The sequence below is a fragment of the Mobula hypostoma genome, chromosome 11 (assembly GCF_963921235.1).
Source record: "Mobula hypostoma chromosome 11, sMobHyp1.1, whole genome shotgun sequence".
NCBI lineage: Eukaryota > Metazoa > Chordata > Chondrichthyes > Myliobatiformes > Myliobatidae > Mobula > Mobula hypostoma.
The window spans coordinates 32,871,630-32,943,718 of NC_086107.1; positions in this window are offsets into that span (position 1 = coordinate 32,871,630).

The window sequence follows — 72,089 nt, forward strand, 5'->3', positions numbered from 1 at the left end:
GGAACAGTAGACAGTGGCTCTCGATTCTCTCCGGCGGGTTAACTGACGGACCCACCTTAATGAGGAAACTTTGCAGGCTCGCTTCAGCGAGGTAACTGGACAGGGTTGCTCCAGTGAGGAAAGGCGAATCACCGACACTCGCTTCGGGTGGAGACAGGGCTTGCTCCGGCCAGATGACATTGGCACGCCGTGACCTTGCAGACACTCCCGCGCCGAACGGCTGAAAGCCGGAGACCATAAGCTACCGGTTCAGCTGAGTGTTAATTGCCTCTAAACACCAAAGTCAAGGGACACAGGAAAACAGGGAATCAACGGTCCAGATCATAACATAAACAAGCTAAATTTAAAGGGAATCCAATCCGGACCATGACACATCCAGATAGACTTCACAGGGCCCCTGCCAAAAAGTAGGGGGAAAAGCTACTGTCTAGTAATTATGGATCTGTTCACCTGGTGGGTAGAGGCTTTCCCAATAAGGTACTGCACCGCCCGCACTACTGCATGGATCCTAGTTCAGGAAATCCTCCCAAGGTGGAGAACCCATGGTTGACCATGACCGACGGAGGCCACACACATATTTCATTTCTCTTTTCAGAATACAGTACTTATTTCCTTTTTAAGGACACAGAGAATTGTTCTGGCCATATGCTGAAACTTGGCTGTGGCAATAAAGATAAAATAGGCATGTTTTCATTCTGTATTTCCGTGTATCTTATTAATTAATTAGTCAGTCATGTCAGTGTCCCTGAAGTTGATTGCAAGTAAGTCCAGATCTGATAAGAGTGTAACATTCAGTTATATTGGCTCGTGTACGTCTAGGGGAAATCCAGCCCAGCACCCACCTCAACTCTCCCCACAGGGTTGGTCGCCACCCGAATCAATCACAAACATCAATCATCAGCCAGCACACCCAGTGAATTTTAACAAATACACTTTATAGATATTACTAATTCTATGACATTAATATACATTTGATACAGAGAGGAAAGTAATGAAAAAAAAGGCACCAACACTTATCAAAGTCCAAGTTCTTCGCGCGCTACATTGGAGCTCAATTCGACTTCAGACGACCACCCGAATTCCGTCAACTCACGGCTCGGGACCACCCTGAGTGATCGACCGGAGCCTCTCCACACGTCCGCGGTCTTCCTCGTCTCTCCTCCAACTCCCCGCCAAAACTCAGTCCACAGTCATATCATACAGCATGGTATCCGAAAACAAAACGATACATAACCACCCATTGGCTAATAAAACCCTGTTATCTCATTTTAAAGTAAAACAAACTGTTAGTGCAAACTCTCTTCAGCGTTAAAGCACAACAAAGCCGCATTCCCCAGATTAACGTAACAAAGTCGCCATTTTAAATGTAACAAAAGAAAGACCCCGTACACTCTTCCCCCCACCACAAAAAGTCATGCCCTCATGACGTTAACAGAGTTCACCAGTGCTCCTTGTAAAACACAAAACCCAACCCAGGTGCATAAAGAGTGACATAACTTTGCAGGGCAGTAGAGATTACACCCTGCTCTCCCGGCGCTATATAAGTGAGTCTTTCCGGGGGATGCCTACTCCTCTGAGGCCTCTGTACTTCCTCTGCTGACTCTCCCCATTCAGACACCCCAGTTGACCCCTCGGGCCTCTCTGTCGGACCTTCCCCTTCACCGGGACCCCTCTGCCCCTGTGAGCCCTCTGGCTCGGGGTCTGCCTCCACCCTCTCCTCCCCCAATCCCGGCTGTAATACAGGCGGCTCTGCAACACCCTCCCTCGGTTCCCCTGACTCAGTGATGGAAGGGCCAGGAGTATCTTCTCCCGGCACCGGGGAATCAGCGAACGGAAGCAGGTACCACACGTCCGACTCATCATCTTCCGATGACGTATCCCTTCTCGAAGTGGGGACCGGCCCTGTTTTCTTTGCAGCGGGCACTTCCCGCGCCCCGCGCCCTCGCAGAGTCCTCGTAATAGGAGTAAACTCCCATTTGGGCTCTGGGTCCATCTTCACCTCTCGACCCAGAGGCAACAGGTGGTTCCAATGGAGTACCTTGACAGGCCCCTGCCTGCCCTCAGGTCACACCTGGTAAACCGGGAGATTCGGCATCTGACTCTCCACCACATAGGGAGTGGCTGCCCAACGGTCCGCCAACTTGTGCTTACCCTGTAGTCCTAAATTCCGGATAAGGACTCGGTCTCCCGGCAATAGCTGGACGAACTTTACCTTCTGATCATACCTCCTTTTATTCCGCTGATTCTGCTTGGTGGCTGCCGCCTCAACCAACTCGTACGCCCTTTTCAACTCTCTCCTCATATCGGACACGTACTTCAGACATGGCTTCGAAGGTATTTCCCCAGCTTCAGTCCCAAAACACAGATCAGTGGGCAACCTCGCTTCCCATCCGAACGTCAGATAGTAGGGTGAGTACCCCGTAGCATCATTGCGAGTACAATTGTAACAATGAACCAAATGAGCAATGTGCTGACTCCATTTACTCTTCTGTCCAATCTCCAAGGTGCCGAGCATGTCCAGCAGGGTCCGGTTAAACCTCTCGGGTTGAGGATCACCCTGCGAGTGATAAGGGGTGGTTCTGGACTTTTCAACCCCAAGCATATCCAGCAATTCATGTATAAGCCTGCTCTCGAAGTCCCATCCCTGATCACTGTGGATCCACCGGGGAAGGCCATAATGAACAAAGTACTTCTCCCATAACACCTTCGCCACTGTAGTCGCTTTCTGGTCCTTAGTAGGAAAAGCCTGCGCATATCTAGTGTAGTGATCCGTGAGGACCAAGACATTCGTGGTATTGCTGGTGTCTGGCTCAATAGACAGGAAATCCATACACACCAGGTCCATGGGTCCCGCACTCTGCAAGTGGGATAACGGAGCCGCCTGCATCGGCAAGGTCTTCCTCCTGACGCAACGACTACAGGTCTTACAGTATTCTTCCACCTCCCCCCTCATCCGGGGCCAGTAAGACCGGTCCTTGACTAATCCATAGGTCTTCTCTACCCCTAAGTGCCCGGAATCATCATGTAGTGCCTGGAGCACAGCCTTTCGATACTTCTCAGGCACGACCAGCTGCCAGCGCCGGGGGTGGTCCGGAGGCGACGTGACCCGGTACAGGACGTGGTTCTTCAGCTTCAACCGAGGCCACTCCTTCAGTAGTAGGGGAACGGAGGCATGTTTCGCCTTCTCCACCTGCCCCATATCACCCTGGCTAACCGCGTACCAGACAGTGCCAATGCTTGGGTCATCACGCTGAGCCGCCCCCACTTCCTGGGGACTCAACTCCGGCAGCTGCCTGTTCCTCAGAGCAGTCACATTACAGTAAACAGTGGGCAGCGCATCATCGTCAGCCCCCAGTTGATCTACTGCCCGATCCGTTCCCATCTGTGCTCCTACTTCCCCGTCGCTCCCAACTTGACACATGGCCTTTACTCCCGGGGCAGGGACACTCTTCCACTCCTCAACCGTGCCCGACTCGTCGTGTGCCCGACGAGACAGGGCATCTGCATCGATGTTCCGACTCCCTGGGCGGTACTTCAGGCTGAACTCATAGACAGACAAGGCTGCTAACCACCGGTGCCCAGTAGCGTCCGGCTTCGCCGAGGTCAGGATATAAGTGAGGGGGTTGTTATCAGTTCTCACCTCAAACTGGGCCCCGTATAGGTAGTCACTCAACTTGTCCACCACCGCCCATTTCAACGCCAAGAACTCCAGCTTGTGAGTGGGATAGTTTCTCTCAGATGGCGACAAATGCCGACTGATAAACACTACCGGCCTCAATCCGTTTCCCTGTTCCTGGTACAGAACAGCCCCGAGACCATTGTGACTGGCATCAGTGTGTAGAACATACGGCTTCCGGGGATCAGCAAAAGCCAACACTGGGGCCTGTGTCAGCGCCCTTTTTAGAGATTGGAACGCCTCCTCACATTGAGCATCCCACCTCGATCCAAAAGGCTCTCCCGGGTTCAAGTATCCTCCTACCTCCGACCCTCGGTCTCCCTTCCTCCTCCTCCCCACAGGTGGATAGCCACACAGCAGCTGGTTCAATGGATGACTCATTTTCGCATATCCTTTCACGAACCGCCGGTAATATCCGCAAAACCCCAAAAACGAGCGTAAGGCGCTCACTTTCTGAGGTCTCGGCCAGGTGGTGACTGCGGCTATCTTATCCGGATCGGTGGCCACTCCATTTTGCGAGATTATGTGCCCAACATAACTGACTGACGTCTTGCAGAACTGACATTTATCCAGGGAAAGTTTTAATCCTTCCTCCTTCAGCCGACTCAGCACCTTCAGCAGCCGCTCCTCATGTTCCTCCAACGTAGATCCAAACACTATCAGGTCGTCCAGGTACACCAATACCTCCAGCAGGTTCATGTCCCCCACTGTCCGCTCCATGCGCCGCTGGAAGTTGGCTGGGGCCCCCGAGATGCCTTGGGGCGTTCGTTCGAACTGGAAAAACCCCAGGGGGCAGATAAAGGCTGTCTTCTCCTTATCAGTCTCGCTCATCGGAATCTGGTAATACCCACTCCGCAAATCCAATACACTGAACCACTGTGCACCACTCAGACAGGCCAAGGCATCTTCCACCCTCGGGACCGTATATTGGTCGGGAACAGTGCGGCGGTTCAGGGTCCTATAGTCTACGCACATGCGTACCTTCCCATTTTTCTTCCTTGCCACCACTATGGGGACGCATAGGGGCTTCGGGACTCCACAATAATCCCTGCGTCTTTCAACTGCCGCAAGTGCTGCCGCACATCTTCCACCTCTGCTGGGGCCAACCGCCGCGACCTCTCCCTAAACAGGGTGTCATTTGCCACCCAAATAGTGAGCCGAGTGCTCTTGGAACATCCTACATCAAACTCGTCCTGAGAAAAGACACCCCCTAACTTCAGCATCTTCTCCACCAGCCTGCTCTTATACGCCGGCGGTACAGGGGAGTTTTCAAAATTAAAGGCCTCCTCGGTCAGCCGCCCCCCGTTTCCCAATAGTTTCCCTCCAGTGGGCTTCACGGGGGCGCTGGACATCACCGTCACCGGGAACAAGTGCGCGAGAGGCATCCCGCGCTTAAAGGTGATCTCCCTCTCCGTTATGTTCCTTACCATCACCCCCATCCGCCGTGCCTGTACAGCTGAGGGCCTCTGCAATTCAGGTCTCACTAGCACCCCAGCCGGGAACCGGGACTCCCTTTCCAGGTCGTCGGGGGCGTCTACTAGCAGGGCCTCTCCCGGCGGTAATCTGGGGGTCCCCATCACTAATGCCGCCTCCCCTGGCCGTATCACCTTAGGCCTCGCCTGAGTGCACCACACTGTCCCTCATTTGCACTCAGGATCCAGCCCCTGGGGGTCACTCACTCCTTCGTACACCGCTCGGAACACGGGGTGTACCGAGAGGGTCTCCAAAAAGTTCTCCCCCCAATTCTTCTTACAGGCTCCCAAGAGCCGTCGCACCAGAGGGGAGTTAGTCCCCACCAACAGGGCAGCACCACCGGTCTCCACCGGGTCCGGACAAACCAACACCAGCGTCTCAAAGGCTTCCAATACTCCCACATCTCCCTCCGAAAATTCCAATCTCACTGACAAGTATCCATCGTACGGGTAATCACCATCACTTCTGCCCCAAACCTCCAATGCGTTAAACGGAGTGACTGCCAAATGTTTCAGATATTTGTTGTAGAACGACCGGTACAGTAAGGTAACCTGCGACCCAGTGTCAAGGATGGCTTTCGCAAAGATTCCCTCTATCCGTAGGGACACGCTGGAACGGGGACCCACCAGTCCATCAGGAATTTGGGCTTGTTCTTTCTGGGATTCCATAGCGGTTTTCTGGGAACGTGTTCCTCCCGAGACTCCAGCCCGTTCCCTCACTGAGCCTCTCCTAAGTTTCCCGACACCTCTCCCTTCTTAGTGGCCCGAGGGCCCTCCCCACTCGGCGCATCTCGTCTCTCACAATCCTTCCGCAAGTGGCCAGCTTCCCCACAGCGGTAGCATGCCCCCGGCCACTCACATTCCCGGCGGAAATGCCCCCCTCTCCCACAGTTATAGCACCCACTACTCACCGCCTCTCTCCTCCCGATACGGCCCCACGGAGACCCCTTGGATTTCTCTGGTCTCACCTCGACTACCACATCCTGAACCGCTGAAGACCGTCCCTGAGGGTCTGAGCCCCCTGGTCGGCCCAAAGCACACTCATTGGCCCGTACCTCTCGGATCAGCTGTCCGAATGATGGAGGGGGGCTCTGCTTAAATGACTGCCGTACACTCCAAGCCACTCTGTCATCCTCCCGGGAACCGCTACATATCTGGCTCATCCTTAACTCCGCCACTTCGTCCTCCTTCACTACCCCTCGTCGCAGCAACCCCGTAAGCTTTCCTTCCAGCCTGAAAGCATAGTCTGAGAGCTTTTCCCCTCTTCTCTGCCCCATCCGTTGAAACTCCGCTAAATGCTGCCAGGGATCCCCTGACAGTCCAAACACTTCCTCCAAAGCGTCCAAACACTCCGATAGGGAAACCAAGGGGCGTGCCGCTCTCAAATTGCGGACCACCCGGGCCACCCCGCCCCTTAAGCTTTCCACCAATCGCTGTCTCTTTTCCTCATCCGAAACTGGCCAGACCTCTAACAATTGGGATGCATCTTCAACCCAGGTATCACAGTCATCCTCCCCTTCCGGCTCCCGAGAAAATTCTCAGCTTCCGGCGGTGCCCCTCAACCCTTCTCGCCAGGGAGGTAATGGCAGCCGTTAACTCGGCAGTCTCATCCCGCCCATGGGTCCGGGCCTGGCCAAACCTTCCCACTCCACACCTCCACCCCTGGCTACTGGCACCTCCCTTGGGGCCTCATCTAGCTCCTCCTCCTCCAGCACCTCCTCACTTGCGTCCTCGGGGAGAGTGTGGAGACCCCACGGCCCCGCCTCCATCGGGGCATGGACTGTCGCTGGTAGTTCTAACGTCATGACGTCGGCACTCGTCCGCACCAACATCCAGCTAGCCTCCAGTTCTTTCCCACCCCTTCTAGCTACAAGTTCTACCTGCCCGATACCTTTAATCCAACTCAACCCTCGCACCAGTACCTCTGCCGGAATGCGATAATCGACCCCGCTTACCACACACGCATGATTCACCGGTACCTCCCCCAATTCACACCACCTTACAATCTTAACTCGATCCATCTTCACACCACTTACCACAACGACAGGGACAACTTTCCCGAAAAGTCCAAATCCAGGACGGTAGCCCCCACTTGTAACGCTCAGTTATACTGGCTCGTGTATGTCTAGGGGAAATCCAGCCCAGCACCCACCTCAACACTCCCCACAGGATTGGTCGCCACCCGAATCAATCACAAACGTCAATCATCAGCCAGCACACCCAGTGAATTTTAACAAATACACTTTAAAGATATTACTAATTCTATGACATTAATATAAATTTGATACAGAGAGGAAAGTAATGAAAAAACAGGCGCCAACACTTATCAAAGTCCAAGTTCTTTGCGCGCTACGTTGGAGCTCAATTCGACTTCAGACGACCACCCGAATTCCGTCAACTCACGGCTCGGGACCACCCTGAGTGATCGACCGGAGCCTCTCCACACGTCCGCGGTCTTCCTCGTCTCTCCTCCGATTCCCCGCCAAAACTCAGTCCACAGTCATATCATACAGCATGGTATCCAAAAACAAAACGATACATAACCACCCATTGGCTAATAGAATCCTGTTATCTCATTTTAAAATAAAACAAACTGTTAGCGCAAACTCTCTTCAGCGTTAAAGCACAACAAAGCCGCATTCCCCAGATTAACATAACAAAGTCACCATTTTAAATGTAACAAAAGAAAGATCCTGGACAAGAGAAATAATGCTGTATCTCACAGCAGGTCAGGCAGCATCTGTGGAAACGATCAGTCAACTTTTCGGGCCGGAACCCTTCATCAGGACCGAAGAGGGAAGGGGCAGAGGCTCTATAAAGAAGGTGGAGGGGGAAGGGCGGGAAGGAGAAGGCTGGTAGGTTCCAGGTGAAAAAGCAGTAAGGGGAAAGATAAAGGGGCCTCTGCCCCTTCCCTCTTCAGTCCTGACGAAGGCTTCCGGCCCGAAACGTTGACTGATCGCTTCCACGGATGCTGCCCGACCTGCTGAGTTCTTCCAGCGTGTTGTGAGTGTTGCTTTGACCCCAGCATCTGCAGAGTATTTTGTGTTTATAATGCTGTATCTGATAGATGTGTTCTAATATTGATAGTTTCACGTTGTACCTTGGTAGAGACTTTAGCTACTTGGGTGTGAAGCCTGTAAATGACCAGGGACCATAGAAAAGTACAAAAATTAATAAGCAATTAAAGTTTAAAGTATTTGACATACATGTGCCTGAGCAGTTTTTTTTTAATATAGTGCATTCAATTTAATCGGGACAAATATTTACAATATTACTCATATAACTGATATGTTAAATACACTACACTCCTCCCTGCTTAGCTATAAACTCCAACTCAATATAGGATGCATTTCAACTCAAATATGTAACTTATTACTCTTTAGTCATCTTAGATACAATATATCTAATCTAGACACCTTTCTCTTCTAACAATTCACTCTGCTCTCCTCAACTGATTGATGTGCTGTCTCCAGATGACATCAGATGCAATCCCCACTGTGCAGAATAGTAGTCCAGTTCTGTCCATAATCTTTCCAAGTACCAAATTTTGATCACCTTTGTAGTCCCTCGCCAGTAATGCTTGTCTAGGAGTGAAACATTGAACCTCCTTGTTTGAGGAGCCCTCAGTTTGTCTCAGCTGTCTGTCCTGCACACTCCTTCTGAGATTGTGTTTGAGAAGACCCAAGCATGCATGCAACGGATGACCCAGGAACAGTATATCTGGTGATCTGTTGGTTGTGAAGTTGGTTGTGCTGCAATGCAAAAAGCAAGGAGGAAATTGGTGTACTTCTGAGTCAGTGTCAGTGTAGTGTGTCTTGCTGACATCGCTTGCTATTCGTTCTTTAAACTCTGGGCATACCTTTCCACCAAGCCATTTGTAGCTGGGTGGTACAGCGCAGATATAATATGTCCTGCAGGCAATTCACAAACCCACTTCTTCTCCTTCTTCTTTTAAATATACTTTTATCACTAATCTGTGTGCAATTAGAGACTGTAATTTACCTTTTGGTATGAGCTACTGGGCCAACTGGGCACTCTGGCGCTACTGCTGTCTCTGAGGGAATTCAGCATGGTTGAGAGTGAGGTTGACAACAGAGTATGTGGCCTGATGGCTGAGCACAAACCCATGACCCACTCCAATACTCAACCGACCTGCTGATTAAAGTGTTGAACAAGATTGAAATCAATATGGACAAGAGCGTAAGGTGAGTAGGTGTTCTGTGCCATCTGCCTGCATTTGACTGGTCTCACTCTACCCCTCGCACACTGCTACCGGAAGAAGGTGCAGGAGTCTTGGGTCTTGGGCAAATTTGATTAGTGTGGTTTTTGGGTTGGGCTCATTTTTAGAGGACTCTACAGTTCATGTTAAATGAGTTTCTGATTTCTGGTTAGTCCTTTTTTATTGCTACTTTGTGCGATTTTGATCAGGGCGGACTCACTCTGTGGCCTGCAGTCAAGGAACATGCGCAATGCTAAACTGAACTGAACTGAGCAAAACTGAGCATTCCTAGACTGTTTCAAGGACTCTGTGGTTTGATGTTTAAAATTCTGTGTGTTAGTTGCTCATTTTTTGCAATTTTCACAATTTATTCTTTTTTTTGTGCTTTGGGTGTTTGATATTTTTCTGTGAATGGGTTCCATGGTGTTTCTTTGTTTTGTGGCTGTCTATGAGAAGATGACTCCCAAGGCTGTATACTGCATTCATAGTTTGCTATTAAATGTACTTTGTATCTTTGAATCTTTTGAATATTATTCCATTCATTTTTCAGGAATGACTGAAGCTGTTCCACAACAAATTGTGGTCCATTCTGGAACACTGTCCTTGAGAAGAGGTTGCTCAACACATCAACAGTGCGTGAGCCTGTAGTGGAGGCTATTGAGAACATTTCTGGGAGCTTAGTAGCTTATTTCTTTTGGTTATTATAGCCAGGGGTGGTAATGGAGACAAGCTCCCACTACTTATTAAATGCTCCCAGTGGTGTACATCTGAAATCTGGATTTGAAGGGTCTCGGTCGATTCTGCCTGGCCTGCTGAGTTCCTCCAGTATTTTGAGTGTGTCACCCATATCTCCTCTGCTACTTATTTCTCACCAACTATCAGTGACAAATAATCACTGCTTTTTGAGCACAAACACACACAACAATCACTATTTAAAAAATGATCGCTCTGAGTACAGTGTAATGTCTAACAGTCACACGAATGTACAGAACTGACGCTAGCTAGAAACTGTTTGGCAAGTCTTCTGTCTCAATTGAGTGGCATGATGTCCCAAATGGGTAAAGGAAATCCCAGCTATTTTCTCAATTAATTTTTGTCTTTGAAGAATTGTCCCAAAATAAATGGCTGCCCAATTAACCAATGGTCCAAATTAGCTAGAATGCACTGTGTAATTGAAACATCAGATTTTTAAATCTATATGATTAATTGCAAATTATATGTATTAGTAGGTAATGATAGTAATAGTTTTTGGAATAATCTTTTGAGTTTAGTTTAAGAATATATGCATTTGATAAGAAAGCTCCCATATTTTCCAAAAAGTACTATCTTTAATATTTTAAAATAATTTCAGAAAACATTAATAAAAGCTAATTTTGGGCTGAAACCAAAAGGTTTCTGGTCACAGAAAAACAACTAAAATGTCAGGTCCTTTTCAATACTTGTAATTCTTGTTTATACTGGCTCTAATTTGCTCTTGTCAAGAGAAAATCACACATTAAACATGTTTTGTCAAACACTACATCTCCTGGGAGCTTTCAAAATAACCAGAAGAGAACTTTTAGCTTTAGAACAAATCAAATACATTCAGCCTTCTCTTTGTTATCACTGTTACCCAGGAAATGTTCAGAAATTCAGACATTCAAATAGGTGTAATAAGCCATCTGCTGGAAGAAATCCGTGCACTGGTTGTTGCTATAGATTCGATCATCTGTAGTCTCTCCTGTCTCCATTCAAATAAGGATGTTAACTGGGTTTTCTGATTCCAGTCATTTGTTGTACCACTAAGCAGTATTTATTGTGCATTTTAAACTATAGATTGGTTGGTGCAGCATTATTGCAAATAATTTTTCTGAGTCTATTCCACTGAGGTACACTGAAAATCCATTTTCAAAGTAATCGTCATTGAAGTTCAAAGTAATCCTGAAATGACGTAAATGATTGGGCGATTTCTCGTTTCTTTCCTCCTGCAGTCTTCATAAGACACTCTCCCTGCACCATCACAGCTGAGAGAGGACCCGAACTGTAAGCTTTGTGATCTGGGGCTCACTGTTAGACATACTGTTAGGATTCAAAACAGTTTTAACACAATGATGGTATAGGTGGTGTCATAACAAGGTCCTGCTGTCTCTTGTTGACACACTGGAGTGAGAGAGGTTTAAAAGGAGATCAACTGGCAGAGAGGCAAACAGTGCAGTCCTTTTCATCAAGGAGAGGACTATGACAGTCATATTAAAAAAGCCTAAATCCAATCTGTTGCAAACTGTCAAATCGTGAGAGATGAGGGGCAACGTGGGGAGGAAGCTGCAGTTCCCAGAGATAGTGCAAACCACACCAACCAGACATCATACTGTTGTCCACTGAAGACAAGAAAATCATACAGGTGGAGCTCGCAGTACCATGGGAGGAAGTTTGTGAGGAGGCTCACTTGAGGAAGGCCCTGAAGTACCAGTTCTTAGTCCAGGAGTGCAGGGATAAAGGATGGTTGACGTGGCTATTCCCCGTCGAGATTGGCTGTGGAGCGTTCTCGGCAACGTCGACGTGAAGTTTGCTATCAGTGCTGGGTCTTGAATTGAATCGGAATGGAGCTTGCAACACGGCCAAGAGCAAGATTCAAGCAGCTCACAGGAAGGGGGAGGAAGCAGAAAGATCCCCTTACTGTATATGGAGCAGGTGAGAGCAGCTAAGCTGGAAGCCAGGAGCAGGTGGGCAGTGACTTGCCCACCATTGTCGGCCCGCCAAATGGGGAGTGTAATAGTTAAGGGTCAAAACACTCCAAGAAGGTTGGGCACCACCTGCCGACATCTGCCCCTGGCCAAAGGCTATGGTTACTTCATCAGGTAACTGTAGAGAGCACCCCAGTGTATGATGCAAGCAGGGGACTTTTCACTGAAAAACATTCAAATTTTAGCTAGGTTACAATATACTTACATAAAAGATGAATGAAGGTTTATTTCAATTAATAGTTATCTTTGTTGACTTTACTTAATAAATCCAACACTTAAAAACCAAACAGTGTACAAATTTAAAAAAAAAACACCTAAACACTTCTCATTTTATTTACTGCTCTCACTTCACCAGTATGCCTTTTCCATTTCCCACCTTGGAAGTCTGAGCACTGAACAGGAACAACATCAATAACCAAATGAATCAAATAGATACTTGTACAAATTATTACAAAGAAACTCTTAACACTCAATTTAGCTTGAATAAACCTTTTGGGTAGGCTTGATTGGATATTTGAGTATATTTTATGAATAGTCTGCAAACAGTGTAGCTGAAGCTTTAATTCAGCTGTGGCTTGACATTTAGCCCGTAAATCAAGCTGATGTATGAAGTTAACTGTGCAATAAAATGTGGTAAATTAGTGTTTGGCGATCATTTTCTCAGACAGCTGCACGCACTACATGTTTGGAAATCTCTTCACTAAAGCTCTCTACCTCTGTAGACGAACTTTAAATGTAGTCTCTCAACATTTTGTTTCTTAACTTAACCCATCTTTCATCTTTAACTTAATTATCTTCTGTGTTTCAGCCAGCACTCTTACTTATTACATAGAATTTATTTTGTTACATAGAAATGTACACATGAAGCTATTAGGAGAGCTTTATGGAGTTTGCACCATAATATGATCTTACAACCTGAGTGAAGTACCTCAAATTGCTGCTCTGATCCAGAATGAAAACTCTGTTGGCTTGTTAAAGATAATATTTAAATTAAATATAGAATGGAGTTTGGGTTTCAGCTACTATTGCACAACTACTCCCAATATGAGAGTGCAACTTGGTACAGTATCAGAAATGATCATCAGGGATCCAACATGAGGTAGAATGGAAGATCCTAGAAAGGAAAAGTATTTCAATCCATAATTCATCAAATGTTACTTTATCAAATCTCTAGATGTAATAGTGTTCAGCAAGATACTGCATTCTAAATGCTGCCAAATACAGAACTAGTGTAAAGATGAAGGATGATGTGGTAAGCTACATCCTTCCACAAATGCCACATTTCCTTCCACAAGTTCCTTCCACATATTCCACATTTTTTCCTAAAATCTAGCATGCAATGAAGAAACAAAATCAAAATTAAGCCGTGGTTTTCTTTTAGTTGCAGCCCCTTCTTGAAATTGTCAAGGCACTGAGCAAATATCTTTTACACTCATTAGATCCTGCAGCATAGAAGCAGGCAATTTCCAGCACACATGTCCATGCCAGCCATATTCATTAATCGTATATAACAGGACCTGCCCTGCAGCCTTATTTCTACTTCAGAACCAAAATAAAAAAAGAAATTATGAAAACAGCTAAGAATTAAGTGTATAGGCTATTATTGTTACCGGCAAGACTAGAGTTATTAATTTTCTCCAGTGTAGTTCAAGTTCAAGTTTAATTGTCATTCACCCATACACATTAATACAGCCAAATGAAATAGCATTCCCCTGAGGCCAAGGTGCAATACTAACAGTCGCACACACAGCACATATGGCACATATAATTATGTTAGCAGAAAAAATATAGACTGTATGTTCTGCAAGTCCCTGAGTCTCATGGCCTGTATATTGATGGTACATGGAAATTGTCCTGAAGCAATGTTTTTGCACCCAGTGAACACTGAAGGGCAGCACTGATGGGCTTCTCCACCATGGATCTCACCAATGAACCATTGGAAAAGACTTGCAGTATTCCATATTGCCATTGCCCATCAGGGTCTTAAAATCACCACAAGAATGTCCAAGACAATCACTTGCACTGTCCATTAGATTGGGCTCTGCACACCACCTCTGATGCCTTCTTCGCTGGTTGGCTGGAGAAGGCTGCAACATTGTGCCCAACAAGTCCAGCTCCACTGCTATCGAGAAACTCACTAGTGGGGCAGACCTGCAGTGCATGGTGCTCTTAATATCCAGCAGTGTCTTGTGATCATTAAAAGGCATAAAGGACTATTACACCTTTGTTTACTGTCATAAAATTCAAAGAAGTTCCTGCAATGTATCTTGTAGATGCCACACTGACATTATAAACTCCAGAGGTTCTGCAGGCACATTGTACTGGAAATCCAGAGCAACACGCCCAAAATGTTGGAGGAACTCAACAGGTCAGGCAACACCTATGGAAATGAAATTATGATGTGGTGGTGGTGGAGGAAGTCTATCTCAGGATGATGGATTGACTGCCAGCTGAGTCAATTATTTTACCTAGAGTGCTTCCCAGGTCTTGTTGCCTTGGACACAGACCTTCCTTTTCAGTGAAGTCAAAATGGAACTGAATGCTGTGCAATCATTGGCATTTGTCTCCACTTCTGATCTTACGACAAAGTGAAAATTATGGATGAAGAAGCTGAAGATAGCTGGTTCGAGGACACAACACTAAAAAAGTCTAGCAGTAGTATTTGGACATAAAATCAGCCACACTGCCTTATTTTATGGTAGGTATGACTTCAGATCTTTTCCTGTTTTTATTTTTGGTTCAGCTGTTGTCTCCTTGCTCCCTTCTGTCATAATAATAAAACTGCATTCATTCATATTTTGTATTTTCTGTAATAACATACTTCAGTACCTGATGTATCTTTTGCATACAGAGCACTTATGAGAATTCTTGGCACCCTTATGAATACTTCCTGCATCTCAATTGCACATTTGAAAAATAGCCTTCCATCTACAATTGTTTTAACTGCTTCATTCCATATGGTCTTTTGAAAATCTCCTATGCTAATCTGAATTATGTTCTTTTCTCTACTGGGTTTCATCTTTCCAGCAGGTTACAAGGTCAGTTTGAGTTAAATATGCTACAGTACTTAGAAAACTCATCTTAAACCTGTCCTTCATTTTGATTGACATCAGTGATTGCCTGCATAAATGATAGCTTCTGTTATTGGCAGGATAGAGTTAGTAAGCGTTATTCTTCAGTAGATCCTTTTTTAGTTATAGTTTTCAAATTATTGCTACTGTTCTTTGGGCATCTCCAGACAGCAGTGTCCAGTAACTCTACCCACTAGATACTGATTGTTTCGCCAACCATTTCATTGACTTAAGTTCTTTTTAGTCTGGAGGTAGTTACGTTACACCTCTTGAATTTTATACTTATTGTTCTCATAAATCGTAACCATTCTTTATACTTACCTTGACTATGCACTCTCAGGTTTACTTTCTTCTTTGCTTTGGTGATCAAATATTGTCTTGATCTGAGAGGTAACACCTTATCCATAATGACTTGGAAATTTTGGGAACAATGCTTTCCTCCATATTGTTATTTCATGCATACATAGAAGACTTTGAGTGCTCATAATCAAGTGTCATATGTCTGAACTGGTCAAGTTCACTGGAGATTTTCACATCTGCCTACCCAACATATCCAGTATGTATACTGTGTATTGCTCATCATATACTGTTATGTACATTTGCCTGAGTTTGATGGGGAAGTAGGGTAAATAGTGTGCAGGGATAACTGCAAGCTGGGATTAAGACAGTAAGCTAAAAATGGTTCCTAAAAGACAGTGTGCATTCATTAGTCTTTCAGTTGTGCTTTCGGCAGGACTTCCTGTTCTCGTTTCTTTAGCTCCTCATTCAAATATACCTCAAGAGGATAGTACCTAGGAATAATATATGTGTACTTATTCACCTAGTTTAATGCAGGGCTGAAAGTGCTGTATATAAATGCATGTAGCATTCGGAATAAGGTGGACGAACTCATGGTCCAATTGGAGATCGGTTGGTATGATGGTGTGGACATCACTGAGTCATGGCTGAAAGAAGGCCATAGTTGGGAGCTGAACATCAAAGGATATGCTTTGTATCAAAAGGACAGGCAGGAAGGCATAGGCAGTGGTGTGGCTTTGTTGGTAAGAGATGGAATTGCTTCTTTAGAAAGAGGAGACATAGGGTCAGAGAATGTCCAATTTTTGGGATGGAGTTAGGAAACTGTAGGGTAAAAAAAAAACAAGGAAATCATATATAGGCCTCCAAATAGTAGTCAAGATGTGAGGTTGAGATTGCAAAGGGGAACTGCAAAAAGCATGTAATAAGGGTAATGACACAATTGTAATGAGGTACTTCAATATGTAAGGGGATTGGGTAAATCATGTTGGTATCGGATCACAAGAAAGGGAATTTGCTGTATGTCTACACGATGGCTTTTCAGAACACCTTGTGCTTGAGCCTATTCGGGGAAAGGCTATCTTAGATTGGGTATTGTGTAATAACCCAGATTTTATTAGGGAGCTTAATGTAAATGAACCCTTAGGAGACAGTAATCATAATATTATTAAATTTATACTGCAATATAAGTCACATATATCAGTATCACAACTGAATAAAGGAAATTACAGAGACATGAGAGAGGAGCTTGCCCAGTTGGATTGGAGAAGGGTACTGGTAGTACGTGGAGCAATGGACATGATCTTCACAATGCAACACCTACAAGAAAAATGTTGTGAATAGCTTCAACCTTTGTACATAGCATTCATCGACCTCACTAAAGCCTTTGACTCGGTATCAAGGGAACTCCTATGGGATGTCCTATCCACCTATGGATGCCCTGAAAAGTACATTCATATCCTGAGACTCCTCCATGCTTGCTACAGTCATGGTCAACAACAGTAACTGTGAGCCTTTTCAAGTTAGATCAGGAGTAAAACAGGGATGCGTGATTGCCCCAGCTTTGTTCACCATCTTCATTGTGACAATCATCCACATTATCAAGGACGACCTACCCCCAGGAATCAAAATTGTCTACACAACAGATGGCAGACTTTTCAATCTTGCCCATCTCAAATTCAAAACGAAGACATCCATCAGTTTCCTCATTGAGTTTCAATACGCAGATGACAACAGTATTGCGGCTCTTTCAGAAAACCACCTACAGCAGATTCTGACTGCCTTCAACCATGCATACACAAAACTTGGACTCACCATCAATTCCAAGAAGACTTAGATCATCTATCAACCGTCACCAATTGAGACAAATCAGATAGAACCATCAATTCAACTTGGCGAAACAACCCTGGAAAATATGGACCACTTTCTGTATCTTGGAAGTCACCTTTCCTCCAATGTCGAACTTAATGATGAGATCCAACTTCTTAAATGCACTGGAACAGCTTTTGGATGTCTCTGAACAAGAGTCTTTCATGATCGTGACATCCGAACAGACACCAAAATGTTAGTGTACAAAGCAGTGGTAATCCCAAAACTCCTGTATGCATCAGAAACCTGGACAACAAACCGACAACATCTGAAGGCACTTGAAAAGTTCCATCAACGCTGTCTTTGAAACATCTTAAATATCAGCTGGGAAGATAGGAGAACCAATGTCAGTGTGCTAAATGAAGCAAAAACAACAAGCATTGAAGCCTTTGTCATCAAAAACCAACTAAGATGGAGCGGTCATGTTGTTCGGATGAAAGACGAACGTCCGCCGAAACAAATCTTCTACTCCCAGCTTAAAGAAGGCAAATGTAAAGGAGGCGGACAACAGAAGAGATTCAAAGACAACTTAAAAGCCAACATGAACAAATGTAACATCAACATCAACAATTGAGAAACCATTGCCAAGGACAGGAAACTCTGGCAATCCATCATCCGAGAAGGAACAGCAACTTTCGAAGCCAACAGATGTGTAGAATTAGATGAAGAAAGAAGAAAATGGAAAGAGAAGCAGCAACAACCAAAGCCCGATCTGCCATCTGGAACTACCTGTCCTGAATGCGGAAGAACTTTCAAAGCCAAGATTGGACTCATAAGCCACTTGAGAGCCCATAAGTAGATCAACAGAATGAAGACCATCATCCTCGACCTTGAGGGATAGCCATGACTGGTGAGGATGGTGGCAGAGCAGAAATGGCAGAAGTTTCTCAGAATAGCTCAGAGGACACAGGATAGATATGTCCAACAGAAGAAGATGTTCTCAAATGGCAAGGCTAGGCAACCATGGTTGACAAGGGAAGTTAAGGACTGCATAAAGCCCAAGTAAAGGGCATATAAGGTAGCAAAAGTGAATGGAAGGTAGATGATTAGGAAACTTTTAAAATCCAACAAAAGGCAATTAAAAAAGCCATAAGAAGGGAAAAGATGAAATATCAGGGCAAACTAGCCAATAATATAAAGTAAGATACCAGAAGTTCTTTTCATATATATACAGACTAAAAGGGAGGTGAGAGTTGATATTGGACCACAAGAAATTGATGCTGGTGAGGTAGTAATGGGGGACAAGGATGAACTTAATGGGTACTTTGCATCTGGCTTCACTGTCAAAGACACTAGATGTGTGCCAGAGGTCCGTTAGTTTTAAAGAACAAAGGAAAAAGTGCCAGGCAAACTCAAAAGTCAGGTGAATAAATCACCTGGACCAAATGGACTACATCTCACAGTCCTGAAAGAGGTTGCTGAAGACATAATGAACGAATTGATTATGACCTTTCAAGAATCACTTGATTTTGGCATGGTCCTGAGGACTGGAAAATTACAAATGTCACTCCACTCACTAAGAAGGGAGGAAGGCAAAAGAAAGGAAACTATAGGCCAGTTAGCTTAACCTCAGTGTTTGGGAAAATGTAAGAGTCTATTATTAAGGATAAGGTTTCCAGGTACTTGGAGACTAATAAAATAAGTCAACGTCAGCATGGTTTTTACAAAGGGAAATCTTGCCTGACAAATCTGTTTGAGTTCTTTGAGGAAGTAACAAACAGGGTGGATAAAGGAGAGGCAGTGGATGTCATTTATTTGGATTTTTAGAAGGCATTTGAGGCTGCTTAACAAGATAAAATTGTACAGTGTTACGGCTGCCAGCCAGGAGGCAGCGAGTGGGAATAAAGGGGGCCTTTTCTGGTTGGCTGTTAGTGATTAGTGGTGTTCCTCAGAGGTCAGTATTGGGGCTGCTACTTTTCTCATTGTCAATGATTTGGATAATGGAATTGATGGTTTTCTGACAAAGTTTGTGGATGATACAAAAATGGGTGGAGTGTTAAGTAGTACTGAGGAAGCAATGTGATTGTAGCAGGAGATAACAAATTGGAAGAAAAGGCGTAAAAGTGGCAGACTGTGTTGGGAAATGTACAATATTGCATTTTGATAAAAAGAACAATAGCACAGACTATTACCTAAACGAGGAGAAAATTCACACATCAGGGTTCAGAGGGACCTAGGACTCCTTGTGCAAGACTCCCAGAAGTTTAATTTACAGGTTGAGTCTGTGGTAAAGAAGGCAAATGGATTGATTCAAGGGGAGTAGAATATAAAAGCAAGGAGATAGTGCTGAGCTTTTGTTAGACACTAGTCAGGCTGCACTTGGAGTATTGTCAACAGTTTTGGGCCGCATATCTCAGAAATGATGTATTGTCAGTCGAGAGAGTCCAGAAGGAGGTTCACGAGGTTGATTCTGAGAATGAAGTTGTTAACGTAAGAGGGGTGATTGATAAGTCCATGCCTTAAGGTAGAAGGTTTCAATTTTAGAAAACCTAGCGCATTTATTTTTCAACATAGTCGCTTCCTACATTTACACGCTTAGTCCAGAGGGTCGCGTGGAACCTGCAGACCCCTTCTTTGTAGAAGTGGCCCAAAGCAGGGGTGATTGATTAGTTTGTGGCCTAAGGCAAAAGAAGGTAAGTTATACAGCTCTCGTTTCATGCACATGTAGTTCAACCCTTTAAGTGAAAATGCAGAGAGTTTGAAGTGAAAAACTCATCTCCTTCTACTTTAGGCCGCAAACTTATCAATCACCCCTGCTGTGGATCACTTCTGGAGATCCAAAACAAAGACCTCTACAAAGTAGGGATCCGTATGCTCCATGACCGCTGGACTAAGTGTGTAAATGTAGGAAAAATAAATGTGCTAGGTTTTCTAAAATTGCCTCCTTCTATGTTAGGCCACAAACTTATCAATCAGCCCTCCATGAGGAGTGCTTGGCAGCTTTGTGTCTGTACTCACTGGAATTTAGGAGAATGCATGGGGATCTCATTGAAACTTACCAAATGTTGAAAGGACTAGATAAGGTTGATGTGGAGAGGCTATTTCCTATGGTGGGGGTAGCAGATATAGCCTTAAAATTGAACAGAGGTATGGTGGAATTTTTTTTAGCCAGGGAGTAGTGAATCTGTAGAATGCTGTGCCACAGACTGTTGTGGAGGCCAAGTCCGAGGGTATATTTAAGGTGGAAGTTGATAATTTCCTGATTAGTCTGGGCATCAAAGGATATGGGGAGAAGGCAGGTGTGTGGGGTTGAGTAGGATCTGAGAGCATCCATGATGGAATGGTGGAGCAGACTCATTGGGCTGAATGGCTTTATTCTGCTGCTACGTCTTATAGTCTAAACATCAATCTTATATTCCTCAATATAAGAATCTTGGAAAAGTTTTGGGTTCTATAGCAAGTGCCATTCAGAGCTGGTGACACTGTGTCAAGACTGATCATTTGTTTACAAACAATTCCATAAAACCATAAGATATAGGAGCAGGAGTAGGCCATTCGGCTGATTGAGCCTACTCCGCCATTCAAATTGTCTCAATTTATTTCTTGATCAATAAACTCAGTTTAGTGTGCATAATCAGCTAAGTTTAACTTCTTGGCCATTGCAGAGAATTATACAAACAACTTAATGCAACGCTCACAAAATGATGAAGGAACTCAGCAGACCAGGCAGCATACTATATATGGAAAAGAGTAAACGGTCAACTTTTTGGGCTGAGATCCTTCATCAGGACTGATGATTTGTTCCAGTGTATCAATGCTTCATATAAATATGTATGTTGTATAATATTGCTGCTCATTAATAGAATCTTTCTAAACTTGTGGCTGTCTCTTCCTTGTTAGCATGCGGAGCAACACCACTCTAAGCATTGTTCACAAAGCAGCCATGTTCATGAATGCAACTTCAGGACAAGTCAGTCTGGCACAGTCTAATTATAGCGAGCAAAAAGTAGGAGAGATGAGTCAAAAGTATATTTTAGAGAAAACCGGGAGGGATAAAGATGTTAGAATTGAGTTAACATGGATTATTCGAGATTCTCAGATATAAGCATAGGAGAGAACTTGTGGAGGTGTGTGGTGGTGTAAAAGACAATGGGAAGTTTGGGATAGTTCATTGGATCACCTGCTGCCCCTTGGCTTAAAATATGTACAAGTTAGTGATGAACAGGACAATAGGATAGAAGGAATACTAAAAGAGGATATCATAAATGAGTATAAGGAAGTTACTGAGATTATAATGATCTAAATTCAGTGCGAGATGCCATGGTAAATCCTGGAGTAAATGTTTATTCACATTATGAGTGGATACAGGATACACAAACAACATCTATGCAACTGAGCAATGATTCTAGGAATTTGAACAGTGAAGTAGTTGGACTTTAAACCTTTTATATTTCTTGATGAATATAACTGATTTATTTTCACTCCTATATAAAAAGGCAAGAAGCAATGTGGTTTATAGAGCAATGTTGTTGGTGTCACTGATAAATGAGCTGTTGTGTCTCGATGATGAAAGGAGACATTAACTCAATTGCCACACCTGGCTTGAGATCCCAACCTCATAATTTCTTGAGTGCAGTTTGCAAAATGTTCACCAGGAAACCGACAGCAGTCTTTAGAGTTACTCCGTGTGTCTGCTCCAATTCCTATCAGTATCTAATCAGTGGCATTTGTATCATGGAGTGTTCTTATAGAAATGTCCACTTCTTACATGAAAACTTGACACTACAATTGATATTCAACTGTTTTATCTTAGTCAATATTCCCATCATCAAAATCCCTGAGTCTCCACTGACTAGAAACCATACAGGACTAATCTCATAAAAACCCTGTCAAGAGTCAAGTTTCAGCTGTATATCCTGTGGTATCAAGGCATTTCACTACCTACAGGGATCAAATCATTTATTATGATGGCAGCTTCATCACAGTTTAAGAAATTTGACAGCATTGGGAACAAAAGTTTATTTCATAGATACAACATTTACATACTCACTCCATTCACTCCTCCAGCACAAATGGATCAGATAAAACATCTCTAACCCGCACAGAAACAATTTGATAACGATTCTTCTGCAGTATATCCCAGATTCTTGTGTGTCACCCAGAAGGTCAAGGTCACTGGTGCATCGGAAAACTTTATCTGTTTGTTCCTTAATGTTTTGTCATTCCTCATTAACACTGAGTTGGAACTCCCTGCCCTGAAAGCACTGTAAAGTACTTTCATCACACAGACAAAAGTGCTTCAAGAAGCCAATTTACTCTCAACTGCCCTCAAAGACTTCAGATTGAATAATATATAGTGGCCTTGGCAGAAATAACCTTATTTCATTAATAAATATTTTAAAATAAAATCAACATGTACAAGTTTGTTGATGAATTCAATAAGACACAAATGTTTGGCACTGGTCCTTTTTTGACCTTATCTTTAGTTTTGGATGTAATTAATTGTGACCAAGGAAAATTTAAGCTTCAAAACCTGTATGTTGGCCAGTCAGAAATCTCTGAAACCATTCAGCTATCAGCTGAATCAATCAGATGTGGGCTTCATTCTGAAATGCAATTGTGTTTATTAATTCATTGTGCCATGTTTGTAGTACTGGGAAGTAGGGTGGCCGTGAATGACATACACAAGAGACGGAGAGATGAGGGACAAATGTGCAGCTGTTGATTTTGCTTGTAAGTTATCTGCAATTCCCTCTCACATTTACGTTCAGTACGTAAACACAGGGACGCTTGACAGCAACCCGTATGGGTCAAGATATACATGAATACATATCATATTCCTCCCCACTTATTTTAAAGGTTTCTGCCCCTTACTATACACAGAGCAGCTGCTTATCTATTAATATTCAGTGGCATAATCATCAAATTCAAGCAATAATGAAAAAAACATTTTTTTCTAAAGTAGGGAAAGAAAAAAAAAATCCCTGATATAACCCTGGGGAGAGAGACGGACAAGTTAAAAACAAAGGGGAAAATAGAAGAAATTCATGGATTCATGAACAGTGAGTTCAACATGATAATAGTAAATAAATGACAGAAATGCCTGGCTAGATTGGAAAGATAGAAGCATTCAATTGCACAACAGGTAACTGGATGATGTATTCCGAACAAACTGGGCAGTATCTTGAAGCAAATGAAATAAGCAATGAAAAGCAAGTGCCAGTGGTACTGAGTTTGCTTAGAAGTTTAACTGGTACAACCAAACCATCTGAAATGAGCTTTGCTGATATTGTGAACATATTACAGGAATATTTATAACCAAAACCAGTTTTGATTGCAACACTCACAACATGCTGGAGGAAGTCAGCAGGTCGGGCAGCATCTATGAAAACGATGAGTCCACGTTTCGGGCTGGAACCCTTCGTCAGGACTGTAGAGGAAAGGGGCAGAGGCCTTATAAAGAAGGTGGGGGAGGGTTGGAAGGAGAAGGCTGGTAGGTTCAGTTGAAAAACCAGTAATTTGAAAGACAAAAGGGTGGGGGAGGGGAAGCAGGGAGGTGATACGCAGGAAAACAATGGGTAGTAGAAGGAGCTGGAACCATGAAGGAGGTGATAGGCAGCTGGGAAGGGGCAGAGTGAAATAGGGATAGAGGAAGGGAGGGGGAGGGAATTACTGGAAGTTGGAGAATTCTATGTTCATACCAAGGGGCTGGAGACTTCCTAGATGGTATAGGAGGTGCTGCTCCTCCAACCTGAGTTTAGCCTCATCATGGCAGTAGAGGAGGCCATGTATGGACATATCTGAATGGGAATGGGAAGCAGAGTTGAAGTGGGTGGCTACCGGGAGATCCTGTCTGTTGTAGCAGACGGAGGGGAGGTGCTCAACGAAGTGGTCCCCCAATCTGCGTCCGGTTTCACCGATGTAGGGGAGGAGCACCGGGAGCACCAGATGCAATAGATGACCCCAACAGACTCACAAGTGAGGCAACACTTCACTTGTGAGTCTGTTGGGGTCATCTATTGCATCCGGTGCTCCCGGTGCGGCCTCCTCTACATTGGTGAGACCCGACGCAGATTGGGGGACCGCTTCGTCGGGCACCTCCACTCCGTCTCCCACAACAGACAGGATCTCCCCGTAGCCACCCACTTCAACTCTGCTTCCCATTCCCAATCAGATATGTCCATACATGGCCTCCTCTACTGCCATGATGAGGCTAAACTCAGGCTGAAGGAGCAACACCTCATATACCATCTAGGTAGTCTCCAGCCCCTTGGTATGAACATAGAGTTCTCCAACTTACGGTAATTCCCTCCCCCTCCCTTCCTCTATCCCTATTTCACTCTGCCCTCTCCCTCGGCTGCCTATCACCTTCCTCATGGTTCTGCCTCCTTCTACTACCCATTGTTTTCCTGCCTATCACCTCCCTGCCTCCCCTCCCCCACCCCTTTGTCTTTCAAATTACTGGTTTTTCAACTAAACCTACCAGCCTTCTCCTTCCAACCCTCCCCCACCTACTTTATAGGGCCTCTGCCCCCTCCCTTTTCAGTCCTGACAAAGGGTTCCGGCCCGAAACGTCAACTCATCGTTTCCACGGATGCTGCCCAACCTGCTGAGTTCCTCCAGCGTGTTGTGAGTGTTGCTTTGATCCCGGCATCTGCAGATTATTTTGTGTTCAGTATTCATTGCAGAATGCTTTACATTTCATAAGCAGAATCAAAAGGAAGATGAGTCCACTTCAGCTCACGTATATGAACTGAAGAAATTTTTGGAGCATTGTCAGTTTAGTATTGAGCTTGATCATTTAATGTGAGGTCATTTAGTTTGTGGAATCTTACAAGGATGCATTCATAAATGGTTCCAAATGAAGCACAACTCATTAAACAGCTGAAATTACTGTATCAATGGAAATAGCAGACAGAGACACAATTGACCAGGCAGCATCTATAGGAAGAGGCGCAGTCGACGTTTCAGGCCGAGACCCTTCGTCAGGACTAACTGAAGGAAGAGTGAGTAAGGGATTTGAAAGCTGGAGGGGGAGGGGGAGATGCAAAATGATAGGAGAAGACAGGAGGGGGAGGGATGGAGCAGAGAGCTGGACAGGTGATAGGCAGAAGGGGATACGAGAGGATCATGGGACAGGAGGTCTGACTCTCACAGCTATCTGGACTATTCCTCTTCTCACCCTGTTTCTTGCAAAAACGCCATCCCCTTCTCGCAATTCCTCCGTCTCCGCCGCATCTGCTCTCAGGATGAGGCTTTTCATTCTAGGACGAGGGAGATGTCTTCATTTTTTAAAGAAAGGGGCTTCCCTTCCTCCACTATCAACTCTGCTCTTAAACGCATCTCCCCCATTTCACGTACATCTGCTCTCACTCCATCCTCCCACCACCCCACTAGGAATAGGGTTCCCCTGGTCCTCACCTACCACCCCACCAGCCTCCGGGTCCAACATATTATTCTCCGTAACTTCCGCCACCTCCAACGGGATCCCACCACTAAGCATATCTTTCCCTCCCCCCCTCTCTCTGCATTCCGCAGGGATCGCTCCCTACACAACTCCCTTGTCCATTCGTCCCCCCCATCCCTCCCCACTGATCTCCCTCCTGGCACTTATCCGTGTAAGCGGAACAAGTGCTACACATGCCCTTACACTTCCTCCCTTACCACCATTCAGGGCCCCAAACAGTCCTTCCAGGTGAGGCATCACTTCACCTGTGAGTCGACTGGGGTGATATACTGCGTCCGGTGCTCCCGATGTGGCCTTTTATATATTTGTGAGACCCGACGCAGGCTGGGAGACCGCTTTGCAAAACATCTACGCTCTGTCCGCCAGAGAAAGCAGGATCTCCCAGTGGCCACACATTTTAATTCCACATCCCATTCCCATTCTGACATGTCTATCCACGGCCTCCTCTACTGTAAAGATGAAGCCACACTCAGGTTGGAGGAACAACACCTTATATTCCGTATGGGTAGCCTCCAACCTGATGGCATGAACATTGACTTCTCTAACTTCCGCTAGGCCCCACCTCCCCCTCGTACCCCATCTGTTACTCTTTTTTATGCACACATTCTTTCTCTCACTCTCCTTTTTCTCCCTCTGTCCCTCTGAATATACCTCTTGCCCATTGTCTGGGTCACCCCCCCCCCCATCTTTCTTCCCGGACCTCCTGTCCCATGATCCTCTCGTATCCCCTTCTGCCTATCACCTGTCCAGCTCTCGGCTCCATCCCTCCCCCTCCTGTCTTCTCCTATCATTTTGCATCTCCCCCTCCTCCTCCAGCTTTCAAATCCCTTACTCACTCTTCCTTCAGTTAGTCCTGACGAAGGGTCTCGGCCTGAAACGTCGACTGCGCCTCTTCCTATAGATGCTGCCTGGCCTGCTGCGTTCACCAGCAACTTTGATGTGTGTTGCTTGAATTTCCAGCATCTGCAGAATTCCTGTTGTTTGCGTTTAGAGACACAATTGAGTTGCAGTCAGGAATGAACGTGAGCGTAAACAAAATTGCAACGTATAAACAGAAACTGCTGGGCCTTACAAATTGCATTACTTTTGAGACAGGGGCTCACTTACACCAGACCAATACAGGTTTAAAGGTGAAACTTGAAGAAAATGCACAACGTAGAATACATACAAAGAGCACGCCTGACAGACAAAAATAAATGGGCTGTACAAGGAAGAGAAAAAGATAAAAAGTCTGCTGCAGTTTCAAAAAGAGCATTAGTCTGCATGCTGTTGAGGAAAAATATGATGATGATGAGAGTGATATAGTTGTTTCCCATGATGGGGGAGTCTAGTACGAGAGGGTATGACTTCAGGATTGAAGGGCACCCTTTCAGAACAGAAATGCGAAGAAATTTTTTTAGTCAGAGGGTGGTGAATCTATGGAATTTGTTGCCACGGGCAGCAGTGGAGGCCAAGTCATTGGGTGTATTTAAGGCAGAGATTGATAGGTATCTGAGTAGCCAGGGCATCAAAGGTTATGGTGAGAAGTCGGGGCAGTGGGACTAAATAGGATAAAATGGATCCGCTCATGATAAAATGGCGGAGCAGACTCGATGGGCCAAATGGCCTACTTCTGCTCCTTTGCCTTATGGTCTTACGGACTGAATAGCCTTAAGATTTACAATGTGAAAACTAACAATAGACAAGCAACATGGCTCACACCAGAAGTGAATAGCAATCTAATTAAAATGGAATTGGGCACTGACTTGGCTGCTTCAGTTATTGCACAAAATAAATTTGAATGGCATTTCAAAGATACTGTATTGAAGTCTGCAGATACCTAGTTATGAACTTAAACTGGAGAAAAGATAACTCTTCTGGGAATGATATTCATAACAGTGAAATACAACAACCAACAAGGCACATGGGTTTATGTTTGGTAAAAACAGGAGGGCCAGCATTGTGGAACCGTGATTGGCTGAGACAACTATAATTTGATTGTAGATCCATCCACCATTTCAATGCCACATCCTCTGAAAGCAAATTAAGAAAGGATTATTCAACTGAAAGCGAATTAAGAAAGGGATTGGATGATGCCACAAAGGTGATCAAAGATGGCACTGGATAACTCAAACATATCAAGGGTAAAATAGTATTAAATAAAAATGCTGCTCCTAAGTTTTCCTTATATCATCCGTGATGATGTACCCAGTGAACAAGATCATATGGTGGCTGAAATAATTCTTCCCAAGGTTGAGTGGAGCCTGTGGCCAATGCCAGTGGTCCCAGTAGCAAAGTAGAATGGGTCTGTCAGGATCTATGATGATTTTAATGTCACCAGAAACCTATTACAGAAAGTAGATCAGTACCCTCTGCCCAGGATAAAGGATATCTTTCTGACCCTTTCTAGAGGGAGATACTTCAGCAAAGTGGACTTAGCTGAGGCCTATCAACAAATGGAGAGTGGAAGAAGAATCGAAAGTGTTTCTTATTATAAACACTCACAAGATGTTCTATCACAGTAATAGGCTTATTTTTGGAGTAGCATCTACTCCTGCACTCTGACTGAAAGCTCTGGACCAGGTGCTGCAAGGTGGCCAGGCCCTCAGTGTTACCTGGATGACAAAGGATAACTCCAAAATCTCAGGACAGTGTTAAAATGATTTGAGTATTATGGACTCAGAGCACCATGCAACAACTGTGAATTCTTTACAACAAACATCACTTACGGAGGTCACGTCATTGACACACAAAGCTTTACACAAGTGTGCTGAGAAAATTCAAGCAGTGATGGATGACCCAAGGACAAAGGACGAGTTACAGTTGGGGGTCCTTTTTAGGATTTGTCAATTACTGTAACAGGGTTCTGCCAAACCTGGCTACTATGCTCTATCCCTTGAACTCATTACTATAGTTCAGGATGAAACAGCAACAGACAATGCAGTGTGAGGTGGCTTTCCAAAAGGCAAAGGAAATGGTGACATCAAAAACTGTACTCACACATTATGATCCACCTCATCCAGTGAAGCTTCTTTGAGATGCCTTACTTTATGGTATAGGCGCAATCATGTCACATTATGAGTGATGAAAGTGAGCGTTCCATAGCCTTTGCATCACTTCCCCTTACCTGCAAAGACAAAAAATACGCACAGATTGATAGAGAGTCCTTGAGTCTGGTTTGGGGTTTACAACATTTCAAGCAGTGCTTGTATGGGACAGAGTTTACCCTCATTGCTGATTATCAACCACTGGTGTCCATTTTCAATCCACAGAGGGGTGTTCCATTAATGACAGCAGCACAAATGCAGAGATGGACTCTGATTCTTAGAGGACAAAATTGCAAGATCAAATTCAAGAGGACAACTAATCATGGAAGTGCTGAATGATTGTCCTGTTTACCCTTGGAAAAGGAAATAGCTGAAAAATTTACAAAAGAGGACACTCCTCTAAACGTATGCACCCTATTGCAAATACAGTGTCTCCCTGTTACAGGAAGATGATCCAAAGGGAAACCAGAAAAGACCTCACTCTGTCTGAAGCCTACATGGCAATCCAAGATGGCTAGAATGTGAACGCAAAATTCCAGTTCTCCCATGTTTACCAGTGCCGGGGTAAATCTGTCTTTGACAGGGTCTGCCTTGTATGGGGATTGAGAGTTGTTGTAACATCCAAGCTGAGAACTAAATTCTTGGTGAAGCTACATGTCTGTCATTTAGGCATGGTCAAAGTTACAGCGTTGTCTTGAAGCTTTGTGTTGCGGCTTGTGATAGACCAGCTGCATTGCCCTGACAGAGGATTCATGTTGATTTTGCTGGACAATTCATGGGCCAAAATCTTGGTAGTAGTGGATACAGCTACAAAGTGGCCAGAAGTATTCCCAATAGCTTCCACTACAGCCTCACACGTTATTGATGTGCTGATAAGCCTTTTCGCAAGGACTGGTGTTTCAGAACACTTAGTCAGTGACAATGGACGACAGTTTGTTGTGCAACAGTTTCAGTCGTTACTGAAAATGAATGGAATAAGTTATATTACTTCTGCACCATACTACCCAGCTACAAATGATTTGGCAGAAACTTTTGTCCAGAGTTTAAAGAAAGCATTGCAAGAAATTTCAGCAGAACACACTATACTGACACTGAATCAGAAGCTTGCCAAATTCCTCCTTGCACATCGTAATGCAGTACAATCCACAACCAACAACTCACTAGCTATGATGTTTCTGGGCCCTCTCTTGTGCTCATGCTTGGATCTCCTCAAACCCAATTTCGGAAGGAGTATGTAGGACAAATAGCTGAGGCATATTGAGGGCTTCACAAACAAGGAGGTTCTATGTTTCACTCCTGGACAAGCGCTCCTGACAAAGGACTACAGAGGTGATCAAAAGTGGGTACATTAAAAGGTTAAGGACAGAGCTGCACCATTCTTCTACACAATGGATATTTCATCTGATGCCATCTGGAGATAACACATGGATCAATTGAGGGGAGCAGAGTCAAATGCCAGAGCTGTAAAACCCTCTTCCTGTAGGTCCAGATTTGACTCTGTTGTTAAAAATATACTTCTTATAATGATTATTAGTCAGGCACAGAGAGATCTGTATTTACTGACAAGTACCTTTATTGTTTAAACTAACAAGTACATGAATTCATAACTAAATGCCTTGTGTGCACACCCACTAAGTATCCCTGACTCTCCTGAACAGTCTAATAATAGCAAAGGTATTACCCAGGCAAAGGAGTTTATACTGGCCAGGCATTCCTCATTGTCCCAATTCACTCACTACATGTTTCACACAGAATTGCTCACGCTTGTATCTGTGGTGGTTATTCTTCGAAGTTACTGCTACCAGTACACATGTAGCATCCACTTTATATCCATTCCTTATCAATTTAAATATTGCATTCCAGTGTCATTGGCTACAGGTCATGTGTCTGTCCTTTAACACCATGTTATTGGCTCTGCTTCAAGCCAGCATCCATTTATTGCCCTCTTCCCATCAAGTGTCAGTCGATAATTTATGGCTCTTTGTTCTCAATCAGCAATGAGCTCAAATCACGTCAGGCAGGCATCAACACCAACATTCACAAACCTGCATGTTATAGCCAACTAAAGAACATCTCACAAATAACTTCTTATTTGAAAATTATCTCCAGTCCAGCAGATTACCTGGTATCATTGTGTCTTCTTTAAAACATTGATCAAGCCCAGCATGTCAAGCTCACAAAATGGAGAATAGCGTGACTTCACAAAATGGCAGCCTCCATCCCCAAGCATCCAGCAAGAACAAAGACAATTAGTATGTCTGCTTCCACTGTCCTTGATTCATTTGAATTCACTGATTTGTAGATTGTCATTCTTTCTGGCCAACAACTCCTACAACCACCACTGAGGAGGTCGCCAGAACCTGAGATTGTTTCACAGCTACATATCTCACCTGCCAAGCAGAGTGGCCCCTTGTCAGGAAAGAAGTATCCCAGAAGAGTAGGAAATCCTTCATAGCAATTAAACCTTTAGGCCTGAGTGGGACAATTTAAAATTTACTGTGCTGTGGGCGTCTATATAGTAGTTGTATTTTATATATAAGGTCACGAGAGAGACCTTTCATATTTGATTTGAGCTGCATTCTATAGTGAGCTGGAGTTTATAGCTAAGCAGGAAGAAGTGTGGTGTATTTAATATTTGAGTAATGTTGTAAATAATATTGTTTGATTAAGCATTCTTTGTTTGTTGGCATAATTTGTTTTGGATTATATCTAAGAAGTACATGAATGGCATTCATCATTACGCCACCACATAATTTATGAGCACTTAACCCAGGCAACCTGTTCATATTCTATACCTTCACGGTATGGTCCGGGTCAATTTTGTCCCGGCCCAAGAATCCCCTCATAACAAGTGTCTATACCAAATTTTGAACCATAGCTCTATTTAGAATGTATAAATAGCCTATATGACATTAATAAATGGGTGATTAATCCTTAATTAATGTTTCAGAGATCTAAAATCCATTTCAATAGATATGGGTCAAATTTGACCCGGAACAGCCTCAATGTACAAAAATTTGTAGCACCTGTACAAAAGTATAAAATTTTTAAATATTTTCATTTTTGCGCATTTTGGGTCACTTTAGGAAAAGTCATCAAATTTTGGCTTAAAAAATGGCATTTAAGGTGTTTTTACTGCTGTCAAATGTCAAAACAGGTCAAATTTGACCCGAACGGTATGTAAGGGTTAACAAAAAGAAACTAGATGCAAGAGTGTCCTGGGATCTTAACAGACAATAACTGATCAGCATGCCTTCTCCACTTATTGTGTTACTAGATACCACCGTCACTAGTATCCACTTTTTACCATAGATGATGTTCCGGACTTTCTTTTCTGCTGTTAAACTTCTGTACTTTGCTTTGGCATGTCTCTCTGCTAGGGTTTTCTGTTCATTTAGCACAATCTGTTATATGTTTGGGGTTCTCAGCAGGTCAAGTTGGGTGTGAAGCTGTCTTTTCATCATTGCTGTGGCTGGAACAACGTTGGTGGTAATGTGAGTTGTGCTGTAACATATCCTCAAAAAAATGCTAAAATGCTGGTTGAGTTATCCTTTTCCCACTGATGTCCTGAGGGCTTTTTTCATTGTTTGTCCGAAGCATTCAGCAACGTGCTGACAATGTGCTGAATAACATTTGCTTCCATAAATGTCTTGAACTCTTCACACAGGAGTTGTAGGCTATTGCCACTTACAAGTTGTCGAGGAAGCTGAAAACGGCTGAAAATGGAATGTAGCTCCTTAATGCATTTTTCAGATGCAGTGCCCTTCATGCTGGCAGCCTAGGACCATATGCTGTGTGTGTCCACAATGACCAAGGACGTGTGGCCTTCTGCAGGTCCTGCAAACTCAATGTGAATCCTCCACAATGGTTCTTCAGGCCATTCCTATGGATGCAAAGGAGCAAGGTGAGGAACATTTCTCACTCGCTGACCATGTGGGCAAGTTTTGTCCTTCCCTTCAGTGGTTACATCCAGCCCTAGCCACCAGAAGTAGATGCATGCGATTTCCTCCAAGCGCACAACACCGCAGTGTCCCGCATGTAGCTTGTCAAACGCTTGCTTTGTTAATGGTGAAGGAACGACAACATGGTAGCCCCATACTAAGCATTCTATATGGACCGTGAGCTCCTTCCATGGAGCGTGGTAAGGTTTCAGTTCTATGGTCGGCTCTTCTTTCCATTGATGAGTTACCATGTCCCCACATTAGATAGAACCAGGTCAGTACACGTATGTTTCCAGACTTGCGTTGCAGTTATCAGAGACGTAGGCATTTCCTTAATATAAAAGATCTCTTTCAGAGATGGCTCTAGAGCTGTAACAGCTAGGGAAAGTCGGGATAGTCCATCAGCATTTGAATGGTGCTCACCTTGTAATGTAGAGGGTTAATTTACTTGCGGGTTGAAAGCCGCATCTGCTATTGATTGGCCCCTTTGAGCATTGCAGCAGCTGTCTCTCATTGGTTTTGAGCACCTCAGGTATAAGAATAGCAAATGCGAGAGACTTGCTGGCTCTTCTACAGACTGCGGTTGCAGCCAATGCTGAAGAACCATAAGGAAAATATGCTGCAGATATAAGAGGCTCATGTGCACTAAATATCTGCTGAATGATTAATTTTGTAGTTGTGTAACTTCAGGAGGCTTAACAAAGTACTTACTGAGTTTGAAAAGCTACTGAATGTTGAGTGCTGTGGTTTCTGTAAGTTGGAGTAGCTTAGGTGAATGCTTGTTTGACTTAGATGTTTGCTCAAATGCCTGTAAATAAATGGTTAACGTGCTTACTTGTAATCAGTGTTTTCTGTCTCACTTACCAATCCCGTGAACCTGCTTCCCTGTAACATTTGGTGCTGGTGATTGAAAGGATGATGAATATCTTTTGAAGGTTATATAGAGGAAGAAACCCTGGTGTGAGCAGTGCCAAGTCCTGGGGCGAATCAACAACAATATGGGATTTGGGAGTCTTGCCAACCTACTGGTAGACTACAAGATGGCCATAGACTAGTCAGACAAGTTGGACACCCATGACATGAAAATCAGACAACATGCAAGAACACCCAAGAGAAAGGGGAGCCAGCAAGGTGTATTCTGGCTGCTGGCAACCATCATAAAGATCAAAGGCTCAACCATCAAATTTAATGTCAGCGAAATGTATGCAATATATATTCTGAAATGCCTTTTCCTTTCAAACATCCACGAAAACAGAGAAGTGCCTCAAAGAATGAAGGACAGTTAAACGTGAGAACCCCAAAGTCACTCCCAGCTCCCCCCTCCCACACTTGATTGGCAGCGAGTAGTGATCCCCTTCCACCCAGCAGCAAAAAAAAGGTGCATCGGTACCATCACCGAGCCTAAGCGTGCGCTAAGCAATAGCAAAGACACAGACCAAAGTTACCCCAAAGGCTTTGCATTTCATCCGAAATTCGACAAACCACAGGCATTGTCTCTCCTTGAGAGGGAGGTGACCCCCATTTTCACAGTGAGCGGGAGACATAACAACAACCCACTGGTTTATGATGTTAAAAGTCCGTTTCATGGCTTTTCTCGAGCTCTGTGTCCGAAGATTGCAAAGACATCAGGTCTTCGGGTCCACAACAAAAGATTTTCCAGCCTCCTCGACGATACACGAGTCTCCTGCCATGACACCAAACCTCAATCCACCCATCTCCTGAGCCCTGAGATCTTAGGCTTCCAAACACAATTGAGATTCTCAGGCTATTAGTCCTGACGAAGGGTCTCGGCCCGAAATATCAACTGTATCTCTTCCTATAGATGCTGCCTGGCCTGCTGCATTCACCAGCATTTTTTGTGTGTGTTGATCACGATAGGACATTTGGCTACAGCAGTGGCTTTTCACTTGAAAGCAATGTTTCTGCCTTTCATAGGACCAGCAGTCCGATGTCCCCATAAATGCAGCCATTTGGGTGCTGGAAGGCTTGGAGTATGTAGAAGGTGCAGAAATTGCATGAGCAGATGGAGAGTGGTGGATCCCACATGACCTGACCCATAGAAAGGTTTTTGGCATTGCTCATAGCTGAGGCCCTGATGAAGCAGGTAAATGAAATTCTGACCCCCATGCTCTATGCCAGGGGTCCCCAATCTTTTTTGCACCATGGACCGGTTTAATATTGACAATATTCTTGCGGACCGGCCGACCGGTGGGGGGTGGAGGGTGTTCAAGTAGGGTTAAACTCACCTCAACATGTCTTTTACAGTTAGGGTTGCCAAATTTCTCACTTCCAAATAACGGACAAAAGTAGCAGTCAAATCCCGGGACACTTTACCCCTGGAAAGACTACCATGACCATGAAGCCTTGCACAGGCACCTGTGTGCGTGCATGACGTGCGCATGCGCGTACGTGCCGATTTTTTCCCCACAAATCGGTTTTGCCTTCATCTTCCCGACTACACTGTACATACGTTATTTCTTCTTTATATAGGCTGTGTAATTATCATATCATTCCTGCTTTTACTATATGTTCGTGTTATTTTAGGTTTTATGTGTAATTTGGTATGATTTGTTAGGTTATTTTTTGGGTCTGGGAATGCTCAAAAATTTTTCCCACATAAATTGGTGGTAATTGCTTCTTCACTTTGCTCCATTTCGGCATGAAAGGTTTCATAGGAATGCTGTACCGTAGCTGGGGAAATATGGGACAAGGGCGGTCCCATATGGGACAAACCAATTCAGCCCAATATATGGGATGTCCCGGCAAATACGGGACAGTTGGCAACCCTATCTTCAAGTTCAACAGTGCGTGACAGGGAATGAGGAAAAGTGCAGCTGACTTATATCATTTCCTCACGGCCCAGTAGCATATGTTTTGTGGCCTGGTACCGGTCCGCAGCCCGGTGGTTGGGGACCACTGCTCTATGCAATGTGAAGGGATCAATGCCATATGAAGAGAGGTGAGGAGTCCATTAAGGGGAAGGATCATTCTTCAAGCCATCACCCAATAAGCGTTCCTTCTGTCCTCCACAGCATTCCTTGCATTCCATTCAGGATTCCCTATATCCCTTGCTGGAGGCTCTGCAAAAGGCATTGGCTAATCTGCAGTGGCAGCACAGTTTGGAGTATGGATGGCATCTTCCCACCCACTGATGTAGGGTGGGGATCATTCTCCCTGCAGGCCCCTCCCCATCCCCCATGAATGGACTGAGTTTGAAAAATGTTGCATGAGGTAAAGTCACACGTGAGTTTACTTGAGTGCGTGTGTTTCTGTGAGCACAAAGTCTGTCTTGTGTTTGTTAAACCTGTATTGGAAGGGTGAATTAATCCTATGCTTCAGTGGAAAAGGTGACCGATTAAAATATTTCTCTACTTGAAATGAATTTGCGGGAGCTATTTTCTTTTAGGAGGGCTGTACCTTTAAGTGGCTCTGAGTAAACATGTCAGGGACCCCCACCTAGCATTCTTTTCTTTTCCTTTGTTCTTTGGGAAATGTGTTAGTTTGTAGGAATTAATTGTTTGTTTTAAATTGTGCAGTTATTTGCAAAGGTTCTGAAGGAAGAGAAGTACAAGCCTGGATTTTTGTTTGTCCTGTCTGTGTTTTTAATTCATTGCTTTATCTGTTTTCCATGGAATTAGTTTTTGGGAGAGACCCAGATTTCACACTGGTCATGTGGAATCCAGGTTAAGGTGCATCTGTGCATCTTTATTCTGAATATAAGATGTCCACAGTTCAGAGGGAAATTCCTCATCAATGGACAGTTATATAGGGAACTTGTAATTTATATTTTGGAAGATTAAACAAGAGCAAATGGATTTGTGACTCTCTACATTACAGAATGGCAAAGTGCTAAATGATGATGACAGCAGTAATGATGCTGACTTGTGGTGAGAGGGGCAATAGCACGTTCCTGCAAATAGCATATGCATACGCAAAAAGATCAAAGTGTGTCAGATTACTGAATTTGTACCAGGACTCCCAAATATGCTGCAGAAGAGATGGCATTAGTGTCAATCACTTTTGATGACAAGCTTCTCAGGTTTTGTCATAAACAACACCCCACTAGGAATAGGGTTCCCCTGGTCCTCACCTACCACCCCACCAGCCTCCAGGTCCAACATATTATTCTCCGTAACTTCCGCCACCTCCAACGGAATCCCACCATTAAGCACATCTTTCCCTCCCCCACTCTCTCTGCATTCCGCAGGGATCGCTCCCTACACAACTCCCTTGTCCATTCGTCCCCCCCATCCCTCCCCACTGATCTCCCTCCTGGCACTTATCCGTGTAAGCGGAACAAGTGCTACACATGCCCTTATACTTCCTCCCTTACCACCATTCAGGGCCCCAAACAGTCCTTCCAGGTGAGGCAACACTTCACCTGTGAGTCGACTGGGGCGATATACTGCGTCCGGTGCTCCCGATGTGGCCTTTTATATATTGGCGAGACCTGACGCAGACTGGGAGATCGCTTTGCTGAACATCTACGCTCTGTCCGCCAGAGAAAGCAAGATCTCCCAGTGGCCACACATTTTAATTCCACATCCCATTCCCATTCTGACATGTCTATCCACGGCCTCCTCTACTGTAAAGATGAAGCCACACTCAGGTTGGAGGAACAACACCTTATATTCCGTCTGGGTAGCCTCCAACCTGATGGCATGAACATCGACTTCTCTAACTTCCGCTGATGCCCCAACTCCCCCTTGTACCCCATCTGTTACTTATTTTTATACACACATTCTTTCTCTCACTCTCCTTTTTCTCCCTCTGTCCCTCTGAATATACCCCTTGCCCATCCTCTGGGTTCCTCCCCCCCCCTTGTCTTTCTTCCCGGACCTCCTGTCCCATGATCCTCTCGTATCCCTTTTGCCAATCACCTGTCCAGCTCTTGACTCCATCCCTCCCCCGCCTGTCTTCTCCTATCATTTTGGATCTCCCCCTCCCCCTCCAACTTTCAAATCCCTTACTCACTCTTCCTTCAGTTAGTCCTGACGAAGGGTCTCGGCCTGAAACATTGACTGCACTTCTTCCTAGAGATGCTGCCTGGCCTGCTGCGTTCACCAGCAACTTTTATGTGTGTTGCAGGTTTTGCCATTCTGTTTTGGGGGAAACTGAGATGGAGTAGCCCATTCTAGTGAACATCACCTAATAGTATGGTAGCAGCCTTAAGGAACTCGAGCCTTAGTAACTCTCAGTGGAGTAAGTGCTTTAAGGGCTGACATTTCCTTTATGTATGATTAGCTTAATTCAAAGGCCCAGATTCTGAAAATGATTCCCCAGCTGACATGGAACTGAAAGGAATGTCGCTGTAGGCACAGGTCTAACCAGTCAGTGGGACACAGCAGGAACAGTATCCTGGGAACTGTGCCTACACTGAATGGTGCTGTGAAGGTGGGCACTCCCAGGACACTGAATGGCACTTATTGGACATGTGGCTCCCCATAGGGTGATACGGCTGCTGCTTTCTGGGATATGTAGTGCCATACATACACACCTCAGTGTCCTGGATGAGCACGCTGCCTATGTTGGTCGGTATGGTGAGAGGGCTGTCACAGAGGCAGAAAGGTTTCAAATGGTAACCTTTCCCAGTATAGAACAGCTAGACTGTCTCTGGAACTGCACCTACATTCCTGATGAGTCAAGGAATGTCACACACCTGGCTGATCACATCTGACAGTGGATACGGTAAGTGGCAACCAGCTCCATATCTATTACATTCCAGGGGAAGGCTGGTGGTCTTTTGGGGTGCTAAAAGACTGGTGGACTACTGTAGTACACTGGGGGTGGTGGGGTTACTATTGGGCTTATAGTACTGGGTATTGTACTTCAGTGTTTTATGTGTAACTTTGTGGAGCATTCGCGGGTGTCACACTAGTCCAAGGACTAGATTGACGTGGTGTCACATTTTTCAGGAGGTGGATTGTAAAGTGAAGTGTTAATTTACTTGCTGGTCGAAAGTCACTTCCGCCATGCCGTTGATTGGTCCCTTCGAGGGATGTAACAGCTCTTTCCTATTTATTGCCTTGTGCGCCATGGCACCAGTGTCTCGTTCCAGGCACATCCGGTATAAGAATAACATGTAACTGTAATAGCATGCATCTGCAAGTACGCTTGACACAAGTCAATCTTGCTACTTCCAGCCAACACTGCATAAAGGGCACCAATGAGTGGAAGTGGGTAATCAGGTTAATGGTTACCTTGAATTCTCCACAAAGCCTTAAAGACCCATTTTAAGGACGGGAAGTGCAGGAGTTTCCCATTTACTTACACACACTTGCACCAATACATTACCCTGGATTAGTCTTCGCATTTCAGTCTCTACTTTTTCTTTGATAGCATCTGGAACTGGTCTTGCTTTCAAGCATATGAGTGTTGTGTCTAGCTTAACAGTGATTCCTTCAGATACTGCCCAGTTCTCTGTTTAATCCTTCTGCATGTTTCTTCAATACCTCTTGTAGACTAGTGCTCCCACCAATCAAGTACACTTTCTGCCTGTTGAGTTTGAGCTGCTCCAACCACGACAGCCCCAGGCGTACTGGATAACTACCTTTAACAATATACAATAGCAGTTTCTTTCTCTGTTTGTTATTCTCCACTGTAATGGTACAGATGTAATGGGAAAGACGTGAAAGAATAGGATCTATCAAGTGTGACAGTGGGAAAGTGTGTATGGAACCGGAGGAAATAGCAGAGGTACTTAATGAATACTTTACTTCAGTATTCACTATGGAAAAGGATCTTGGTGATTGTAGTGATGACTTACAGCAGACTGAAAGGCTTGAGCATGTAGATATTAAGAAAGAGGATGTGCTGGAGCTTTTGGAAAGCATCAAGTTGGATAAGTCGCTGGGATCGGATGAGGTGTACCCCAGGCTACTGTGGGAGGCGAGGAAGGAGATTGCTGAGCCTCTGGTGATGATCTTTGCATCATCAATGGGGACAGAGACAATAGACAATAGGTGCAGGAGTAGGCCATTCAGCCCTTTGATCCAGCACCCCTATTCACTGTGATCATGGCTGATCGTCCACAGTCAGTACCCTTTTCCTGCCTTCTCCCCATACCCCTTCACCCCACTATCTTTAAGAGCTCTATCTAACTCTTTCTTGAAAGAATCCAGAGAATTGGCCTCCACTGCCTTCTGAGGCAGAGCATTCCACAGAACCACAACCCTCTGTATGAAAAAGTTTTTCCTCAACTCCATTCGAAATTATCTACCCCTTATTCTTAAACTGTGGCCTTTGGTTCTGGACTCCTCCAACATCAGGAACATGTTTCCTACCTCTAGCGTGTCCAATCCCTTAATCTTATATATTTCAATCAGATCCCCTCTCATCCTTCTAACTTCCAGTGTATACAACCCCAGTCGCTCCAATCTTTCAACATATGACAGTCCCGCCATCCCGGGAATTAACCTCGTGAACCTACGCTGTACTTCCTCAATAGCTAGAGTATCCATCCTCAAATTTAGAGACAAAAAACTGTACACAATACTCCAGGTGTGGTTTCACCAGGGCCCTGTACAACTGCAAAAGGACCTCTTTGTTCCTATACTCAACTCCCCTTGTTATGAAGGCCAACATACCATTAGCTTTCTTCACTGCCTGCAGTACCTGCATGTTTACTTTCAGTGACTGACGAACAAGGACACCTAGATCTTGTTGTACTTCCCCTTTTCCTAACTTGACACCATTCAGATAGTAATCTATCTTCCTGTTCTTGCCACCAAAGTGGATAACCTCACATTTATCCACATTAATCTGCATCTGCCATGCATCTGCCCACTCACCCAACTGGTCCAAGTCACCCTGCATTCTCATAACATCCTCCTCACATTTCACACTGCCACCCAGCTTTGTGAAGAGACTTTGGGACGGGAGAGGTTCCGGGGGATTGGAGTGTTGCAGTTGTCATTCCCTTATTCTAGAAAGAGAGTAAAGGTAGCCCAGGAAATTATAAACCAGTGATTCTTACTTCAGTAGTTGGTAAGATGATGGAGAAGATCCTGAGAGGCAGGATTTATGAGCATTTGGAGAGGTATAATATGATTAGGAGTAGTCAGCATGGCTTTGTCAAGGGCAGATCGTGCCTTACGAACCTGATTGCATTTTTTGAGGATGTAACTAAACACATTGATGAAGGAAGAGCAGTAGACATAGTGTATATGGATTTTAGCAAGGCATTTGATAAGTTAACCCATGCAAGGCTTATTGAGAAAGTAAGGAGGCATGGGATCCAAGGGGACATTGCTTTGTGGATCCAGAACTGGCTTGCCCACAGAAGGCAAAGAGCGGTTGTAGACGGGTCATATTCTGCATGGAGGTCAGTCACTAGTGGAGTGCCTCGGGGATCTGTTCTGGGACTCTTCGTGATTTTTATAAGCGACCTGGATGAAGAAGTGGTGGGATGGGTTAGTAAGTTTGCTGATGAAACAAAAGTTGGAGGTGTTGTGGATACTGTGGAGGGCTGTTAGAGGTTACAGATAGGATGCAAAACTGGGCTGAGAAGTGACAGATGGAGTTCAACCCAAATAGGTGTGGTGGTTCATTTCGGGAAGGTCAAATATGATGTCAGAATATAGTATTAATGTTAAGACTCTTGGTAGTGTGGAGGATCAGAGGGATCTTGGGTTCCGGGTCCATAGGACGCTCAAAGCAGCTGCACAGCTGTAAAGCACCCTGGTCAGACCCCACTTGGAGTACTGTGCTCAGTTCTAGTCGCCTCACTACAGGAAGGATGTGGAAGTCATAGAAAGGGTGCAGAGGAGATTTACAAGGATGTTGCCTGGTTTGGGGAACATGCCTTATGAGCATAGGTTGAACGAACTCGACTTTTTCTTCTTGGAGTGACGGAGGATGAGAGGTGACCTGATAGAGGTGTACAAGATGATGAGAGGCATTGATCGTGTTGATAGTCAGAGGCTTTTTCCCAGGACTGAAATGGTTGCCACAAGAGGAAACAGATTTAAGGTGCTGGGGAGTAGGTACAGGGGAGATGTCAGGGGTAAGTTTTTAACTCAGAGTGGTGAGTGCGTGGAATGGGCTGCCAGCAATGGTGGTGGAGGTGTATATGATAGGGTCTTTCAAGAGACTTTTGGATAGGTACATGGGACTTAGGAAAATTGAGGGCTATAGGTAAGCCTAGTAATTTCTAATGTAGGGACATGTTCGGCACAACTTTGTGGGCTGAAGGGCCTGTATTATGCTGTAGGTTTTCTATGTTTCTTTGTTTCTATGTAATATATACTACTCCCCTCACTGGAACAACCTCACCAGTGTAAGCTTTTAATGTCAACCTTGCCCCTTCTAGTGTGAGATGCTGCAAATTCGTCTTGTAAACTCTCTTTGATTCCAGCAATACTGTAGCACTTGTGTGCACCTGAATCCTCACTGTGGCCCCCTCCATTTGCGGGGTCACCCAATAGTCGTCTTTCTGTCCTGAAACAGATAAAACATGCCAAGATCCTTCAACCACAGTGAGAGTCACTGAGTCCATCCTCAAAATGCTCCATCCTGTTCACGTTTCTTTTTGTTTTTACAAAAGTCATTTTGTTTTATTGCAGTGTTTGTGGTTGACTGTGTCTTTTTACTTTTACAGACACGTTCAATTTGTCCCTTTTTGCCAAAGCTTCGGTAATCTAAATCCTTATACTAGCATTCTTTTGCTGAATGCTCAATTTTGAAACAACGGCAACATTGATTGCCAATAGGTATCTTATTCTTAAAGTCAGTAGAAACTTTATGAACTTAGGAAGATGCGCTTGATAGTTGTGCTTCTTTAACTGCCTTCTCCATAGATGCACTAATCTCAATTGCTTCTGTAATGTTAGTCTGTTCTGTAAGCAAACATTTTTGAACTATCTCATTATGCAGACCTCATTGTCTATCATATAATGTGTCATTCAGTAACTGCCCAAAATCTGTGTTCAGACAATTGCATCAACACTGTTACAAGCCCTGAAATAGACTCACCTTGTTCTTGAAATCTAAGCCTCTCAGCGATAGTAAAAGGTTTAGATTCTTTAAAACTAACTTTGTATAAGGCTTATCACGAGGTTTAGAAGGCTACATTATACTGCATAATAAATTAAACATTTTTTTGCCTATCACAGTCAGAAAAATTGGAACACAAATATCTGAAATTTGATTTGCTGATGCAAAATATTCAAACCTTTCAGTATATGAACTTTATTGCTCTAACATTTTGATGCAGCCCCATACACCTCAACATTGTAGCCATTTTCTTTTTTTTGCTGGCATGCGTGTGCGTCTGTGCGTCTGCGTCCGTGTGTGCATGCGTGTGCGATGTTGGCGGGATGATGTCTTTTTTATGCCTTTACAAGGTGCGGAGCGAGAGTGAGAGACTGTGTGGTGCGGCCACTGCTCACACAGACATTTCTCAGCATTTTTCCCTTTATTTTATGGGGTCGAGTTGTGATCTCGACACTCAACCTGGCACAGATGGAAAGCGTACTCGAGAGCGGACCTGGCTGGGTTCGAACTCGGGGATCTCCGTTCCAGAGTCCAGTGCTGATATCATTGCGCCACCAGCTGGCCCCATTGTAGCCATTTTCAAGCACAATCACGTTCCAGAAATGTTAACTAGTCTTGCAGTCTCTCTCGCCCTCTCTTAGCCATCCCATTCTCATTCTCTTCACTCAGATTTTTCATTCACCATGCTTCCTGCAGCCATTTTCTCACGGTGTGCAATGTATTCTTTTCACTCACCCATATTACACAGAGGAACACTGCCCAAGTTGCACATGGACTTTCCTTGTCAAAGTCGTTATGTTTGTGACACTGGGAAGTCAGGTGGCCATGAATAATACACATGGGAGATGGAGAGATGAGGAACAAATGTGCATCTGGTGAATTTGCTTGTAAGTTAACTATTCAGAATACCCTCTCACATTATGTTCGGTATGTAACCTACAGGGAAGCAACCCGTAAGAGTCAAAATATACATGAACACATAACACATTGTAATTACTTGTTCTGACTTTTAACTGCATTTGCTTGACAACATGCTTTAACCGAATGAACTTAACCTGAAAATAGTTCTTAATTTTTACCTCTGTAAAACCAATTTCTGCTTTCTTTTTTAGTTAGAATAATTGACAAACTACCCATGATAATTTTGTAAAGTTATTTTAACCAGAGAAAATTTTAGTTCTTACTTGTTTCCTGAGAGAGATTATCAGAATATCCACCCAAATAGCATTAATAGTCCTGAAAAATGTCAAAGCAGATCAATTTTATCCAATCTCTCAGCAGCAGGGAGAATTGAGTTGATAACAGATCTTTCCAGAATTGCTAGTACTCATACATTCAATGGTTTGGAAGTACATTTTAAAGTGAAACTATTCATAATAGAAAGGTGCTTGTGCAAGGGAGTTTTGTATACCTTCATGCATGATTCTCAAAAGGCCGGCATGCAGATACTGTAAATAATTCTAAAAGCTTGCAGAATGTTATTTGTTTCAAGGAGATTTGACTAAAAGTAGAGAGCAATAATTTATATTCATAGACTTAACAGGGAGCATTGCTGAGACCACAGCCAGAAGACTGTGTATGGTATTGATTTTCTTATTGAAGTAAGAACGTTAATATGCTGTGAATAGTTCACAGAAGGTTTACTGAAGTAATAGTTGAAATAGGAAGTACTTTAATGAAGAAAGGTTGAAAAATATAAGCCTCGACCATTTATTCACCTCCATAGATGCTGCATGACTTGTTAAGTTCTACCAGCATTTTGTGTGTGTTGCTCTGGATTTCCAGCATCTGCAGAATCTTTTGTGATTTTGAGTTACCTAGTCTTGTACTGTATATACGCTAAGGTTTGGAAGAATGAGATGGGATGAGTTTAGATAGGATGTTTCCTTCTGTGAGGGAACTTAGAGCTCATGGTTATTGCTTAGAAATGAGGGGTTGTTCATTTAAGACAGACAGAAGGTGGTTCTTCTATTCCACTGAAGACCAGGAGTCTTTGGAACCTTCTTCCACAAAGAAGAAGAATTGCAAAATCTTGGAATACTTTTAAATTGAGATAGATACTTTCATGGATAGTAGCACAGTCTTAAAAGATTGCATGGCCTACACCTGATCCTAATTCATTAGTTAGTATATTCACATGTTATTTCATATTTCACTGTTTGCTTCACTTTCATCCCTTTGTGGGATGGAATGTGGACATGGGAACCTTCTTTCTTTATGTGATTATCTTTGTTTAAAGTCCAAAATGTGGCAACTCTTTCATTTTCATCGCAATTGCATTTATTTCTTAATTTCCAACTACTGCTGAATATAGAGATCTGTAAAATTTTTCAAAGATCTTTAATTTTAAAACTGGACAATTAAAATGCAGTTTTAACTCGTTGAGTCTTACATCCCCGATTTTAATAGTGAATCTTTACTTGCATAAGAATATGATAGACTTAGGTTCTAAAATCACTGATTTCAATGCCTTTAAGCTTCATGAGACATGGAATCAGACCTCAGCTGATATTAAAAGGCAGTCATTCTCTCAACTGAATATACAATAATGAAAATCGGGCGTGATTCACTAAGTTGTAGAAAGGAATATTGAACTGTAAAGCTATCCATGTCAACTAGAATGAATAAGTTATTTTATTGGCAGAGAAGGGTCAAAGTGCTTTTTTTCTGAAAGCCAATTTTTACTGGTTATGTAAAGATATTTGAAAGAATTGCCTCACTAACTGACGTGGATAGAGAACTTGTACTGATTAAAATCCTAGGAAGTTGAATGAGTGAGAATGGAAACATTTTTGTCAAGAAATATTCTGGCTTAGTACTCATATCTGGCTTTTCAATTGATGCATTCACTGACAAAATATATACAAATTTTACTAAGCATCAAGTTCCTTTAAAATAATGAACTTATACATTCTTAACATCTTTTCCTTCTGTTTAATTAGTCCATATCAAACTGGCTTTAAAGGCTGAGCAATTGAGTGAGAAGATCCTTTCAACCTATTACTTTCCTCCTTACCGATAAATTGCAAGTTATAATGATGCTGCATTCAGTGCTACAACTCTCATTTGAGGGGTATGTGACAGAGAATAAGCTGTGAGACTGCAAATAAAAAGGTGGGATTTCTTTGTTGGTAGCTGGCAAAAACCCGATTGACTGAATGGCCCGATGTGTTATATTAAATACTTTGCTTCCTGCAAAGGAGGTAGCCCGATGAAATTTGAGGTCAGTATCATATCAAGTGCTTTGAGCTGCATGTCAGCAACATTTTCTACAGTGCTACTGAGAATGATGGATGAGAACTGCTCAATAATCTCCATGTTAGGTGGGAGGTGGTCATGAGATGTGTCATCATTTGCACACTGTCTTTAGTATGTATATGGATTAAAAGTGACAGTGCTCAACTGTTCTTCCTTTTGCCTGACTACCACAGTATCAGACATATTTCTGCCAGCAAACGTACCAAGCAGGTCATTGATAGAGACATAGAGGCATAGAATCACAGAGTGCTACACCACAGAAACAGGCCCTTTGGCCCATCTAGTCCATATCAAACTGTTATTCTGCCTCATCCCATTGACCCGCAACTGGACAATAGCCCACCGTACCTCTCCCAGCCACGTACTTATCCAAACTTCTCTTAAATGTTGCATTTGAACCCACATCCACCTCTTCCGCTGGCAGCTCGTTCCATATTTGCACCACCCTCTAAGTGAAGAAGTTCCTACTCAGGATCTCTTTAAGTATGACACCTTTCACCTTTGACCTCTAGCTTTAGTCTCCTCAACTTCAGTAGCAAAAGCCTGCTTGCATTCACCCTATACACTCAGTGCCAGTTAGGTACTTCCCACTGCTGTAGCCCATCCACTTCACGGTTCAACATGTTGTACATCTAGAGGTGCTCTTCTGGACACTACTGTTGTAATGACTGGTTGTTTGAATTACTGTTGCCTTCCGGCCGGCTGGAAATAGTTTGGCAATCTTCTTTTGACCCCTCCCATTAAAAGATGTTTTTGCTCACAAAACTTCTGCTCACTGGATTTTTTTTTTTGTCTTTTGCATTTATTTTGTAAACTCTAGACAATGTTGTGCATGAAAATCCCAGAAGCTCAGCAGCTTCTGTGATAATAAATCCACCCCATCTGGCACCAACAGTCATTCCACTGTCAAAATGACTTAGATCACATTTTACTCCCCATTTTGATGAACAAAACTGAACCTCTTGACCATGCCCACATGCTTCTATACATTGAGTTGCTACCATATTATTGGCTGATTAGATATTTGCATTAATGAGCAGGTTACAGGTGTACCTACTAAAGTGGCCACTGAATGTATTTATCTCTCTTAATTGTGTATACCTCTATCCAATCTCCCCTCGTTCTCCTTTGCTCCAAGAAATAAAGTCCTAACTTTTCAACCTTTCCCTAAAATGCAGATTCTCAAGTTCCATCAACATCTTTGTAAATTTTCTCTGTACTATTTTAATCTTATTGATTTCTCTTCTGTCAGAAGGTGACTAGAATGGCACACAATACTCCAGTTTGGCCTCACCAACATCTAATACAACTTCAACATAACATCCCAACTACTGTACTCGATACTTTGATTTATGAAAGCCATGTCAAGAGATCTCTTTATGACCCTATCTATCTGTGACGCTACTTTCAAAGAATTATGGATCTGTATTCCCAGATCCCTTTGTTTCACTGCACTCCTAATGAAAAGCATATGCACCTCCACCTTAAATATACAAAATAGCTCGACCTGCACAGATTCATCAACCTTCTGTTCTAAAGGAAATCATTTCATTCTGAGACTGTGCCCTTTGGTCCAAGGCTCACCCATTATTGGAAACATCTTCTCCAAATCAGTTTTCTCTAGGCTTTTCAATATCCTGCAAGTTTCAGTGAGATCCCTTTCATTATTCCAAACTGTAGTGCATACCAGCCAGAGGCATCAAAAGCTCTTCATACCTTAACAATTCTATTCCCAGAATCATTCCTGTAAACCTCTTCTGGACCATCTCGAATGCAAGCACACCCTTTCATAAATATGGGGGCTAAAATATTGGACAATACTCCAAATAAATTTCTCTGACAAATAATAAAGTCTCAGCATTACATATTTGATTTTATATTCTGCTGCTCTTAAAATGAATGATAACATTTTGTAGACATGGAACTCTAAAGGCAAAATTTAAATTTTTTTTGGAAGTGCAATAAACGTATTTATAAATTAAATGGTTATCAGAAACACAGGATTTTGAGAGAATGGTAATTACACCTTTTTATTTGATTTGATTCCCCTATTTTAAATGTATCTTGCTATGAAGTATATTACTATTTTGTGGTTTATTTTTTGATACTCGTTTAATTTGCAGATTACTTCCAGTTTTTAACAACAACCTGAGTTATTGAATTTTAAGCATTCAATTTCATTGGCTTTGAAAGCTGGTGAAAGCGGCTGTTCTTGGGGAGACGCCAACCACTGTCTCCAGGAGAGTGTGACCTGGACCATGCTTATGTGCTGGGATCCAGCCTCCCCACAGAAGACACACGAAGAAACATAGTGGTTCAACTCTTAATGATCTCTGAGTCAACAGAATATATAATCCATAATCCGATGCTGGTATAGCAATTCCTTGGGCATTTTACAAAAACTAACTACCTTGTAAAATATGAAACTACTGTTATATGGGAATAGCAACAACATTGTCATCATTCAAGTTTTTGAATTGCAAATAACCCAATTTTACACTAGTTGAGCAGAGCATGTGTATGCAATGTGTTTGTGTAATAAATGCAAAAAGGTAGGAACACACATTTTTTTAACAATATAGATTTGAAATGCTTTTCAAACATAAAAGACACCAGCTCCCAGATGTCCTACAAAGAGAAAGGATGAATATTTTTTCTGTTCTTCTGACATTCAATAAGGAGCGAAACTACATTTCTCAAATCCCTTGCGCTCTGATGACAGCTGATGACTTATAAAACTGAAAATAAATTTTCGATTCTGGAAAAATGTCACCATCTCTCCAGAGATGTTGAGCTCATATGTGTGGCAGTGACCCACAGTGCCTCGATGCAAATAACTGTCAACCTGTGCAAAGGTGGAAGAGCAGTCAATAAAAAGTCATGTATGTATTGAAGGCAATAGAATATACTATATTTTAAAATCATAGCTCTCTGAATAACTAAAACTATCATTAATAATGACTATTACAGGTTTTCCCCAACCTGTGAACATCTGACTTACGTACAGCCAACACATATTAATGAGCATTAAGGATTTGCTGTCTGCTGATGGGCTCCACGCATCTCCTGCTCAAACTTAGTTTGTAGCCACATTTGTGACTTGTGAACTATTCAGGTTTGGAAGTGAGCAAGTGACACCAATTCAGAACTTGCTGTTTGAATGATAGATGGGCATCAGATAAGAAATACGGGTTACAATGCCCAGGTTTGAGTGCAGCAATATAACTAGAGCACATAGACATTTGTGGGAGAAAACCTCCAGGACCCATTTGATGCTGTCCTCAATATGCAGGAAGCGAACTGTTCACTTGACATCTGATCCCAATGCTAAACTTCTGCCTTAGAACATAAGACCATAAGACATAGGAGCAGAATTAGGTCACTCAGCCCAATGAGTCTGCTCCGCCATTCCATCATGGCTGAATCCAGATCCCATACACCTGCCTTCTCGCCATATCCTTTGATGCCCTGACCTATCAGGAAATGATAAACTTCAGCCTTAAATATACCCACGGACTTGGCCTCCACAGCAGTCTGTGGCAGAGCTTTCCACAGATTCACTACTCTCTGGCTAAAAAAATTCCTCCTTCCCTCTGTTCTAACAGGTCACCCCACAATTTTGAGGCTGTGCCCTCTAGTTCTTGATATCCACACCATAGGAAACATCTTCTCCACATCCACCCTATCAAGTCCTTTCAACATTCAAGTTTCAGTGAGATCCCCATGCACTCTTCTAAATTCCAGTGAGTACAGGCCCAAAGCTGCCAAATGTTCCTCATATGTTAACCCTTTCATTCATGGAATCTTTCTCATAAGCGTCTTCTGGACTCTCTGTCCAATGACAACACATTCTTTCTGAGATATAGGGCCCAAAACTGTTGACAATCTTTAAGTTTGGCCTGACTAGTGTTTTATAAAGGGTCACCATTACCTTTTTGCTTTTGTTTTCCATTCCCCTTGAAATAAATGCCAACATTGCATTTGCCTTTTTTACCATAGACTCAACCTGTAAATTAACCTTCTGGGAGTCTTGCACAAAGACTCTTAAGTCCCTCTGCACCTCTGATGTTGAACCATATCCCCATTTAGATAATATTCCTCACTATTATTCCTTTTACCAGATGTATTATACTTTATACTTTATTGTCGCCAAACAATTGGTACTAGAACGTACAATCATCACAGCAATATTTGAATCTGTGCTTCACACTCCCTGGATTACAAATATTAAATATTAAAAATTTAAATTATTAATCATAAATAGAAAATAGAAAAATGGGGTGTAAGGTAGTGCAAAAAAAACCGAGAGGCAGGTCCGGATATTTGGAGGGTACGGCCCAGATCCGGGTCAGGATCCATTCAGCAGTCTTATCACAGTTGGAAAGAAGCTGTTCCCAAATCTGGCAGTATGAGTCTTCAAGCTCCTGAGCCTTCTCCCGGAGGGAAGAGAGACAAAAAGTCTGTTGGCTGGGTGGGTCGTGTCCTTAATTATCCTGGCAGCACTTCTCCGACAGCGTGCTGTGTAAAGTGAGTCCACAGACGGAAGATTGGTTTCTGTGATGTGCTGCGCCGTGTTCACGACCTTCTGCAGCTTCTTTCAGTCTTGGACAGGACAACTTCCATACCAGGTTGTGATGTACCCGAGAAGAATGCTTTCTACGGTGCATCTATAAAAATTAGTGAGGGTTTTAGGGGACAGGCCAAATTTCTTTAATTTTCTCAGGAAGTAAAGGCGCTGATGGGCCTTCTTGACAGTGAACTCTGCTTGGTTGGACCAAGTCAGGTCATTTGTGATATTGACCCCGGGGAACTTAAAGCTTTTGACCTGTTCCACTTGCACACCACCGATGCAAATTGGGTTGTGCGGTCCGCTACTCCTTCTGAAGTCAACAACCAATTCCTTCGTCTTGCTGACATTGACGGCTAGGTTATTGTCTTCGCACCATGCCACCAGGTTCTTAATTTCCTCTCTGTACTCAAACTCATCATTACCCGAGGTACGGCCTACAATTGTTATGTCATCAACAAACTTAAATATTGAGTTTGATGGAAACTTGGCTACACAATCATGGATGTACAGTGAGTACAGCAGGGGCTGAGTACACAGCCTTGTGGGGCACCGGTGCTTAGACTGATTGTAGAGGAGAGCTTGTCCCCTATTCTTACAGCCTGGGTCCTGTCTGTGAGGAAGTTGAAGATCCAGCTGCAGATCTGAGTGCTAAGGCCCAGGTTCCGGAGCTTAGGAATCAGTTTATTTGGAATGATGGTATTAAAGGCAGAGCTGTGGTCAATGAAAAGGAGCCTTACATATGCATCTTTATTCTCCAGGTGTTCTAAGGAGGAATGTAGGGCCAGAGAGATGGCATCTGCCGTTGACCTGTTGCTCCGGTAGGCGAATTGCAAAGCGTTGAGGTTGACCGGTAGGCTGTGGTTGATGTGTGCCATAACCAATCTCTCGAAGAACTTCATAGCAATTGATGTCAGAGCCCCAGGTCGATAGTCATTCAGGCATGCCACCTTGCTCTTCTTCAGCACTGGGATTATCGTTGCCTTCTTAAAACACGAGGGGATTTTAGACTAAAGCAAGGAGCAGTTGAAGATGTCAGCAAACACTCTATTTTTGTACATTTCCCAACATTATATTTCATCTGCCACTTTTTTGCTCATTCTTCCAATTTGTCTAAGTCTGAATGCAATTGCATTCCTTCAGCAGCTCTACTTAGCCCTCCATCAATCTTTGTATCGTCCGCAAATTTGCGATAAAGCCATCAATTCCACTATATAAATCATTGACAAACAATGTGAAAAGTAGTGTTCCCAATTCTGACCCCTGAGAAACACCACTAGTCACTGGAAGTTAACCAGAAAAGGCCTTTTTATTCCCGCTTGCTGCCTCCTGACTGTCAGCCATTCCTCTACTCATGCCAGTATCTTTCCTGTAATGTCGTAAGATTTCATCTTGTTAAGCAGCCGCATGTGTGGTACCTTACAAATGCCTTCTGAAAATCTAAGTAAAAGACATCCACTGCTTCTCTGTTGTCCACCCTACTCGTTACTTGCTTGGAGAAATCTAACAGATTTGTCAGGCAAGATTTCCCTTTACAGAAACTGTGCTGATTAAATATTATGTAATAAGTAGGATTTACTATTTAAAGAAATTGCAACAATTTACAAATTATTTAGTGTTTGGATTATTGTACCTATTGCTAAATTTTACAAGTGTTTGGTATATTTGATAAAAGTTTTGGGTAGCTGCAGAGAATAGCATGCCAGATTCTGATTCCAAGCTTCTTTGTGAATCAGTTTGTTCTGAACATCTTTACATACGTAGGCATCTTCTTTGGATGTGACTAAGAAGCTGAACAAAAGCTGTGTAAGACAGGACAAGCTACTGAAAGAAATGAGGAGGAGGAGATGCGAGAAGTACTTGTATAGAAACCTACTCAAGATATTCAGAGAATAAAACTCTCCAAGGATTTTAGAAGCTACAATATGTATGTGACGTTTGTGCTTTAGTGAGACTATTACTAAAATATGCCATTCCACAACCCAGAGCAGGGCCAGAAGCACATTCATAATGTACTCATTAAGGCAATTTCTTTTTTATTCTGCTTTCTTGCAGGCTGAAAATATGAGGTATTCGTCATTCTTTCTTGCCAGTGCAGGCATAATGCATACCTGTTCAATAGTGGCAGATTGCCCCGCTGTGTGAATTTCCAGCTTTGCCCTTTGCTTCACTTTCTACTGCCTTTGTTCTGCAGCTCGACCCACTTATAATCTTATCAGAATCCACAGCAGCTGAGTTTTTGTGTGATCTCACTCCCTGGTGCACTGATTCGGGTGCCAATCCTCCTCCCAGAGCTGGGTACAGATCACATGTGTCCTCTGTTCTGGCTTGCAGAAATTCTATTTCTCAAATGATCACACTGTCAATGTCTGAGCCAATACTTACATGGCGTCTTTATGAACACTCGCTCTACCATCTCTGATAGAAAAGATGCACCTCGTCACTTGCTGAAAAAAGAAAGCTGTAATTGGGGTTCTTGTGAGAGGAAAGGGGAAAGTAGCAGATGCACATTGATATCAGTTGCAGTTTATAAATCAGAAGAGATTGCAGGAAAAGGGAAAATAGCTAGATCGTCATCAGTTACAGGGTCAACAAATGTTTTTCCTATAACTTACTTACTTACTGCCCATTGCGCCACTGGTAATTAGGGCACAACAAAGGGACTCCATCTCTGGTGGCATTCAGGTCTTCCTTCATCATGTTAGTTGCTTCCTCTCGGTTTTCACTAATGTCAGTCATGCAAGTCTTGCATGGAGATTCGTGAATACCATCGCACTCAGATGTGGAAGGATTCTTCATTGCTGCTTTCATAACAATTTTTTTTTTCACTCAGAGTTGTTAGCCCTTAGCTGAAACCTCGAACCTGGAGGTCCAGTGGATCATTCTTAGTCTGGCCTATAAACTTTGACCTGTTCAGCTTGGTGACCCTTCTGTGGGCAAGCCAGTTGTGGATCCACAATGCAAGGTCCCCCTGCATCCCATGCCTCTTTACTTTCTCAATAAGCCTTGCATGGGGTACCTTATCAAATGCCTTGCTGAAATCCATATACACTACATCTACTGCTCTACCTTCATCAATGTGTTTAGTCACATCCTCAAAAAATTCAATTGGGCTCATAAGGCACAACCTGCCTTTGACAAAGCCATGCTAATTATTCCTAAGCATATTATGCCTCTCCAAATGTTCATAAATCCTGCCTCTCAGGATCTTCTCCATCAACTTACCAACCACTGAAGTAAGACTCACTGGTCTAAAATTTCCTGGGCTATCTCTACACCCTTTCTTGAATAAGGGAACAACATCTGCAACCCTGCAATCCTCCTGAACCTCTCCTGTCCCCATTGATGATACAAAAATCATTGCCAGAGGCTCAGCAATCTCCTTCCTCGCCTCCCACAATAGCCTTGGGTATATCTCGTCCAGTCCCGGTGACTTATCCAACTTGATGGCTTCCAAAAGCTCCAGCACATTCTCTTTCTAATATCTATATGCTCAAGTTTTTCAGTCCACTGTAAGTCATCCCTACAATCGCCAAGGTCCTTTTCCGTAGTGAATACTGAAGCAAAGTATTCATTAAGTACCTCCTCTGGTTCCATATACACTTTTCCACTGTCACACTTGATTGGTCCTATTCTTGCACGTCTTATCCTCTTGCTCTTCACATACTTGTAGAATGCCTTGGGGTTTTCCTTAATCTTACTTGCCAAGGGCTTCTCATGATCCCTTCCTGCTAGCCTTATAATTTTCTAGATCTCTATCATTACCTAGTTTTTTGAACTTTTTGTAAGCTTTTCTTGTCTTCTTAACTAGATTTTCAACAGCCTTTGTATACCATAGTTCCTGTACCCTACTATTCTTTTCCTGTCTCATTGGAACATACCTATGCAAAACACCATGCAAATACCTCCTGAACATTTGCCACATTTCTGCCATATATTTCCTGAGAATATCTGTTCCCAATTTATGCTTCCAAGTTCCTGCATGACAGCTTCATATTTCCTCTTACTCCCATTAAACATTTTCCTAATTTGTCTGTTCCTATCCCTCTCCAATGCTATGGTAAAGGAGAAAGAATTGTGATCACTATCTCCAAAATGCTCTCCCACTGAGATACCTGACAACTGACCAGGTTCATTTTCCAATACCAGATCAAGTACAGCCTCTCCTATTGTAGGCTTCTCTACATATTGTGTCAGGAAACCTTCCGGAACACGCCTAGCAAACTCCTCCCCATCTATACCTCTTGCTCTAGGGAGATGCCAATCAATATTTGGGAAGTTAAAATCTCCCAGCATGACAACCCTGTTATTATTACACCTTTCCAGAATCTGTCTCCCTGTCTGCTCCTCGATGACCTTGTTACTATTGGGTGGTCTATAAAAAAAACACCCAGTAGAGTTATTGACCCCTTCCTGTTTCTAACTTCCACCCACAGAGACTCAGTAGACAATCCCTCCATGACTTCCTTTTCTATAGCCATGACACTATCTCTGATCAACAGTGCCACGCCCCCACCTCCCTCCCTGTCCTTTCTGAAACATCTAAAGCCTGGCACTCTAAGTAAACATTCCCGCCCCTGAGCCATCCAAGTCTCTGTAATGACCACAACATCATAGCTCAAAGTACTAATTCACGCTCTAAACTTATCCGCTTTGTTCATGATATTCCTTGCATTAGAATAGACACATCTCAAACCATCAGTCTGAGCATTTTATTTCCCTATCACTTGCCTATCCTCCGTCTCACACTGTCTACAAGCTTTCTCGATTTGTGAGCCAACCACCCTTCCTCCGTCCCTTCAGTTTGGTTCCCACCTCCCTCCCCCCGACAATTGTAGTTTAAACTCTCCCCAATAGCCTTAGCAATCCTCCCTACCAGGATGTTGGTCCCCCTTGGATTCAAGTGCAACCCATCCTTCTTGTACACGTCACTCCTGCCCCAAAAGAGGTCCCAGTGATCCAGAAATCTGAATCCCTGCCCCCTGCTTCAATCCCTCAGCCACGCATTTATCCTCTACCTCATTCTATTCCTATACTCACTGTCATGTGGCACAGGCAATAATCCTGAGATTACTACCTTTGAGGTCCTGCTTCTCAACTTCCTTCCTAACTCCCTATAGTCTGCTTTCAGGACTTCATCCCTTTTCCTACCCATGTCGTTGGTACCAATATGTACCGTGATCTCTGGCTGTTCACCTTCCCACTTCAGGATATCATGGACACAATCAGGTACTTCCCGGACATTGGCACCAAGGAGGCAAACTACCATCCATGTTTCTTTCCTGCATCCACAGAATCGCCTGTCTAATTAGTGGAGCAGAAATTATTCACCAAACAATGTTAGTGTGTTGGCTAGGTTTTGTTCCATAGGCATGGGGAAGTTGTTAATTGCTATCTCTGTGCCTTTTTCTTGGAGCTGTGTAATTCAGCCCATGTTGACTCTGAAAAGAGCAATTTTAAACAGTATCGAATAAACATTTTATTCTTTCAACTCCAGCAATATTTTAAATGTGCTGCAGTTTCAAATACATTACATGAAGCTGTTGGCTCTGGATTTGAGGTCTTTTCTTCAGAATCAGAATCAGGTTTATTATCACCGGCATGTGACATGAAATTTGTTAACTTATCAGCAGCAGTTCAATATAACACATAATCTAGCAGACAGAAAGAAAAAAAAAACAATAATAAATAAATAAATCAATTATGTATATTGTATAGATTATTAAAAATGTGTAAAAAAAAGGAATACTGTATGTTAAAAAAGTGAGGTAGTGTCCAAAGCTTCAATAGGTAGTATCCAAAGTGTCCAATAAAAAAAGACTGAGTGTTCTCATAATCTAAAGTCCAGGGGAAGAAGCTGTTCCTGAATCACTGAGTGTGTGCCTTCAGGCTTCTGTATCTCCTACCTGATGGCAACAGTGAGAAAAGGGCATGTCCAGGGTGCTGGAGGTCCTTAATAATGGACGCTGCCTTCCTGAGACACTGCTCCTAAAGATGTCCTAGGTACTTTGTAGGCTAATACCCAAGATGGAGCTGACTAGATTTACAACTTTTTGCAGTTTCTTTTGGTCCTGTGCAGTAGCCCCTCCATACCAGACAGTGATGCAGCCTGTCAGAATGCTCTCCATGCTGCAACTATAGAAGTTTTTGATGGTACTTGTTGACATAACAAATCTCTTCAAACTAAGTATAGCTTCAATCTTGCTTTCTTTATGACCACATCAATAAGTTGGGACCAGGTTAGATCCTCAGAGATCTTGACACCCAGGAACTTGAAGCTGCTCACTCCCTCCACTTCTGATCCCTCTGTACCTCCCTCTTACGTCTGCCGTTGACCTATTGTGATGATAGGCAAATTGCAATGGGTCCAGGTCCTTGCTGAGGCAGGAGTTCAGTCTAGTTATAACCAACCACTCAAAGCATTCATTCATTCATTCTATTAACTCCTGTTCATAGACTTTGCATGAGTTTTTATGGGGCAGGTACAAAGATCGAGCATGCAGCATTCTGCTCTCCACAGGGCAATGAAAGGCTACAGTTCCTCTTTTAAGCTGTCAGATTGACGAACTATCACTAAGCACACACTGATTAAGCAGGAGACTGCTGAAAATATAAACCATACACGGTTAACCTATGCCAATTTAACTTGTTGAATGATTTTGACCTTGATATAACATTATTGCACTATTTATTGCCGTAGTGCATATTTAATTTTATCAGCACAGGTTGAAGCTATCTGCTCTAGACTGAAGATATTTTGCTTCTTTCAGAGGCGCTAATTCCCTGAGTTAGTGGTTGGAATTATTGAATGGGCTTGGGAAGGCATTAACCATAGATCTCTGGCTTTCCAGCATAACTCTGTGTGCATTGCTGGCAAGGCAGCAAAGGAAAAGGGTATCTCTCTGAAGGTATCCAGGAAGCCCATCAAGTAGGGTGTGCATTTAAGGTGAAAGAGGGTAATTTCAAAGCAGATGTGAGGGACATATTTTTACACAGAGAGTGGCGGGTGTCTGGTATGCACTGCCAGGGGTGGTGGTAAAGATGGGTACATTGGAGACTTTTAAGAGATATTTAGTTAGGCACATAAATGTGAGGAAATTGAAAGAAGATAGACATTGTGTAGGCAGAGGGGATTAGTTTAGCTCGCCATTTGATTACTAATGTAAATGGTTCAGCACAACTTTGTGGGCTGAAAGGCCTGTTCCTGTGCTGTATTTCACAAACATGCAATATTTTTTCAGGTACTTTTTGACACAAAAAGTCCAAAATCTTCTGGAAACAGAGATCCCAGATACACACAATTAATGCTGTGAAGCAGACTCTGAGTGCACAAACCTTCCAAATATTAACAGATCAGCTATTTAATATACTAATATGATAATAGCAATCTGATCTGCAAGCTTCTTTCAACTAAATAATTCAGCCAGCATTGTCTAGTTTGAAACAAACCTAATTAATATACCTCATTGACTTACACTGCACCTCTGAGCAGTAAGCCTAGATGCCGTAGGCCAGCAAGTCTGCTCTATACATGCTGCCTGTTTCCAAAGTTGCTTTAGAAACTTCAAATTGATTATTGCTTGTCATTTAAATTAAGAACTGAAGACCGGTTCCCGTTTATGACAAGGAGCTAAACAAGGAATATTCGTTGAAAATTGAACTTAGTCAAAAACAAAACTTTGATCTTTAAGCATGATAGCTGCTATGTTTTGCAAGCTGAGCGGATCTAATATAATGGATCTGCGCTGATCATCAACGTGAACAGACAACTGTGTCGTCACCTAGAACTGTCAGCCCTCTTGTCTCTTAGTGACTGGGAGTACATCAACAGTTTCACTGCTGCCCAATGTGAACTAGTTTCTCAACAGGACTCCGAGAGGCAGGTCAGAAAATACGATGATCTATCCCAAACAGTGTACCACCATCCTACCATTGGACCAAAAAGGATCGTCATCAGTCAAAATGGGCAAAGCATTGACAAGGCAACTAGATCGGTCACCGGCAAGGGGTTAAACTTCACTCTGGTCTCCAGGGCCATATTTTATCAGGAGTACATTGGTGAAGTACAGCAAGCAATCCAAAGACATCCACTGGATGTTGCAGAGGAAGTAAGGTTAGAGGTCTGCATGGCCCTTAAAAGGGCCTTTTTGCCAAAACTGAACATTACAAAAAAAGAGCCACTGGCTCTCTAGGCACTAGAGCGAAATCCAATCATCATGATTTTACCAATGGACAAAGGAAATGTAATGGCCCTGATGTCCTCAAAGGAATATCACAGGAAAATCCAACAGATTCTGATCTACAGCAGGATCTCATGGATTCGATTGTGAGGATGACTTCCACTTTACTGAAGAAATCCAGACTGCTAACAGACATAGGCAAGACAGTTCTTCCTCAGGCACCAGTACGACCAAGGCTTTATGGGTTCCCTAAGATAAAAAAGGAGGGTTCCCTCTTGAGGTCTATCGTCGGAGGATAGATTCTCTGACTTACCACCTCACTAAGCATCTAACCACCCACCTGTCTCCCCTTGTTGGAGGCTGTGAGCATCACATGAAGAATTTGACCAACTTTGTAAAAGCCATAACCAGCATCCAGCTAACTACGGAGGACATAGTGGTCGGTTTTGACATGGTGACCTGTTCATGAGAGTTCCCATTAAGGACAGCTTTGTCCTCCTGTGGTCAAGGTTCGATAAGGGTACTACTGACCTTTTTCAACACACCTATACATCAACGTTCTTCCTCTATAAGGGGAACTACTATGAACAAATGGATGGAGTGTCCATGGGATCATTCTTGTTGCTGGTTGTTGCTAATTTCAATATGGAGGACTTTGAGGAGAGGGCTCTGAGTTCATCGTCCTTACACCGCAAGTGCTTCTTCATAATGTGATCACATAGACTCCTTGCACTCCAACCATTCCACGACCATCTGAACGGTATACATCCAAACATTCAATTTCTGATAGAGATGGAAAAGAATGGTTGCTTCCCATTACTGGGCATTCTAATATGGTGGAAAATAGATGGTAGCCTCAGACATGGCACCTATCAGAAACTCACTCACATGGACTTATACTTCAAGAATAACAGTCACCATCACACGTCTTAATGTAAAGTGGTTCTTTCTACATTGATTAACCATGTGGAAACTAATTTGGACCCAAATAGTCTCCCTGAGGAAAAAAGACAATCACACATGATGTTCCTACAGAATGGCTATGAGGCGAAGGAAATCAATCCTTAAAAAGGCCGATGGAAAAACCAGGAAACCTAACAATGAGGAGGAACCTGTCATGACCACCTGTCTTCCCACAGTTTCTGGAAGGATTGCCAGGATCCTGAAGAAATACCATTCACAAACCCATAAGAAAGTTCAAATCACAGCTTGTGTGTGTTAAACATAACTTGGGACTCAGGTCTGTCAACATTTACAGGATTCCCTGTGAATGCGGAGCTTCAGATATTGGCCAGATGGGGCACATGGTGAAAACTGGCATCAAGGAGCACCGGAGGTGTGTCCACTTGGGTAATCCTGAGAAATTGGCAGTAGCAGAACATTGCATTGGCAATGGCCATAGGATTGACTTCAATGGCACCGAACTACCGTGCCACACCACTAGATTTTGGGACCACCTAGTGAAGGAAGCCATTAAAATAAAACTTGACAAAAAGATTTTTAACAAAGACAAAGGACTCTCTCTAATTAAGAACTGGAATTTGACTGTAAACAAGGTGGGAGAGTGGAAAGTTGATTGGATGAGAACTAACCAATCAGGAGGGATGGATCACAGGAGTCGAGTGTAAATACCACCGGACGAGTCATGACTAGCCATCATTCCTGATGAAGATGGCAGTGTTTGTTATTGAAATGTCAGTTAAAATTTATACCTGTAACTGGCTGGAATCCTGAGAAGAGTTTATTTATCATATATGTGGGGAAAGCACCTGATCCTTTTTCAATAATGCAAATTTATAGAGGGTATTGAACTGCGCTTAGTCACATAGACACGCGAGTAGAGATTGGAGCAATGGGCTAAGCACACATTTTGAGAGGCACCTGTGTTGATTTTCAAAGAGGAGGCAATGTTATCACCATGGCACATTGACTGTGTCTTCCAATGAGAAAGTTAAATATCCAGTTGCAGAAGATGGTACAGAATCCCAGATGTAGATGTGTGATGATTAATACTGAGGGAAGGATGGTAATGAATACCAAGCTATAGTCAATAAATACCAATCTGACAAATATTTTGCTGTTGTCCAAAGCAAAGTGGAGATCCAGTGAGATTACACCTGCTGTAAACCTGTTGCAACAGGAGGCAAATTGCAACACGTCCGGGTCCTTGCTCAGGCAGGAGTTAATTCTAGCAGCAACCAACCCTTACAGCATTTCACGATGGTCAATATGAGTGCTACCAGACTATTGTTGTTAAGACAGCTTACTCTGCTCTTTCTGGGCACCAGAACGTTTGCTGCCCTTTTGAAGCAGGTGGAAATCTCAGATGACAACTTTGAGAAGGTTGAAAAAGTCCATACTTACAATCTCTCACTGAAATTGAAAGCAAAAACATTGCCTGTCTACAAACAGACATACATTACAGTGGCATCAGGAAAACCTGGTCATTTTCATTATTAATGCAGGCTGAATCTTTTAACCTATTCCCCCACTATATTAACCATAGCATCTATTTTAAGCAATTCCTTCTGTTTGCAGAATAAAATCCCATGAGCAGTAGATTTTTTTTTAACAGAGGTCATGTTTTGAAGGTTCTCTGCACTCATAGCACAATTAAGACAAATTGACATATATTGCTTTGAACATATATGGGAGAAATCCATGAGCACCAGTTTTTTTTACACAATATCTATCCTATTGACAGATTCTAATGCCTATGAACCTGCTAAACAGGTAACAAGGCTTTAAAACATAGTTGACGAAGTTAAGCAGAGGTGTACTGCAAATTCTGCTACCTCTCCTCCTCCTAGCTCACTGGCAGAAAAATATTTTTGGGTGGCACTTATCAAATAATGGGAGGGATCCCAAGATCAACAGTATTGGCTTTTGCTTCACACAATGTTATTGAATTTCCCATTTTGTTAATATTCACATGGAGCCTAATGCATGTTTCTGGGCAACATCAAGGATGACAGAAATATTGCCTAGTCCACTAAGGGTTAGATATCTTTTATCTGCCTGTGACTGCAAAATGTCAGCCCCTAAAATTAACTACTGTGCTTAAAAATTATTATGTGCTCATTAACACATCCCTATGTGTAAGTCTACACTACTTTTAAATTATTAGTTAGTTTCCCACAATAAAACAGGAAATTACTGCTCAGAGTAGATTCAGCTCCATGAAATCAAGACAAGTTGATCTCATCTCGACAATGATTGAATACGGACACAAAGTGCAGAAGATCCAGCATCTCTGCACTGAACATCATTGATCAAGTCCAGGTTGGTCAGAAGTGCGAAACACTTCGCATTGTTCTCAATGGCATGGTGTTTTAGAAGTCATATAAAATGTACTTTTTCATTTCATAGCATGTTTAGTGATATTGATGGGGATGCATTTTTTAAGCAAAAGAGCACAGATGATAAGTCCCTTTTGCTCCTCCAGTGTGATTCAGTTGTTATTCCATTTATTTTAATTAAAGGAAAAGAAAATATGCAAAGACCAGAAATCAGAATCAGAATCAGGTTTAATATCATTGGCACATGTCATGAAATCTGTTGTTTTATGGTAGCAGTACATTGTAATACATAATAATAATAAACTATAAATTACAAGAAATTATATATAATATATAAATTAAATTAAGTGTTGTGCAAAAAGAGAGGAAAATAAAATCTTGAGATGGTGTTCATGGGCTCATTGTCTATTCAGAAATCATATGGCAAAGGGGAGGAAGATGTTCCTGAAATGCTGAATGTGTGTCTTTAGCCTCCTGGTCCTCCTCCTTTATGGTAGTGTTCTCATACATTTTCCCACCAGATTTACAAAATCATTCTCTGCTCTCCGTTGACAAATACAATACTATGCAAGAATCTTGGGCACCCTAGCTATATATATGTGCCTAAGTTTTTTGAGTAGTACTGTATTTCTTTTGCATCCATCAGGTAATGCCCATTTAGTACATTTTGCTCCACTCATTACCTGTCTTCATGTACATGACATTAATTTCATTTTGTTTGCTCAAATCATGTACTGCATACTACACTCAAACCATAATGCTCAAAATCTTTTGATTCTAATAAATCAGAACAGCTGATAATATTAAAGCTTTAGTTTAAGAAGGAAACAGTTAAATTCTATCAAACACGTGTCATTTTGTTGTCTGATTGCTCTATCTTGCATGTGTCTCTGCATGGAGAACTTCTCTAAGATTTATCTTAGCCCGTTCCCTATATACAGTAACATTTAAATAAACAAATACGTCTTGGTGTCCCACTGCATGCTAGGGTGCAAAGTCCACTCAAAGCACACCACAACACCTCTTTTACAGTACAGCTGCCTGACTCTTTCAACATGGATTTATTCTGCGTCAAATACATTTTTACTGCAGGTTTGGCTAAGATCTCTATGGACAAAAATGACTCTTCTCATTCAAGAGCTCCATTATCAATCCTGCTGAGACGTATAGAGTGATATTTACCCAGTAAAAAAAAAGAGAGATTTTAATGAGAGTTGATACTGGGATACAATGGGGTTCTCTGAGTGGAAGTTCAACACATAAAAATCACAACTTCTAATGTTCCAGAAGTTTAAGTGAAGCTGAAGAGTTGGCAAAATGCCTGAAGTACATGTTGCTGTAGCTTGCAGGCGTGCTATTGATTCTCAGTCTCCTGCAGAGTGCTTCACTTTTGAAAGCAATTTTAAACTGGGTTTAATCATCAAGAGAACCTCAAAGCAATCTGAGGCAAATTTCTCCTGATTACAATTTTGACAAAAATAAAGGGGAAAAGCATCAACATTTGTGTAAATGTTTTCTCTTTGTAAACTAATAATGCCCTTAGGAGAGATTACTGTATTGTGAAGGTTTATCTTTTGTTTCTTTCAGCGAATTAACCAAGTCCTGTATATCAGTTCAGGGACGATCCATACACACAGCACTGACATTGAGTTGTTGCTCAGGTTGATAATTAATTTGTTTGAACACACTTCCAGAGATTGACATTAATGGATCAAGGCTTGCTAGATCAGTACATTAACACCCCCATCCAACCTCTCTCTCCAGCAACAGACCCCAAATCACTGTCCTGTGATATCCTGCAGCCATGCTCACCAGGTCTGGATGTGACGGGGCAATTACACTATCCTGAAGTCCAATTCCGCAGCCTCACCTGTGACAACTGTTACGTACCCCGTAACTGGGTTGCCAAACCAGCAGAAATGGATGGTTGGAGTCTGGATTACTAGAACTAAGAAAGTTTTATTAAAGAAACAAGTAACACAGTAATCAAAAGGATAATAAATGCAACAGTTCAGCAATGATAAACACACATGGGCACAGAATTAAGATAACAGCATCAATTAAGCTCTATCGTTGTCTAGGGGTAAATGACCAAATTTCAAATTGACACAAAGTTCAGTCCCATTTAGTTCAGTTCGCAGTAATCGTTGCCATGGCGATGGACAACGTGGGGGAGAGAGAGAGAGAGAACGGGAACGACTGATCATTCAGAAACAACTTCCACTCACAGACCGGCGAGATTGCTCACAAGCAGCTTTTGGGCAGGTCCTTGGTGATGTCACCTGAGGTCACCGACTGTGACCCCTCCAGATGCGGTAGATCCTCTGCAGTGAACCCGGCACCCAAGCAAGGGCAGACACACACCGGGTTCCCGCTGATCGTACCTTTCCACCCTGTGTGTTGTCCGATACTTTCCACCGACTCGTGAGAGGCGCACCGCTTCCAGGGTCTCGTTACCTCGGGTGTCGTGTGTCCTGCCTTAGCGAACCTGTCCCTTTTTATCCCCTTGCTGGGGTATCGCCTGTCCATCACTTCAAACAGTTCAGGGTTCAAAGGGGGAGCCGCTCCAGACAGCTCTCTCTCCCATCCCTTCATTACACATCTCCAGATGCTGTTTCATTGTGTTCCTTATCTCTCTCTTGAAGACAGGTGGCAGACCAACTGCTGATCACACAGGACAGCTAACATCTTATCTATGTGTATTCTCGTCACACAACCAGTTGACTTCTGGTTCCTTCCTCCCTACCAAGCAGGAGATAAGTACTTCCAGCTAACTAAGTTGCTTAAACACAGTTTATTTTATTTTTAATGATACAAGTTTAAATTCAAGATTCACGAGGTTCAGTGTCATTGCCAATACGCAGGGGTAAAGTGTAAAGTGCTCACCTGGAAGGGGTGAAGTTTTTGTGTCTGGCATTATATTGCATCCCTTGAATTGTGTATATAAGTTGTTTAGAGTGTCAAGGAGAGAGGCATCATTTCTACAGTTGATGCTGTTTTCTCTTTTGCAGTCAGTAATGCCTTTGATGGCTAGCCACACATGCTGGAGATAGTTATTGAACAGGTATTCCTGAATTTTTTTGTGCATGGGTGCCCTTTGCTCTCTTGATGCCTAAGATGATGTTTCTCCTAGAAGCTCTGAGAGCTGCTCCGTTTCCAGATTTGAAAGCAGCATCTCAGGCTTTTAGTAGGGAGTGCAACTTGGCATTCATCAGGGCACCTGATTGGGTTGTTCTTGAGTTACTGACATTGTCTGTCACAAGGGACTGATGGGACATATTCCCCGATGTCTGTGTCTTCTTCACTTGTAGTGGTATCCTTGAACATCTGCCAGTTAGTCCATTCAGAAAATTCAGACAAATAACTCTTAATACATATTTAACATCCCAAGAGGATTTCTGATTTATAAAAGAAGATTTATAAACTACAAAGTATTTCCAAACACAGTTACAATTCTTATGAACTAAAAGAACGTATGAATGATTTGCAGACGAATGAGTCATCCATCTCAGAAACTGAAGGTTGAGGAATGAATTATAGTTGTTCTTACAGCCACCCTGTCTTTCTTTCATTCTCCTTGTCAGCTCTAACAATCCCCAATGCTTTCTAATGTTTATATAGTTTTGCTACTAATTGACATCATCTGCATGTTATGCTTTTAGAACCCTTCGTTGGGACAAAACAATTCATGCCGATGGTCTAAAAGCTTCCGGATACAGAGATCCCAGATACCCAAAATCAATGCTGTAACAAGACCATAAGATATAGGAGCAGAATTAAGCTACTTGGCCCATCGAGTTTGCTCCTCCATTTCATCATGTCTGATCCATTTTTGCTCTCAGCTCCATTCTCCTGCCTTCTCCCCATACCCCTTCATGCCCTGACAAATATAGAATCTATCAAACTCTGCCTTAAATACCCATGAATACTTGGCCTCCACAGCTGCCTGTGGCAAAGAATTGCACAGATTCAATATTCATTGGTTAAAGAAATTCCTCCTCACCTTCGTTTTTCTGAGGCTGTGTCCTTTGGTCTTAGACCCTCCCACCATGGGAAACATCCTCTCCACATCCACTCTGTCAAGGCCTTTCACCATTCAATATGTTTCAATGAGGTCACCCCTCATTCTTCTGAATTCTAGTAAATACAGGCCCAGAGCCATCAAACACTCTTCATATGACAAGCCACTCTACCATTATTTTCGTGAATCTCCTTTGAACTCTCTCCAGTTTAGCACATCCTTTCTGAGATAAGGGGCCCAAAACCACTCGCAACACTTCAAGTGAGGCCTCACCAGTGTCGTATGAAGTATCAACATTACATCCTTGATTTTATATTCTAGTCCTCTTAAAATGAATGCAAACATTGTATTTGCCTTCCTCACCACAGACTCAGCGTGCAAATTAACCTTTAGGGAATTCTGCACAAGGATTCCCAAATCCCATTACACCTCAGTTTTTATATTTTCTCTCCATTTAGAAAATAGTCATCCCTTTGATTTCCTCTACCAAAGTGCATAGCCATACACTTCTGGACACTGCATTCCATCTGTCACTTCTTTGCCCATTCTACTAATCTGTATGTCCGTCTGTCAGCTCTCTACTTCCTTAAAACTACCTGGCCTATCTTCACATCATCTGCAAACTTTGTAACAAGGCCAACAATTACATCATCCAAATCATTCACATATAAAATAAAAAGAATCAGTCCCAACACAAATCCTTGTGGATCACCAATAGTCACTGGCACCCAACCAGAAAAGGCTCCCTTTATTCCCACTCCTTGCCTCCTGCCAATCAGCCACTGCTTTATCCATCCTAGTATCTTCCCTGTAATACTATTGTCCCGTAGCTTGTTAAGCAACCTTATGCGTGGCATCTTGTCAAAGGCCTTCTTAAAATCCACGTACACAAGATCAACCAATTCTCCTTTGTTTATCCTGCTTGTTAGTTCTTCAAAGAATTCCAACAGTTTTTCAGACAGGATATTCCTTTGAGGAAACCATGCTGGCTATGGTCTGTTTTATCATGTGCCTCCAAGTACCCTGAGACCTCATCCTTAATGATCGACTCCAACATCTTCCCAACCACTGAGGTCAGACTAACTGGCCTATAGTTTCTTCTTCTGCCCCTCTCCCTTCCTGAAGAGTGGAATGACATTTGCAATTTTCTAGTCTTCCGGAAATATTCTGAATCTATTGCTTTTTGAAAGATCATTTCTAATGCTTCCACAATCTCGTCAGCCACCTCTTTAAGAACACTGGGGTGTACACCATCTGGTCCAGGTGAATTATTGACCTTCAGGCCTTTCAGTTTCTCAAAAACCTTCTCTCTAGTAAAGGTAACTTGATAATCTGACTCTCTGAGTATACAAATATCCCACCTATTGATTGATCAGCTATACCCATGACCATGTTTAATGTGCTAGTTGACAAAATCAGTCTGGTCTGCAAGGTCACTTAAACTCAGTCACAAAGGTCACAAAGACAACTTAGCCAATTTTGTCCTGTTTGATGCATGCCAATTAACATAACCTCACAGTTTTATGTGGATTAAACATGGGTCTACAATACATCATTGTTCACTTGTTTACAATGAGAAGATGAGAAAAGATTATTGGTTAGAAGTTTAACTTTGTAACAAGCAATGTTGACCCTTTGAAAAGTTCATCCTGCTGTGCTAGATAGCTGTAGTTAGCAATAAGCGCCTTGGACCCTGGGAAGTGAATATCCATCAATCGAGCCTTCGTGCATCACTCTTGCTGAATGCCTTCTGCATTGTAATGAGGCTCGACCATCCACCTTAATATGTTTATTATATAGTGTTGCATTTGTTATGATATGATTGCACTGCTCCTGAGAAACGCTGTCTCATCCTGCCCTGCAGAGCTGATGTACGGTTAGAATGACAATAAATTTTTTTTAATCTTTTTTTTAATTTAAATTGAATCTGCTTATTTTCTCTCTTTCTACAAGAATTCTACCTGTTACCAGATGGCATCCAGAGAACATCGGCATTTTAGAACTGAAGCACAGAAGAGTCACTTTGTGTAAATTAGGTTTCTCAGTACTTTTTAGTTCCAAAGACGAAAAAAGTGATAAGGTTATATTGAATTTCACAGCACAAATGCATTCAGATAGGATCCTTGTAGAGCAGATAGCAAGTACTGGAAACCCATTCCTACCAGAGCAACTGGGAGTTCTCCAGAAAGAAAGCAAAAGGGAAGTGATCAGATCTCATTTATACAAGGTAAAGTAACGGTATTGCTTTTAAGTAGTTTTCTATCAAGTGGAACTCTCATCTACTGCTGTTAAGCTCTTTTTACTTTTCTGTGTATTGGTACTGTTGTGACTGGTGAGATAATGGTAAAATGGCATTTGATTGTTGAAAAACATCTGCAAGAGAAAATAAAATGTGTATAAATGTTATACTGACACAGGGGTTCCAACCTGCAGTCCACAAACCCCTCTGTTACTGGTGAGACTCACTGGCATAAAAAAGTTTGGGAGCACCTGTACTAAGATGAAGTCATTACTGCATTCCATCATGAAAACTTCTATTAAAATTGTGCCCTGTCAACCAAAATTGGCTTCTGATTTTTAATACTTATTAAGCAATCTCTACATAACTGCTTATAACCATACCAGATTCATCACTGAAATAATTTAAAGTATTTCTCCCTATTGTGGGCTCAAAGCTAAGAAGTTAAGGTATAACAGTTTTATAAATATATTTATAAAGAATAAGTTGCAACGACTGTAAGCTTAGTTTGACAACAGCTAAAAAGCCTTGGAGATACCAGCCTGGCAAATGATAAGTTTTCAAATCTTTGCTGGATGAAGCTTTGAATTACAAAGAAGAATTAAGATTTTGGAGGCTCCACCTTTGTTCATGTGTCCTTGAAACTGGCTATGTGTTCATGATCGATAAAATTTTAATAGGTAGTTCTAATTTCAGGAAATTTCCCTTTGCTGTGTTGTTACTGTTTTTTGGTTCTATGAATTAGCTGAACGTTAAGTAAAGCTTGATTTTTTAATGTTCGAAACTACTGTAAGTGAACTCAGAGTTTAAAACAATGGAGACCCTCAGTAGCTTAGGCAACAACTGAACAGAGATGAAAAATAATAAGTCTGCTTTTCAGATTAATGATCCATCATCTGAATTTGACAGCTGAAAAAAAGTTTCCTCTAAAATTCAGAAAGGGAAGCAATGGAGTTAATGATTTTGTTGAAAGATAAAGCCCCCAATATTGTGTTATTCTCTCAATACTACAATGGAATATAAGGGATAGCTTTTTTAGAGTCATAGAGTTATACAGTGATGAAACAGGCCCTTCAGCCCAACTCATCTATGCTGACCGAGTTGTTTATATGAGCTGGACCCATTTGCTTGCATTTGGCCCATATCCCTTTAAACCTTTCCTAGGCATGTATCTGTCTAAATGTCTTTTAAATCTTATAATTGTACTCACCTTTATAGTTGACCAAGTTAAGGGTCAAAATATTATATAAGCATTGAACATAGAAGAGCACAACATATAATCAGGCCATATAGCCCACAATGTTGTGTCAAAATAATTAAATCAATAATCAAATGCCCTGCGAAACTAATGCCTACTGCCTGTAGAATGTGTCCTTTCACTTCCTGTACATTGATGTTCAAGATCACAGGTCATAGAGTCGTAGAAAAGCACAGCACAGAAACAGGTCCTTCAGCCCGTTTAGTCTATGCCAAAATCACTGAAGCTGCCTACTCCCATCGACCAGCCCCTGGATAAATTAAATAGTTTTCAGATTAATCTGGGTGGCAAGGGTTATGGGGAAAAGGCAGGAGAATGGGGCTAAAGGGGATAATAAATCAGCCATGATAGAATGGTGGAGCAGACTCGATGAGCCGAATGGCCTAATTCTACTCCTATGTTTTATAGTCTTGTAGTCTTATGATTAAATAAATCGATGTCTTCATTATTACTTGATTTTGAAGTGGGATGTAAACGCGTAACTGTCTCATCATGACCATCCTTTGCAATTTTTATCAAATGAGAATACTGACAAACATATTCATTTATACAAATAAAATAACTCCATACTATTGCATTGTTTTCTGCACCATTGTTCTACAAATGTGCATATCTGAAAACGTATCACCACAATATTGCCTGTGAAATGAAGTTAAATTGTAAAGCCTGGTATGAATGACATTCAACAAGCTGCCAGAACGGAAAAGGCATGTCGTGCAGTACTGTACCATATGTAACAGATAAATTGAGTGGTTTCTTGGTTATCAAATAAATCTCATTAAAATGCTGGGGATGGTAAACAGTTTGCTTTGAAAGACTCCTATCAGCAAAACATATTCAAAATAGCAGTTTAGAAACAATTTCTACATCCAAATACAAATCACGCCACACAGCAATCTTTACCACCACAGATTCAGAACAATTATGACAACTTATGGAACAAATGCCTCAGACATGTACTACAGAAAGTTCTGACATCTCGGTAAAATATTCTGCTCCAAAGTATGACATGTTTTTACTGAAAAAAAGAAGCTATTAGCTGACAATATACATCAGGCCAATAGTCAGGAATAAATTATTGAAGCAGATATTTCAAATTTGTTGAGTGACTATATAATGAATTGTGGTGGAAACGTTATCAAAAGAAATCTAATGTGATGGTTGAGATCAAAAGAAGGAACAGCATCTGTGGGGCAAGGATCTCAAACTTCCTGAACTAACAATGCAGTAGAAGTACCTTCACTAAATTAATAGCCATGATTGTTGTTGAAAGCTCAACATAATTCTCTCTAGAGCAACCAGAGTTGGCTAATTAATACCAGTCTCAGAGTACAAAGGCTCATAAAAGCAGCTCTCCATCACCATCCCATGGTCAAATAAGGTTGGACAATAATTACTAGCAGTGACACATACTTTCCATGAATGAGTAAGAAAGTGTATTCATGAATAGGATAAATAACTTATTAATCGTACAACAAAATGACAATAAAATACTAAATGTTAGAAGTACTCAAAAAATCAGGCAGCAACTGTGGAGAGAGAAACCGTATTAATATTTTGGCTTGATGAACTTCCTTCAAATAAAGTCTATGATCTGAAGTATTAAGCCTTCTTCTCACCCTGCAAATTCAGTTTGAGCTACTGAGAAGTTCCAACAGTTTCTGTTTGTTTTCACATTTCCAGAATTTGCAATTAGAAAACCATTACAGTGTACAAATTGTCCAAAGGCATCCTGGAAGTGAACATTAAAATCTTATACAACAGGAATTCTGCAGATGCTGGAAATTCAAGCAACACGCATAAAGGTTGCTGGTGAACGCAGCAGGCCAGGCAGCGTCTCTAGGAAGAGGTATAGTCGACGTTTCAGGCCGAGACCCTTCGTCAGGACTAACTGAAGGAAGAGTGAGTAAGGGATTTGAAAGTTGGAGGGGGAGGGGGAGATCCAAAATGATAGGAGAAGACAGGAGGGGGAGGGATAGAGCCGAGAGCTGGATAGGTGATGGGCAAAAGGGATACGAGAGGATCATGGGACAGGAGGTCCGGGAAGAAAGACAAGGGAGGGGGTCCCAGAGGATGGGCAAGGGGTATATTCAGAGGGACAGAGGGAGAAAAAGGAGACTGAGAGGGACAGAGGGAGAAAAAGGAGAGTGAGAGAGAGAATGTGCGTATAAAAATAAGTAACAGATGGGGTACGGGGGGGGAGGTGGGGCATTAGCAGAAGTTAGAGAAGTCGATGTTCATGCCATCAGGTTGGAGGCTACCCAGACGGAATAGAAGGTGTTGTTCCTCCAACCTGAGTGTGGCTTCATCTTTACAGTAGAGGAGGCCGTGGATAGACATGTCGGAATGGGAATGGGATGTGGAATTAAAATGTGTGGCCACTGGGAGATCCTGCTTTCTCTGGCGGACAGAGCATAGGTGTTCAGCAAAGTGGTCTCCCAGTCTGCGTCGGGTCTCGCCAATATATAAAAGGCCACATCGGGAGCACCGGACGCAGTATATCACCCCAGCCGACTCACAGGTGAAGTGTTGCCTCACCTGGAAGGACTGTTTGGGGCCCTGAATGCTGGTAAGGG